Raw genomic sequence first — 70,553 nt, 5'->3', positions numbered from 1 at the left:
TACAGTTTTAAAATACAAGGAGTGAAATCAGGTTAAAAATTGGGATGTAGTTCAATCCTTGGTGTTATAGTCTGATGAGTTCCCATTGAGTAGCAGCTATCAGCAGGAATCTAGCCACGTTTCCTGTGATCTCAGGATCCCGATCTGCTAGTAGATCATGAAGCATTTTCTTTTTGTTTGGGGCAAAGTTTAGGGCAAAGTTTGAGACTGAGGGTTTTATGAGTTTTTCTCTTGCGGTGTCACATAGGTGACAGTCCAGGAGAATGTGGGACAAGGAATCAGGGCATCCTGCACCACATCGGCAGACTGTTTACTATGTTCTGGCAAAAGCTGTAAAAAAATAAATAAAAATAAAATAAACTTAAAGGCCTGTGACTTTTCCCTTTCACTCTTTTCTCTTTGCAGAGCTTCTTCCCAGGTCTCTTTTGTAATCTTTTTTTGGGGGGATACGTCAACCACGTCGTGGCCTCGCTCACCATGTACCAGTTGCTACCCATACTGATTTATGCAGCTCTCGAGTCCCTGGCAGGACATACGGCGCTGGCCGTCTTTCAGGCACCGCCTCACACGAACCAGAGCTGGGCACTGCCCACCTTCCTGGCCCACCTCAAGCGCTTGGCATCCTCGAACATTACCACCACTGTGATCAGCAGCAAGGTCCGGGCCTCCGATATGTGCCAAGGCTATTACGATGTCATGGGGCAGTACGATGCCGCGTTCAACTGCACCACGGGGGGCTACCGGTTCTGCTGCGGCACCTGCCACTACCGGTTCTGCTGTGAAGACCGGTCCAGGAGGCTGGAGCAAGGGAAGTGTCCCGAGAGCCCGCCGTGGATCACCACCCCATCCACCGGCACCTCCACAAAGGGACCCGAAACGCCGAGCGGGAGCAAGCAAACGGGCAATAGCACCGTGTACGTGATCTGCGGCGTCATCAGCTTCACCTTGGCGGTGGGAGTCGGGCTCAAATTCTTCTTCAGAAAAGCCTCCAGGAGGCCACACGGAAGAGAACTCAACGTGCCCAGGTAAATGCGTGCGGTGGAGCGGGGCCGAATGCGAATCTCTGGGGGGCCACTGCAGTGTCGTGGTTAAGAACGGTTGGTTTAGAGCAGTGGATTCTGATCTGGAGGTTTTTAAGCAGAGGCTAGATGGCCATATGTCAGCAAGGTTGATTCTATGACCTTGGGCAGTTCATGGGAGGGAGGGCATCTTGGCCATCTTCTAGGGGTCCCTGGGGGTGTGTGGGGGAGGTAGTTGTGAGTTTCCTGCATTGTGCAGGGGGTTGGACTAGATGACCCTGGTGGTCCCTTCCAATATGATTCCATGATTCTATCAGTGGCAGACACTAATCTGGTGAACCGGGTTGGTTTCCCCACTCCTCCACATGAGCGGCAGACACTAATCTGGTAAACTGCATTTGTTTCCCCACTCCTATACATGAAGTCAGCTGGGTGACCTTGGGCTAGTCACACTCTCTCAGCTCCACCTATCTCTCAGGGTGTCTGTTGTGGAGAGGGGAAGGAAAGCCGGTTTGTTTCTTCCTTAAGCGGTAGAGAAAGTTGGCATATAAAAACCAACTGTTCTTCTGCTTCTTCTTCCCTGGCTGAAGATGTAGCAGAGTGTTCACCCAGCATTACAAAGCAACACTGTTTCCCATAATCATAAAGCTAGTCAAATGCATACCCCGGGTGTCTTCACACAGCCCCAACAATCGCTGTGCACAAGTGCCTTGCTAGTCCTTTAACCAGCTCTTGGTTTCTTTCCCCGGACAGGGCTCTGGTCGACATTCTCAGGCATCAAGCGGGGAGCAGCTCCTGCTCCGAACGCAACAATAGCCTTGTCATTAACTCGAACTTCCAAGACAATGGTTCGGCTCGACCCCCCAAGAATCTGTACAGCACCGTGAAACCTTCCAAAAGCAGCCACGGTAAGGGAAGGCAGATGCGGCAGGGGAGAGGAGCTCAGGCGGCCAACGTTTGCACCAGATACTGTGGCTATGTATTTAAAAGCAGCCCCACGTCACATCCTCCCTAAATTCCACCCACTAGGGTTGCCACCTCTGGTTTGGGAAATACCAGGAGATGTTGGGGGCGGAGCCTGAGGAGGGCAGGGTTTGGGGAGGGGAGGGACTTCGATGCCATGGAGTCCAATCGCCAAAGCGGCCATATCCTCCAGGTGAACTGATCTCTATCGGCTGGAGATCAGTTATAATAGGAGATCTCCAGCTATTACCTGGAGGTTGGCAACCCTATATAAAAGCCCGTGTCTTCCCCTCTCCTCACTCCCCAAGCTCACTTGTTCCAGCAGAACTGGGATCAAAGATAGTGCCCCCTTGAGGCGGGGGCATACCCCACACCTTAATTCCGACAGGTGCCTGCCTCCTTCCGAGCTGGCCATTTCCCATCCGTGGCAGGCGGTAGCCCTGGGAGGATAATGTCTTCTATTCCTCATGCCCACCTTAGCGCCAGCCCTTTCCTCACCCCATTGATTTTCTCAGAGGGATATCTCTTGCTAACTCCTGCTCTTCGGAGGGGTGCAGCTTTATATATATATATATATTTATATCTATATCAGCAGCAGGAATTAAACTGCAAAGCATGTGGAGAAACAGCCTCTTTGCCATGGCAACCGGTTCTAGCTGTCTGGCTGTCTTTGTGTCGACTTGAACATTAATATTGGGGTTGTGTGTGTGTGTGGAGGGGGGTGTTTAGTTAGTCATGAACTCTTTCCCTTCCAAGTGGAACAAAAAGCCTCTGAGTGCCTAAGAGGAACAGCATATGCTGTTTCCCTTTCTCCAATCCCCGCCTGACAATGTCCCTTTCCTCCCCGACACCCCCAGGCGTGCTTGACCTAGGGTTACCAGGTCCCTCTTCACGATCGGTGGGAGATCAGTTGCCAAAGTGGCATTTTCTCCAGGTGAACCGATCCCTATTGGCTGGAGATCAGTTGTAATAGCAGGAGATCTTCTGCTATTACCTGGAGGTTTAGGAAAAAAGGCAGCACGGAGGCTCATACAATTACAAACATGAACATACACATATAATTATATTTAGCTGTTATTTTGTTGTGTAGCAGCTTTGCATCCTTGGTCTAGTTGACCAGAATCTATTGAGTATTGGCATGAAGTAAATGTCCAATTGTTGAACAACAAATACTGTGTATGTTAATGTTTGTAATTGTATGAGCCTCTGTACTGCCTTTTTTTCTAAAGTTCACTTATTGCTGGCACAGGTTGTGTTTCATGATTGCGTTTCAACCTGGAGGTTGGCAACCCTAGTTTGACCCCCTCCCAAACATCAATGGCACCTCCATAATCATTATGATTATAAATACCCACAATGATATGCAGCATGTGGCTCAGACCTCTTTCTCTCCCAAAGTAATGGCAGAAAATTTGGTGTCACCCCCACACCACCCCCATGCCGGTGTGGCATGGCCATAGCACATTAGTTCCCAGCATTTTCGATATTGGCATAAGAACATAAGAAGGGCGTGGATGCATTATTGTGAATATGAGTTAAAAATGGGAAGAATGGAAGAATATTTTCTAATCTGATCCAGAGGATTATTTCTGATCTTTTTTATAATGATTAAGTATAAGTATATTTACTAACAGACTATGATTTTTTTTTCTATATATGGTATCGATAGTTTATTAAGATTAGATTACCTACGACGGGATGAACTTTTTATTAAGAGGCAGATAGAGGTGAAGGGGAAGTCAAAAATTTTTTTTTTCCATTTTTCTTTTTTCTTTTTTTTATTATAAGATATGGAACTATAACAACTCTAAGTTAGAATTGAAATTTGATATTGTTATAGATGTTGTTCAATGTAATGGAAAACTTCTAGTATAAAACCTAATAAAATTTATATATAAAAAAAAAGAACATAAGAAGGGCCATGCTGGCTCAGACCAAGGCCATCAAGTCCAGCAGTCTGTTCACACAGTGGCCAACCAGGTGCTCTAGGAAGCCCCCAAACAAGACGAGTGCAGCAGCACCATCCTGCCTGTGATCCAAAGCACCTAATATAATAGGCCCTTTGATCCTGGAGAGAAGAGGTCTGCATCATGACTAGTATCCATTTTGACTAGTAGCCATGGATAGCCCTCTCCTCCACGAACATGTCCACTCCCCTCCCAAAGCCATCACCACATCCTGGGGCAGGGAGTTCCACAATTTAACTATGCAAGTTCAAATTTATTTGGTCTGGAGACCCCTTCAGTTATTGTCAATTGCATTTTGGGCTGTAGGTTTTTGACAGCCGTTGCTTTCATGCATTTTAACTGCAGGTTTGCCTCTTTTATAACTGTTACTTAAGCTTAAGTTATCCAAGCAAAAATGTACTGAACGAACCAATGTACTGAACGAATAGTGTGAACCATTGAATGAAGCTGAGATTCGCAGGGTTGCCAACCTCCAGGTAGTTATTGGAATTCTCAGGCACTTATGGCAAAGAATGCAAACACATAAATATGCTGCTAACAATATATTGTACCGAGGCACAACACAAACAAATATAGGAATACAAATGATGCACTAACATGCTAATTCCTATATTTGTTTGTGTTGTGCCTCGGTACAATATATTGTTAGCAGCATATTTATGTGTTTGCATTCTTTGCCATAAGTGCCTGAGAATTCCAATAGCCACTTTTTGGGCACTAGTCCTAGTTTCGGTTGCACAACCTCCAGGTAGTGGCTGGAGATCTCCCACTATTACATCTGATCTCTGGGTGGCACAGATTAGTTCACCTGGAGAAAATGTCCACTTTGGAAGGTGGACTCCATGGCAATATACCCCACTTAAGTCCTTCCCCTCCCCAAGCCCCACCCTCCTCAGGCCACCCCCCCAAAAAAAATCTCCAGGTATTTCCCAACTTGGCGCTAGCAACCCTAGAGATATGAGGCTTGGGGCCCATCCAAGAGATCTTCCTTGGATTGAAAAATAATATAGGCTCATGTGACAGGAAGGCACAGGAGGATCATTCTATTCCTCCATTCTGTTCCTCTCCTCACAAACCTCTCCCAGCAAAATGGAACTTTAAAAAGCTAATATTGCTAGCCAGTAGCTCATGAATCAGCAGAGCAGACTTTAGTTAACTATCTTAAAAAATGAAATGGAGTGTTAGTATGTGTGTTTTTTTAAGCTGTTTAAATAAATAAATAAATTCTCGCTCCCAGGGCACAACTTCTCACTTGGTGGAAACGGCAGGCAGTACTCAGAGCCAAGTGCAAAGAGCTTTTCCTGGGATGTAACATTTCAGCCTGCAGCTGAGCGGTTGTATGTTGAAAAGATGCATGAAAAAAATAATCTCCCTGCATATAGAATAAATAACATGCCAGCACTTACACATGCAATCCCATACTTGCTCTTTGAAGGGGTACGTTCAAGGAAAAGGCCTGCCACTTGGTTCTGCTGAAGGTATAAACTAGTTAAAGTCTGGTCTTTTTCCATGAAAGATCACACATTCCGGTTTGGATTTAGCTTTAAACTGAATACAGTGACCCCTAGTGGCAGAAAGAGGATTTGGCCCATCTAGCAGAGAAAAGTTAACGTTTCCCAACACTTCTCTGGAACGTAAGGACGAAACGAAACCATATAGCATAAGGACCAAACCAAACCATATAGCACGACCCTGCTGTTGTCAATTGAAACTCCTGCTCTGTTATTAACTCTAGAATCAGAAGCCACCACAGCCTGCTATTTCCATTTTTAAAAAACAACAACAGTGGGAAGATCCAGCCAAAGATCTCCCAGCATCTCATCTGGGTTGACCCTAAGGAACACACCAAGGGCCCATCTAAGTCTAGCATTCAGTTTCCCACAGTGCCAAACAGGTTCCTCTGGGAAGCCCACAAGCAAGGTATCAAGGCAATAGCCACCCCCCTGCTGTCGCTTCCCACCAACTGCTATTCAGGTACACTGCTCCTGAGCTTGGAGGTTCTTTTTAGCCATCATGGCTAATAGACATTTATCCTCTAAGATTTTGCCTGATCCCCTTTTGGGTTCATTTCCGACAGCAGCTACCACCACATTTGGTGGGAGTGAATTCCCTGATAATTATGCAATGATTTGAAGGAGTGCTTTCTTGATGTTCCAGAATTAGGGTTGCCAACTCCAGGGTGATAAATTCCTAGAGATTTGGGAGTGGAGCCTAGGGAAGGCAGGGTTTGGAGCGGAGAGTGACCTCAGTGGTGTCTAATGCCGTAGAGTCCACCCTTGGAAGCTGCCATTTCCTCCAGGGGAACTGATCTCTGGAGATCAGTTATAATTCCAGTTCCATCAGGTGACCACCCCCCAGTACTAGACTAAAATGTAGGCGGGAAATCACTCTTTTTGTACTTGCTCTACTTTGATTTCCTTTCTTTATTCGCTTTGATAAACCTCTACCTTTGTATTTTTGCTGAAAGCTTTTCTTCTTTTGCCTTGCAGATAACATGCATCACAATTACATGCATCTGAATACCAACAGCCCCAAACACCACACTGCCACTTTGGGTAAGTAGAAAAGGGCAAGACTCCAGTAGCATCTTAAAGACTAACAAAATTTCTGGCAGGGTATGAGCTTTCCTGAGCCACAGCTCACTTCTTCAGATATAGCTAGAATGTGAGTCCATCTATCCTTAAGTAGAGAAGAGTGAATTAGACACACAATGGCAATGTAAATATCAAAAGCAAGTAAATGACGTTAACATATGTGTTTGGATTAGGTGTGATATGCAGAGGGGTAGTAGGGGTGGAGAAATTAGCATTGGTAATGAGACAGGAATCTCAGATCTCTATCCAGTCCAGGGGAATGCATTGGCTTGAGCTTCATTATTAGTTGTAATTCAGCCGTCTCGCTAATCTCCCTTTGGGTAAGTGTTGGAAATTGGTTATTACCTCTTAGGGAGTATGTACAGATGGTTTTGGATTTCTCATCCCTGCTGTTTCAACCCGAAAACTCCAGTTTCAGTTTTGCTTCTCCTGGGGCCAAACTGACCCTGTGATTCTTTATTTTTGTGCCGTTTTCTGTTTCTGTGCACAAGGTAGAGATATGTTACTGTGAACTAACCAATGTTTTAAATTAGATGTCTTCTTAAAGGAAATAATCGGCATCTTATCACACATGGGAATGTGATATAAAATGTTCCAGTTTTTATAAATGTTCTTTTTTAGTCCAGAACTTATATGATTGATAGTCAAACCACATGTAAGTCTCCCAGCATCGGTCATTTTGTAATAAACGCTTCCTATGGCAAGCAACTGCTTTATGATAAACTGATTGGGAAACTTGGAGTGGGTACCCTCTGGTGACTAAGGCCTTTTATGCATGGCTGTTTCCGTTGCGGTCACCTCTCCGACGACTTCGGGTCTTTGATTTGATTATGCATGCCGTTTCCAACCGTCAAAGGTTGCCTCGCTCTTCCCCAGTGTTTCCCCACATTTTGACCGTGTTTTTAAATTCAAGATAAAACAGGTCCCTGAAAATGCGGGGAAAACGCGGGCAAATGCAGGGGAAGAGCGAGGCGACCTCTGATGGTCGGAAACTGCATGCATAATCAAATCAAAGACCCAAAGTCATAGAATCATAGAGTTGGAAGGGACCACTGGGGTCATCTAGTCCAACCCCCTGCACCATGCAGGAAATTCACAACTATCTCCCCCCACACCCCCAGTGACCCCTACTCCATGCCCAGAAGATGGCCAAGATGCCCTCCCTCTCGTGAACTGCCTAAGGTCATAGAATCAGCATTGCTGACAGATGGATATCCAGCCTCTGCTTAAAAACCTCCAGGGAAGGAGCACTTACCACCTCCTGAGGAAGCCTGTTAACATAAGAACATAACATAAGAACATAAGAAAGGCCCTGCTGGATCAGACCAAGGCCCATCAAGTCCAGCAGTCTGTTCACACAGTGGCCAACCAGGTGCCTCTAGGAAGCCACAAACAAGACGACTGCAGCAGCACCATCCTGCCTGTATTCCACCGCACCCAATATAATAGGCATGCTCCTCTGATACTAGAGAGAATAGGTATGCAGCACGACTAGTATCCATTCTAACTAATAGCCATGAACACCCCTTTCCTCCATGAATATGTCCACTCCCCTCTTAAAGCCCTCCAAGTTGGCAGCCATCACCACATCCTGGGGCAGGGAATTCCACAATTTAACTATGCATTGTGTGAAAAAATACTTCCTTTTATCTGTTTTGAATCTCTCACCCTCCAGCTTCAGCAGATGACCCCGTGTTCTAGTATTATGGGAGAGGGAGAAAAACTTCTCCCTATCCACTCTCTTCAAACCACGCATAATTTTATAGACCTCTATCATGTCTCCCTTTAGCCGCCTTCTTTCCAAGCTAAACAGCCCTAAGCGGTTCCACTGAGGAACCACTCTAACTGTTAGAAAATTCTTCCTAATGTCTAGACAGAAACTCTTTGGATTCAATTTCAACCCGTTGGTTCTGGTCCGACCTTCTGGGGCAACTTGGCACCCTCCTCTATATGATAGCCCTTCAGGTACTTGAAGATGGTTAGCATATCCCTTCTCAGTCTTCTCCTCTTCAGGCTAAACGTACCCAGCTCCTTCAACCTTTCCTCCTAGGACTTGGTCTCCAGACCCCTCACTATCTTTGTTGCCCTCCTCTGGACATGTTCCAGCTTGTCTACATCCTTCTTAAATTGTGGTGCCCAAAATTCGTTGCAGGGGTGACCACAATGGAAACAGCCATGCATAGAAGCCCAAAATGTTGGTCTCGGAAATTTTATTCTTGCTGCTTCTACAGGTAGCCTTCTCAGTCAAGCCCCAAATGTACAGGAGGTACAACCGGACTGATATAGTTCTCTCTCCCTTTTCTGTCCCCAAAGACTGGCATATGAACCACACCCCCAGTCACTCCACTGGGAAGTACAACACCCTCAGCTGCTCCCGCTCCTTCCACAACCTGTCCCATCTGCCACCGTCTTACGAGACAGCCGTCAAGTCAGAACTGAACCGCTATTCCTCACTCAAACGCTTGGGTAAGTCTGGGCATTTAAGAATGGTACACAGGGAAAGGGTATCTGATGTACTTTAAGGCCATTCACTGGGGCTGAGGAGATGAGAGCAGAAGAACTGGGTAAGGACCTCCCATCCGCTAGGGGATGGCAGTTCCAATCCTCTTCTTTATATCTCTCCATCACTGCATGATCTATGCATGGTGTAGTGGTTAAGAGCGGTGGTTTGGTGGACTCTGGAGAACCGGGTTCGATTCCCCACTCCTCCACATGAACAGCGGACGCTAATCTGGTGACCCGGGTTGGTTTCCCCTCTCCTCCACACAAAGCCAGCTGGGTGACCTTGGGCTAGTCACAGTTCTATTAAGAGCTCTCTCAGCCTCACCTATCTCACAGGGGGTCTGTTGTGAGAGGGGAAGGTGATTGTAAACCAGTTTGATTCTGCCGTAAGTGGTAGAGAAAGTCGGCATATAAAAACCAACTCTTCTTCCTCTTCTTCCTCTTCTTCTTCCTCCTCCTTTCTTCTTCTTCTTCTCCTCCTCCCCTCTCAGAGCGTTTTCACACATGAGGCTTAAATTACTTTGCTACTCTGTAGGGCTATTTATGTTAAGACCTGGTCACGAATGAAGAAGAGAAAGAAGAAGAAGAACGTATGCCGCAGGGCTGCCGATCCCCGGGTGGGGCCTGGAGATCTCCCAGAATTACAACTGCTCTCCAGACAAGAGATCGATTCTCTTGGAGAAAATAGTGCTCTGGAGGGTGGGTTACATAAGAACATAAGAAAGGCCCTGCTGGATCAGACCAAGGCCTATCAAGTCCAGCAGTCTGTTCTCACAGTGGCCAACCAGGTGCCTTTAGGAAGCCACAAACAAGACGACTGCAGCAGCACCATCCTGCCTGTGTTCCACCGCACCCAAAATAATAGGCATGCTCCTCTGATACGAGAGAGAATAGGTATGCAGCATGACCAGTATCCATTCCAACTAATAACCATGAATACCCCTCTCCTCCATGAATATGTCCATTCCCCTCTTAAAGCCCTTCAAGCTGGCAGCCATCACCACATCCTGGGGCAGGGAGTTCCACAATTTAACTATGCATTGTATTCCGGGGCATTATACCCTGCAGAGCTCCCTCCCCTCCCCAAACCACCCCCTTTCTAGCCTCCACCCCCTAAATCTCCAGTAATTTCCCACTGAGAAATGTAGGCATTATTTTACATTTATCTTATAATATTTATAATGGGCTTGGACTGTAATAATAGAAATGGTTGTGGGTGCCCAGCCCAGGCATACTTCGGGGGCCCTGGACACCGTGCAACACAACCATCTGGCCACTGCCATACTACCAGCTGAAGCAAGATCAGCTTGAAGCCCCATGTGTGAAAATGCTCTCTGTCTCTTTCAGCACCAGTTCCTCTAGTTATGCACATTCAACCATCCGTCTCCCTAAAATTCATTTCTGTTTCTCCATTTCTTACATGGGCTGCCCCTGTCCCATGGAATGACATTTCGCTTATTTCCCTATCTCCCAGCAGCTGAGAAGGACTTGGATGAGTTCTATGTCAAGCGGAGGCATCTTGCCGAACTGACCCGAGGGACCCTGCCCTTGCATGCTATGAAGATGAACTATGATAGGGATGCCTACTCCGAGAAATCACACAATCCGCGGCGCGTCATGTCCCAAGAGCACATCCTTTCCGATGGTGGCGGCGGAGGGGAAAGCTACCGCCCGTCCCACTATGACTACACTATCCCGCGAGAGCGCGTGGTATCCCACGAACGCCTCCTCTCCCGCGAAAACTTGCATTCGCAGGAGCGCTTGCTTTCTCCTGAGCGTCTCCATCAAGGCACAGGCCCCTTCCAGGATGTGCATCAGGGCCACCAGAAGGCCCACTCCCAAACCAACGTCTGTGCCAGCAGCACCCCCATGCTCGACCACCATCACATGATGCAGATGAACTCTCACCCCCCCGCCAACAACTCCCCCAAGACAACTGCTCCTTGGGAGACCAGTAGTAACCAGGGCGCCGCCAGCAGGCGCCAGGGCTTTGCAACCAAGCGGCAAAGCACCATTGAGCAACTCCAATACATCCCTGGGCACCATTCAGGCCAGCACATCCCTACTGGCAGCAAGAACGAGGTCACCGTGTGAGATGCCCTGTTCCCCAGCTCAGGGTGATTCAACTTTCCAAGGCCATATTTCTTAGCTCTTTTCTGCTCCACCCCACCTTTTTTTGGTGCTCACCATCTTTTTTTGGGGAATCCCTCTCTTTTTTTCCCTTAAAGCTCTATGGCCTCCATCTCGGTTGATGTCAAGTCCTAGCCTGGTCTTTGATAATGTTACCATCGCAGTCTTCTCTGACTTCTGATGATGTCCATCTGACCAACCAGGCCTTGATCATGTACGATGATGAAATTTACTCTAGGTATTGTGATGACATCTGTGCAATTGGTTCATGTCAGCATGTGATGGTGTCAAGGCCTGCACGGTATCTTTCAGGGCATCTACTGCACAATCTTGGCCAGCTTCTGAAGATGGTGAGAGGTTTCGTAAATACACGATGCTGCTGTTTTCCATGTCTGCCAACACCACTGCTGTTGAGATCTGATGACACTGAAGCTGACTGTCAAAGACCAGGGTGGATCAATAATGTAGCCTTGGTGATAGCTTGAGATGATATCACGATTGCCAGGCCTCATCATAGCTATGGGCCTTGTCTCAGACTTTTGAATACTGATGACAATACCTGTGGGTTTATTATGAAGCCGGCGCCCTCTGCTTCTGATCTTAAAAGCGCTGTGAGCATTGCCGACCCGTACGGAGGCTCCATTGACCAACAGACACCATTGGCACCATCAATGGTGTTAGCACTGTGGACTCTGCTGATGTAAGCGCTGTGGGTCTTGTTGACCTCCAATGTCCTCACCATCAAGATTTGATGGTACAACACTGTGGACATTCCGATGACGTCAACATTGTGTGACTTATCACTTATGAATGATGTCAATGGAGAGAAAGGTTGTTCAGTATATTGGTTGTGATACAACCCTGCAGGCCATCACGCGGGACTGGTGTGTTGTCAAAATGTTATGATGTTGGGGCAAATCATGTTGATACTTGAAGAGGCCTTGTCAACAGTCGATCATAGTATGACCAATCTTGATGATTAAGGATGACGTCATGATTCCTGTGCCTGTCAATTTTTGATGATGTCAGCACAATGGACTCAGCCAGTAGCTGTGGATGTCAAAGTAGCCAGGCTTGGCAATGATGTTGACTTTGGGTGACTTCATCACTGTGGGCCTCATCCAGCATTGCTTACGTCACTGACTGCTCTGAGCTCATCCACTTTGGATGAAGTTACCCCTTTGGGGCTTCATCTGCTTTTACGACTAGGCTTACTGCTTTGGACCTGGTTCACATCAACACCTTTGTAGGAGGTTGAGGCACCTGACCCTACTGGTGCATGAGGTCATGATGACCTTCTGATTACATGATCACAAACTTTGCCCATTCAGTGGCAAAGTGGAGAGCCGCCCTCCCTGCCCCTTCCTTACAAATGCTCCAGGATAAGAATGATGGGGAAAAGTGGCCAGCTTGTCTTGTTGTATCTAGAACTGAGTTTGGCCAGAGCAGCAAGGGCAGCAAATGGTGTTTCATCCCACTCTGCCTTCTGCCGTTCTCATACCATCCTTATTTTACAACCTTGCCATGTCTCTGCCCGTAAGAGAGATATATGGCAGGGCCAGGTCCACTCCCTGTACATATCTTTATATATCGATAGCATTCTCTTTCACTTTTTTTTCTAGTGCTTTTTATTTACCTCCCCAGTACTTGGGGTGACCATCAAGCCTGAATCCCTCCTCCTTGTTCACGTGAGTGTAGTTTAAGCAAGGGTCAATTCTTTCAAATTCTCTTATCACAAACAAACCCCCTCTGCCGTGATGACGCTCAGGACTCACTCTCAAAAATTTCATCCCATGTTTTCTCCCTTAGTAAAGTCCTGCTCTTTTGGAACTGCAAGAGAGAGAGAGAGAGAGAGATGAAGAGTTTCGTATGCCCAATATGCAATGAGCCAGGACATTTCTTTAAAAAACAAAATTTGAAGTGAGAATAAATTAAAAAAAATATTTTTCATAAAACTGAAGGGTTTTTAAAAAAATAGTATCCTACTACTTAAGATTTACCTTTGCATATTCCTAAATACTTTGAGATCTTGATTTTATGCAATGATTTATATCACAACTGCAGAGCAACAAGGAAAAATTCACAGCAATTTGTGGATTTGGCTAATTTTCATTGCAGTGAATGACAAATTTCTCCCGCCTCCCCGCAAATGTTTTTAATCTCTTTGTTTGTCCTGTTTTCTCCAATGGATGAACCTTTGCAAAGGAAACAGATTATGTTTTCTTTGAAAATCTACTGGAAAATATTTTTAAAATAACAAGTTTGGTGGGATATTTTTGTTTTGTTTTCTATTAGCTTTTTTCTCAATTGGGGAGAGACAGTTTGTACAAACTATATTTGAAATACTGAATTTGTATTTGAAAATTTGTATACCTCAAGTTTCACAAACCTGAAGTTTCTCAATGGAATTTTAGTAGAAAGATTCAAATGATAACAGGATGGTAAGCTCAATAATGTTGCTACCAAGTTTTGAAAATGAGCTATTGAAGATTCTAGAAATTTCTATGTGACAATTTCCAGTTTCATCAGGCAATTCTTGTTTGAGCACTTAGTTTTGCCCACTTCATTTGCCACATCAAAATGCTGTCATTCTGTGCAATGAATTTCGTTTTCTCTTTTGCTTCTGAGTCACTTTTAGGGATTAGAGCAGAGGTGTCAAACATACGGCCCGCGGGCTGGATCCGGCCCCTTGAGAGCTCTTATCCGGCCTGCGAGTCAACCAAGGGACCCACCCCACCACTGTCAATCTGGGCTGGCGAGGCCTGGCCTGGCCTGACCAAGTGACATTTATATAGGGTTGCCAACTTCCAGGTAGTAGCTGGAGATCTCCCTCTATTACTACCGATCTCCAGCCAATAGAGATCCGTTGCCCTGGAGATAATGGCCGCTTTGGCAACTGGACTCTATGGTATTGAAGTCCCTCACCAAACCCCACCCTCCACAGGCTCCGCTCCAAAAACCTCCTGCCAATGGTGAAGATTGACCTGGCAACCCTACATTTATGTCATATCCGGCCCTCGTAACAAATGAGTTTGACACTCCTGGATTAGAGGTTGTTATCCAGTTAGGGAAAAGCTACAGCTGTCCTCCCTTTCTTCCTCAAGTCACTCCAACGCAGCCTGCCTCATTCACCCATATAGCAGGGTTAGGCTGCACTTCAGGTCTCTGCCATATATCCCAATAGCCCCTATTGAGAGTGGGCAGATAATGACCTCCTTGCAGTCCAAAGTCAGCATGAACACATCTCTACTTTTTCTGTCCCTTTTCCTTTTATTTCCCCCTCAGCAAACTCATATCAAGGGCTAATAACCTTTCTTTTTCAGGGGCAGATGGGTTATGTTTTTCCTTCCTGAATTTCTCAATGCAAAACCGTGGGGAAGGCAATGGTGGAACCACTCTCCCCGAAAGACAGAGAGAAGTAGCTTAAGGGTGGATGTTGGAAAGAGGCACGTATGACAGGGAAATAACTGAGGACTTGTATCCAGAACTGGTTCTGAGGTCAGGATCTGGACCAGAACAGAACAACTCATTTTGTTGTCTGTTAATATGGGTCAGCAGCTTTCAGACTTTCCTGCCTTCTACCTTGGGTACAATTCAACATAATGCTAAACATTAGCTTGTGTTAACCTTAGTTTAGAGTACAAACTATTTTTGAACTTCCAAACTACAGGCAAAATAGGTTCAAAGCTGCTGGTGTGCTTTCCGTTTCAATCTACCTGGCATTTTATTTTCTGTGTACAATGCCCTTCAGAAGTAGACCAACGGCCGTGATAATGGTTTGTCAGTTCAAACATTTCACCAACATGTGTTTAGCATACCATAAATCAGGGGTCTCCTACATTTTTTTTTTCAGGTACTTTTGACATTCTGACACAGCATGATGGGTGAAGCCACAAAATGGCTGGCACAAGATGGCTTCCATAGGAGGCACAGCCAGGCAAAAAAAAAAAAAGGCTCCTCAGCTTATTGTCAGTTATAGTTGAACATCCTTGTGCTGGGGTGGCAGCTGCTGCCAAAGCAACATTTTTAAAACATCTGCACATCCAATCAAATTTCCAGTTGTAAAAGCAGAAGCCTTGCTAGGCTAAAGCCCCACTGGTCCCTACCCACTTTTTACAAACACTCGGTAAGTAGGGTCTCCAACCTCTAGCTGGAGATCTTCTGCTATTACAACTGATCTCCAGACAATAGAGATCAGTTCCCAGTGGTGCCTGCCAATACCTTTTCTGGTGCCCACTAAAAATTTTTAGGAAGTGGGTGGGGCCAGGTATGGATTGACGACTGGAGATTTGATTGGCTGTGCTGATTTTTTAAATGTTGCTTTGGCGGCAGCTGCCACCGAAGCACAAGGATCTTCACCGTGTGAGTGGAGTTAAGCTGTGACAATCATTTTGTGGCTGGTTCGGGAGCCATTTTGCAACATCCATTTATTGCTGCACCCACTATGCCATGTCAGAATTCCAAAGGTGCCTGCAGGTTCAAAGAGCGTGGGGATCCCAGGCCTAGAGAAAGGCCAGTGAGGACACCTTTGAAAGGCAGGAATGTCCTCAGTCTTTGTCGATCTCCTGGAATAGTTCTGAGAAAACTCCAGGGGCACCAATGTCTGAAATATGTGGCCAGCTTCCACCATTATGTTTGAAACATACAAGTGTTGTTGGAAATTGCGCCTTTATTTAAAGATCAATGAAAACACAATGTATCGAGTATTTACCTTGTAGCAAAATAGATCTGTTCTGAAGAACAGAGATTCTCAGAACCCATTTCCTGAGGTTCAAAGCCATTCCCTGATGTTTTGGAAGTCTGTGCCCTTGTGATATTAACTTTCCTACAAACTCCTGGGCACAGCTGAGATGTCCAAAAGTAGCACTCCTCCAAGAGAAACGTGAGTGTCAAGTAGGGTTGCCAACCTCCAGGTACCTGCAGGTACTAGCTGGAGATCTCCTGCTATTACAACTGACCTCCAGCCGATAGAGATCAGTTCACCTGGAGAAAATGGCCGCTTTGGCCATTGGACTCTATGGCATTGAAGTCCCTCCCCTCCCCAAACCCCGCCCTCCTCAGGCTCCGCCCCAAAAACCTCCCGCCGGTGGCAAAGAGGGACCTGGCAATTCTAGTGTCAACAGTGAGCCACCCCATTTGGTAGCTGAAGCCGAGGACTACAGCAAAGAATATGATGGGAAGATAATGAAAAGTAGTTTGGGGTGGGAATAACGTCCACTTACGTGGCAAGGCTTTTGCTTAGCCTCACCTGGGAGGCTTGCAACATGAAAACTTCCTTTTTTGTCACCTTGAGAGGGAGTTATAATGGCCATTCCACCTCTGGGTTTTATACAATCAAAGCCATATTCCATGCCTCCCGAAAAGATGCTGAAGAGCTTTTCCTAGGGGTTAGTCAATGTGGTAAACTAGGGATAATGAAGGAAAGGGTCAATTGTGGGAGGGATTTTGTGTGTGGGTGTGTTTGAGAGTATGTGTGTGTGTGAGGAAGTGGATGCTTAAATATACTAGATATTCTTATCTAACTCTCCCTCAAAAGTTTTTATATATAATAGTAGACATGTTGCCCTGGACCATACCTCTATAGCCCTAAACCATACTTAAAATGACTTAACTGTCATGGCCTCCTGCAACAAGAATCTTGCAAATTCAAGTTTTGCGAAGCTGCAGAAATGTCTCTGAGAGGATTCCTCACACAACGGAAAGTCGCAGAAATGCACGGGAAGGCGTCGGATCAGGGAGAACGTTGTGCCCGCTTTAGCAAGTGTCCGGGCCACCTTGGGAAGGCCTTTTCTCTGTGAGAGCCAAGGATTTAGAGACAAACGTGCCCTGTCATGGGAGGCCATTTTGTGTTTACATGTGGGTGGATGTACGAGATCAATGGCCTTGGTTTTGGCTATAGCATTGAAGTTGAGTTAAAGCTTGCTAGAAGAATGTATATGTGAGGGAGATGTGACAGTTCAAGGTGTGTGCCTTGGGTGCAACTCTTTGCTGTGGGGATGTATGGGAAGCAGTTAGTACTCGCATTTTAATCACAAGAGTTGCAAATATGTGTAAGCAAGAATAATGATTATGTATGTTTTTGTTCCTGAATATTAACAAAGATTGCTTCCTATTTTACTGCTTGTTCCAGCTAGCATTTATTACTACATTCCCCAAACAAGCTGGTCAAACAGGGCTTTCCCTCCACCGTTCTTATGCTCTACTGCAGTGTTCTATTTTTTCAATGCTCTTTTTGTGACGTGGTGAAAACCTGGAGAATGTCCGGCATTGTTATGGGAAGACTCCTCTTCTAGAATCTGTCTCCTTTCCGAGATTGCTCCTTTAAGGGGCAATCCTTTCTTCTAGAGTTCACTGGAACTTGTTTTTCCATTTAAAACTCTCTTTCTCTAAAGCCAGATTCATCGTTTTGGGGTTGCGTTGGAGGTTCCATACTTCTAGAGATGATCTGGTTCTTCTTTTGTACCACTGAACAGACCCTCATCAAACTGTTGTTAGGTAATTCTTTCTCCTATAAATTATTCTCTCATTGTAGAACTGAGAACAGCATCTGCATCCTTCTTAGGGTTGCCAATCTCCAGGTAGTGGCTGGAGATCTCCTGCTATTACAACTGATCTCCAGGTGATAAAGATTAGTTTCCCTGGAGAAAATGGTCGCTTTGGCCATTGGACTCTATGGCATTCCCTTCCCAAACCCCACCCTCCTTAAGCACCACCCTCAAAATCTCCCAGTAATTCCCAACCCAGAGCTGGCAACCCTAATCCTCCTAGAGATGGTAGTATCTCTCTCTGGAATGGAATCAGATAGCTTCTCCTAACAGCCCCCTTCCTTTTTTAACTTGGTTGGAATATTGCTTCTATACATTGGTTTGCTACATCCGTCCTTCTGAAATGTGGTTGATGCTCCTCCTATTTTGGGATGGGCTGAACCACATTCTTCCAGCGACTTCCACTGGCAGGCTGAGGGATCTTTCATTCTGCGATAAAGTTATGGAGAACTTCCGTTGCCTGTTGACATGCATATTCTTCAACGACTGTGATTTTGGTTAGGCATTCGGTTTTGTTTGATTTTTTTTAATAGAAGAGAAAGAAGAAACATGTATTATATATGTATATTTTGGACTGTTTGGGGGTGACGGATGTCTGTTTCACTCTTATACTATGTGACAAAAAGAATAAAATAAGCCATAAACATTGTCCTACCAGCTAACCCAGATGTGGGAGCATCAGGTACTCCTCCCTTCCCATCTGTGGGATGAGACAGATATAATCATGGGTGGGCTGAAAGGTATATTTCTGAACCCAAAAAAGTTGTGTGCAATTCCACGTGTGGACATTTGTGTGCCGGATCTTTCTGTAGCACACTTCTCAACTCACAAATCATAAAATGTGGGGGCAAAATCTTCTCAATCAATTATTTTCCCTTCATGCATATAGTGTCTACACAAGAAAGTAGAAGTTTACCGTAATGTGGGAACCACAGGCCAATTATGGATGGGAGGTTTTTCCTTGGATTTGCTGCTCTCTGTATGCACATTTCCCCCATCTGAATTCTCAGAACTCTGCATGGGGGCTTATTTTTGAGTTTTGAGAATTTGAATGGGGGAAATGTGCATCCAGAGAACAGCAAGCCCAAGGCAAAACCTCCATAAACGGCCACAGTGTTCTGGCACAGTCCTCCATTGGCATACGTGGTATGCAAAAACATTTGTGCTGTACTTCTCTCAGCGCAGTACTGAGATTATTTGGGGACATGAAAATAGTAATATGTGAAGCTCACAGTGACTCTTTTCAATAAAAGGCAATTAAGTGAAGGCAAATCCCAGAAATGCTTGGCAAACAGAAAAGAGCTGTGGAGGACTGGCAGGCGGTATTACAAAGTGGATGTTTTGATGCCCTTGAGAGTTAACATGAAAACTTCAGCCTCGAAAATCTGTCCAAGTCTATGTGACTTGGATCTGTGAGGTGTCTCCAGTTTATGACAAAACAAACAATTAACAACAACATAAACCAATTACAATGTCAGTGGAGCTAGGGTAGCACAGTGAAGAACATGAGCTGTGATCCTGGAAGGGCAGGGACCAGTTTAATCCAAGCTGCGAACTCAGTGGCATAGGCATGCAATTCTCTCACCCTCAACCTCTCCCCCAAAATACTGGCCTGCCTCTCCGGGATGTTGTGAAGGTGACAGCGAGATAATGGTTCTGAACACTGAATACCAAGTATTGTTATTACACAGCAGGCTTACATTTCAGTCTGTTCTCTTATTCACTTTGTTCTTCCAGTATTTATTTCAGCAGCCTTTTGAAAAATTCCATCTGAAATCTCTGCTTCGCTTTTGATTAACTTTCGCAGATATTTTCTCCAGCCCATCCGTTCTTCTCCTCTAATGCACCTTTTTTTTTAAATCGCTGGAAACTGTTTCCCCACTATGAACAGCAGATTTGCTGCCTTTCGGATTGGGGTCCTCCAATCCTGGCTGGGGAAACTCTGGATCGTGGCCAAGCATCCTGACTGTGATGACAAAAGTAGAATGATCATGAGAAGAACAAGCTGTTGTGGGTCAAATGGCACATAACTGGGAGTTTTTAATTCCACTCCTTAAAAAAAACAAAAAAACAAACAGACTGGGAGGTAGAAATCAGTAACAGAGGACCAGCAGCGGGAGGGACTTCTTTGCCTTTTTCCATCCTGCTATTTATTTCAATCTACCTGGCATTTAGGGTTGCCAACCTCCAGGTGGTGGCTGAAGATCTCCCGCTATTACAACTGATTTCCAGGTGACAGAGATCAGTTCCCCTGGAGAAAATGGCCACTTTGGCAATTGGACTCTATGGCATTGAGGTCCCTCCCCTCTCCTAACCCCGCCCTCCTCAGGCTCCACCCCCAAAATCTTCAGGTATATCCCATTCCGGAGCTGGCAACCCTGATTCTGCCTCCATCTGTTTTGCTTCCAACAAAGAACTTGTAATATTTTTTCTAGAGTAAGAAAGCAACTGTAGGAGACATCTTTGATGCAGCAAAGAGCAGGAAAGGTAGTGGTAATCTGTCTATAATGCCATTGCTTTCCATGAAAAAAAAACCAAGAGAATCATGGACCTTCCTGTCACATGATGTTTGATAGATTGCATTGACTTACGCTGTGTTATCAGCCTTGCAAGAAAGGCGAACTATAAATAAATAACATAAATACATAGATATCCTGTTCTCTCCCCTTTATGTTCAAATATATTGCACATGACTTTCTGGGTGCTGATTTAAATCAGGTTAAAATTACACACCTTTTAAGGCAACCCCCCCCCCCCAAAATCTTGACACATTCATACAAAATTAAACTGAATCAGGTTTCATCCGGAAGGAGTTGCAAGCCAAACTCCACAGTATATGGACTTATTTCCCCAGCACCGAGTGTTGATGTTGTTTAAGGGATATATCCATTTGTTATGAAGTTTCTCTAGAATTGCTGTAAGTTTTTTTCAATAAAATAATGTTTCCAGCTACTACTGGTGTTTCCCTGTTTGTTTGTTTGTTGTTTAATTGACAGGCATCGATGCTCAAATAACAACTATTTAATAACAAATATTCAAATATTTAATAACAAATATTCAAATATTTAATAACAAATGTTCAAATAATAACAAATATTCAAAAACCAGTGGGTGAACATTTCAACCTTCCAGGACATTCTGTTGCAGATTTAAGAGTAGCAGTTCTCTTACAAAGGAATTTTAAAGGGAGATTGGAAAGAGAAATTGCTGAATTACAGTTGATATTCAAACTAAAGTCAATGCATTTACCTGGGCTGAATAAAGACCTTGCATTCATGGCCCATTACTAATGCTGATTTCTCCACACCCATCTCTCCCCTGGACATCACAGACTCTTCTGCATATCACACCTAATCCCATCAAGCCTGCTATTCACATTTACATACTGTTCCTCTACTTAAAGACCGATGGATTCACATTCTAGCTGTATCTGAAGAAGTGAGCTGTGGCTCACGAAAGCTCATACCCTACCAGAAAATATTTTTGTTAGTCTTTAAGGTGCTACTGGACTCTTGCCCTTTTTGACTACTGCAAACCGACTAACACAGCTACCCACTGCAAATAACAATGTGACTCTATCAAAACCAAACAGGCTGATTAAACAGGGATTACCTGGCCAGGGGGAATGACGATTCTTCAGATAATTTCTTCACCACTTACACACAAAGCCAGTTCTAGAAGAAGAAAAAGAAGAGTTGGCTTTTAAAAGTGGGAAATCAAACCCGGTACTCCAGATTAGAGTTTACCGGTCCTAACCACTACACCATGCTGGCAACCATCAAGGCCAGCATTTTACATTACATTGCAGCCAGTCTGATCACTGTGTGTATGTGCAATAGGGAGCCACAGTAAATGTCATGCTTCCAGAATATTGATCCATGAGAGATACCCATTCCTTAAAATGTTTGTTGGGAACACAAATTAATTTTTTTAATTGCACACATAAAATGAAATACGCCTGAATATGTTAAGAAAATGTGTGCGAAGAGAGCTCAAATTTCTGTACTTGTATCTCACATGAACACATGAAGCTGCCTTATACTGAATCAGGATCTGAGTCCATCAAAGTCAGTATTGTCTACTCAGACTGGCAGCAGCTCTCTCAGGGTCTCAGACTTTCACATCACCTACTTGCCTAGTCCCTTGAACTGGGAATGCCAGGGATTGAACCTGGGACCTTCTGCATGCCAAGCGGATGCTCTACACACTGAGCCTCTGAGGCAGTCATTACAATGCAGTGCCCTTTGTACAGCACGGTGAGGCACTGATGGGGAAAGCTACACCAGCTCATTTTCAGCCTGCAGTACCACTCTTAAAAACACATCATCTCAGGGGCAAAAAATGCAATCGTAGTGTACCCCTTTGTTAGGACTCTTCTCCCCACTCCATGAACATGAAAAGCTGGAATTCTTATGGCCTGTTTGCTTCAGTCTTTGAGAACAAAAGGGCTTTGGGTAGCTAGTTGTGTCATTTTTAAAATTTTTATACAACATTTAAAATAAATGTAACACACATCAGCTTCTCATTGTATCTCTTGAGTTGATCCACACAAAGATGGCATTAAGCTTGGTTTCTGCAAAAGGGATTCTAGGCCAGTGGTCACTTGTCCTTTCCCTCTGCCTTCCAAATCCTTGATTTCCGCATCCATGTTTTTCATACATTGTGAAGACAAATCCAGTGAAATCTGATTCTCGTTGGAAGAGAAGCAAAGTTGTGTATTTTGTTTTTAATTTGGAAGCAAGATATTTCATAGAACCTGCATGGTCTAGGGTGTTGGATATGGAGTGGGGAACTCCTTGCTCAGCCACGAAGGGCAAATAGTTGTTCTCATGAGGTATGTATATAAAGTGCTGCCAAGTCGCAGCTGTCTTACAGCAACCCCTGTTGGGGTTTTCAAGGCAAGAGATGTACAGAGCTGGTTTGCCATTGCCTGCCTCTGCGTAGCAACTAGGGTTGCCAACTGCCAGGCAGTAGCAGGAGATCGCCTGCTAATTCAGCTGATCTCCAGCCGATAGAGATCAGATCACCTGGAGAAAAATGGCCGCTTTGGCAATTGAACTCTATGGCACTGAAGTCCCTCCCCTCCCCAAACCCCGCCCTCTTCAGGCTCCGCCCCCAAATTCTCCTGCCAGTTGAGAAGAGGGACCTGGCAACCCTAGTAGCAACCCCGTACTTGCTTGGAGGTCTCCCATTAGGGTTGCCAGCTCCGAACTGGGAAATACCTGGATATTTTAGAGGTGGAGCCTGAGGAGGGCAGGGTTTGGGGAAGGCAGGGACTTCAACGGGGTATAATGCCATAGAGTCCACCTTCCAAAGCGGCCATTTTCTCCAGGTGAACTGATCTCTGTCACCTGGAGATCAACTGTTATAGCTGGAAATCTTAGCGTACGGGATCTGAGGAGGTTGGGCTAGCTGGGTAGGGTTGCCAGCTCCAGGTTGGGAAACTCCTGAAGATTTGGGGTGGAGCCTGGGGAAGATAGCGACCTCAGTGGGGTACAATGCCATAGAATCTACCCTCCGAAGCATCCATTTTCTTCAGGGGAACCGATCTCTGTAGACTGGAGATGAGCTGTAATTCTGAGTTGAATAGAGAAAGCATGCCACAAACTAGAAGCCTCAAAGCGCCCAGAAGACCCCGATCCTTAATATTTGACAGCCCTGCTATAAGTAATCTTGAATAGTAATGAATCAATAGGAGAGGGCAGATTCGAAACCCAGTCTGAACGGGGATTAGCTTCTGAAGAATGCTAATGCTAATATATGCAAATGGCTTACTCAGGGAGATAATCTTGAATGCTAATGAGGTGTGAAGATGGTTATTAGCTCAGCCACTTGGATTTCAAGAAGAATATAATCTCAAATATTAAAGATACTTATTATAGGAAAGATAGCATGGTTTAGCTAGGTATAATCATTGGCTGTTTCATTATATGTGACATTTTTTCTTAAAAGGGTGGCTGATGGTGAGGGGAAAAGACATATTACACCATCAAGAAGAAGAAGAAGAGTTGGTTTTTATAGGCCGATTTTCCCTACCTTTCAAGGAGAATCAAAGTGGGCTACAATTTCCTTCTCTTCCTCTCCCCACAACAGACACCTTGTGAGGTAGGTGAGGCTGAGAGAGTTCGACTCAGCCAATCTAGACATGCAAAGACCTGGACAGGAATGATTTGTATGTAAAGGCCTTTGTGTGGTTGTAAGGCAAATATGCCCTGACCTGGATAGCCCAGGCTAGCCTGATCTCATCAGATCTCAGAAGCTAAGCAGGATCAGCCCTGGTCAGTATTTGGATGGGAGACCTCCAAGGAATACCAGGGTCGTGATGTGGAGGGGCAGGCCTAAAGAAGTGGCTGTAAGTAGCAAGTCTTCAGTAGGAAAAGGATGACAAAGATCTGATTTAAAAGGAATACAGAATTTATTGAGGGATTTGGTACAATAGTGTGTGTGTGGGAGTTATCCTAAGCAAATACTAGCAGCACTAAACCAAAGCGCAGACACATTCCTTATCCCAATTAATATAGTGACAATTTACAAATATTCAGCAGAGCTACCCCAGTCTGGAGTAGGAGTTAATCCTTGAGCTAAAAGTGTGGAAAATGGGGATCAGTGGTTTGGAAAATCGGGGTTGATAGATGAGGAGGAGAGCAAAGATTACCTGTCCTATTCTGCAAAGAAATCAGATGGAAGGGAGAGGGATCCAGTGTGTGTTGGGAATCTGTTGTTCATTTGGTATCCAGGATCAGTATGGTTGCCAACTGCCAGGTAGTGGCAGGAGATCTCCTGCAAATTCAACTGATCTCCAGCCGATAAGAGATCAGATCACCTGGAGAAAAATGGCCCCTTTGGCAATTGAACTCTATGGCATTGAAGTCCCTCCCCTCCCCAAACCCTGCCCTCCTCGGGCTCCGCCCCCAAACCTCCCGCCGGTTGAGAAGAGGGACCTGGCAACCCTAAAGATCAGAGACTCTCTTTCCTGGTTCTAAAGCCAGGTTAGTTATACTGTTTTGGGCCCATAATAAAATGGTTTTTTTTCAGGAAACAAAAGATTACGACAGATGATAAAGGAATACTTGAGAGTAATAAAGAGAAAACTATAGAACTGATAGATTCCTTTGAAATCTGGTGTTGGAGGAGAGTGTTACGGATACCATGGACTGCCAAAAAAAAAAAAAAAATCAGTGGGTTTTAGATTAAATCAAGCCTGAACTGACCCTAGAAGCTAAAATGACTAAACTGAGGCTGTCGTATTTTGGTCGCGTCATGAGACAACAAGAGTCACTGGAAAAGATAGTCATGCTAGGAAAAGTTGAGGGCAGCAGGAAAAGAGGAAGACCCAACAAGAGATGGATTGACTCAATAAAGAAAGCCACAGCCCTCAGTTTGCAAGATCTGAGCAAGGCTGTCAAAGATAGGACATTTTGGAGGACATAGATTCATAGGGTTGCCATGAGTCAGAAGCGACTTGACGGCACTTAACACACACACAAACAGCATCAGGAAGGGCAGTTTTTGATTGAATTATGATTCAAGATTACAAAAGCTGACGATGTTAAGGTGAGTCATGTATTGGGCAGGAGCTTTGGGGACAATGGGAAACTATGAGTTGAAGTTCCAGCCTGTCACTTAAGGTCGGAATTGCGTTAATGGTCAGTGATTGCGTCTCACGTAAAAGACAATACAGGGAAAGGCAGCTTTCTCTTCTTGTCTGGTGTGGCTTGATTGCTGTTGGCACACCCTGATTTCACCAACAAGGCTTCCTTGGAAGCAGTTGCTGTGGTTGTCATCCCAGGATATTCTGCTGTGTTCACCGCTGCGCAGCTCTCTGTGAGACACAAAACATGGCAGTGCTCCCCGTGTACGGTGTGTGCCTCGTGGGACTTGCTCACGGTGTTACTCTAGCAGTATATCCATTCTGGCTGGGAGGGAGGGTGTGCAGATGCAAGGGGGGCTGGCAGCAGAGAGTTCTGGAGAGCTTGAAAGTTTGCACTTTAATAAAGTTTAGCAGCTTTAATAAAAGACATGGCTTTTGTTTTTGGACAGAAATGGGATCAATATTTTGGGTGAAAATCCTGACTGAACGGAGATGGCTTACATATTTGGTGGTGGGGAAATATAAAGCTTTCAGGGCGACCAATTTTTTAGTTTGACGCCTCGCAGAGGCAGGCAATGGCAAACCACCTCTGTTAGTCTCTTGCCTTGAAAACGCTACTGGGTTGCCATAATTCGACTGCGACTTAAAGGCATATATATATATATATATATATATATATATATATATATGTGTGTGTGTGTGTGTGTGTGTGTGTGTGTGTGCACTTTTAAATATTTTATACTGTATAAAATAGATAGTATATTTAAAAGTGCATATACACACACACACACACACACACAATACATATATAGTATAAAATATTTAAAAAGTGTATATACATATACTCATGGTTTACATGGTTCATGTCTGCTGGCTAAGTCAGTGGTGTGCGTATATGTGTGTATATATATATATATATATATATATATATATATATATATATATATATATATATGTATATGCACTTTAAAAGTATGTATTGTGTGTATGTATGTGCACTTTTAAATATTTTATACTATATATATATATATTCTCTGTGTGTATATAAGTATATGCACTTTTAAATATTTTATTCTCTATATATGCATTGTGTGTGTGCATGTGCACTTTTAAATATTTTATACTATATATATTCTGTGTGTGCATATATGTGTATGCACTTTTAAATATTTTATTCTGTATATGCAGTGTGTATATGCATGTATATGCACTTTAAAAGTATTTTATACTATATATGTATTGTGTGTATGTGCACTTTTAAATATTTTATACTATATATATATTGTGTATATACGTATATGCACTTTTAAATATTTTATTCTGTATATGCATTGTGTGTATGCATGAGCACCTTTAAATATTTTATACTATATATGCATTGTGCGTATGCATGTGCACTTTTAAATATTTTATACTATATATATTGTGTGTGCATATACATATATGCATTTTTAAATATTTTATACTATATATGCAGTGTGTATATGCATGTATATGCACTTTAAAAGTATTTTATACTATATATGTATTGTGTGTATGTGCACTTTTAAATATTTTATACTATATGTGCATTGTGTGTATGCATGTGCACCTTTAAATATATATATTCTGTGTGTGCATATGTTTATTTTATGCAGTATAAAATATTTTAAAAGTGCATATACATACATATACACATACCACCGACTTAGCCAGCAGCCACAAACCCTGTAAACTGCTTGAGGATATTTCTTAGAAGGCCGCTTAACCGGGCAGCCGACCCCAGTCGTTCTTCGCGTCAATTTCCCCTCCCTTCCACGGCGTCCCAGCACATCAATATAAATGGATCGATTAATCTGAAGTCCCTCAACTCTAATTAGCCGCCTCATCCGTCAATTGGGCGGGATTACGTTCCCCGTCTGTCCAATTAGAGACCTGCCCGCTTTGTTTGAACAAGCGAAAACACAGAAAGTAGGCTCTCCTCCCCCCCCCCGCAGCTACTTTATCACGGCTAATTGGCTACTAGCCGACGTCCATTTTTCTTTTCCCCAATCAGCTTCCCTCCATCGTGCGCCGCTTCCCTCCGTCACAGTCACTCCGATTGGCGAACAACCGCGTCAATCGAACATTTTGAAACTCGCCCCGCCCGGTTCCTTCCCGCAGCCGTTAGCTGATCAACAAACCCTCCTTCCCTTTAAAACGCCGCTCTCCCAAACGTTCATATTCAAATCCTTCCAATCAGGCTCGATGGAACCGCCTCCCCACTACGGCTCTCCCCATTGGCTGCCGGCCGTCGCGGACATTGGTTGTCAACGGCTCTCCGTGAGGAGAGGACCCGAGAAGGGAGGGGGGGAGGAACGGACCCCCTCCGTTCTAACGGGCCTGATTGGGCGGCCTGGGTTCGAGAGGGGTGTGGCCGGCCGTGGCCGAGGGTTATAAAAGCGTTCGCTGGGCACCGGCCACCCTCATTAAATTGAGGGTGGCAGAGGGGGGTGGACGGCGCCCTGGAGGGGGGGGAGAAGGAAGCGGGACCCCCGGTTGCCCCCCATAAATACAAGGCAAGAGGGGGAACTTCTTAAGCGACGGGGTTTGGCGCCTGCCCAGTAGGGTTTGGGGTTGCCCGGCCGCAAGTCTAGGGGGCGAGGTTTGGAGGGGAGGGGGGTTAAGTAAGGTGTTTGATCCCAAGAGATCAACTGCAGAGTGAGGCGCATATGTGATCCCTCCGAAGATCACGCTTAGACGGTGTTAACTCTGCAGCCTCTGGTGCAGACCCAGCACAATGGTGAGTGGCTTTTGGCTCGGTGTTCTCCACCTGTTTGAATGTTCTCCTTTCCTCATGGGACCCCCTATAGAATTTGGGGGGGGGTTGTGGTATCGGGCTGGTGACCTTCCATGGAGATGAGTAGCCTGGGATGCTTTGTGCCTCGGTACACAGATTTAGGGATCTTTCGTCTTTGTGCATGCTTATTTAAAATGCAGTTGAGGAAAGGAAGAGAGCTCTTGCTTAGGGGACCTTTTCATGGAATGGGGGAGTGGGTGGGATCTGGGAACTGGCATCGTGGTCTGCTAAATTGCTATGTGGGTTCCCAGTGTTAAGGCTTCAGGGCTTGGATTGCCAAAGAGAATTGAGATCTCCGATGTTATCATGCGCTGGGATCTCGTAATCCAGGTAAGGTGCTAGTGTTGCTCTGTGCTTGAGTTCCAGGTATAGAGTTTAATGGTGAAGAGGCCTGGGTTCTCAGAAGGGCAGGTGGAGAAGACCTTGCCACCCTTCTCGGGAGAATCTCTGAAATCCCTTGAGGGTGAAAGGGATTTTTAACTTTGCTGCGCAAAATAACTACCTTAAAGAACCCCCTTTAAAATCGAAGAGTGGGTGTAACTAGGCCTGAATCTCCGGGAAGGGGGATGAAAAGTATTCTGTTTTGGAGGAAGGCCTGGATCTCTTTGCACATTAAAAAAACCCCACAGGCAATTCAAACCTCGTTTGGGGAATGTCAACAAAGTATTGCATACTTGGAAGAAGTTTAGCATCTCTCTCCCCTCTCATCATATGTTACCCCCATTTTATTCAATATTCCTTCGTTGCTCCTTCATCCCTAGATATGTGGCATGTCAACAGTATAAATGTTTTTGATAAGGCGTCATATACTTACTGGAGAATTTTAGATTTTATGGTGCAAACAGGGTAAGTCGTTGCTTCTAGTAGTGGTCAGATTGGCTTTTCTAAACGTTCTTAGTTAGATGCCTGATTAGGCTCACATTTGTTGAAGTATATTTTCTAACGTCTCTGAGTGTAAAAGTTGAACTTTTCCCCTTTTTGTCAGTTTGCTGCTTTTGTGCATGTCTTGCTCTCCTCACCATCTTCTCTTTGGCACAAGGCATTTTCTTTAGGCCTTTCTGTTCTTTTCCTCTCTTTAAACAACATGCCATTGCTTTGTCGAGTACTGTTGAACTATTCTGCTATATAGTTTCTCAAGTTCTGTTTATTTATTTATTTGAAACATTTATCAGCTGCCTTTTGTTGCAGAACTCAAGGAAGTTTACAATGTAAATAAAATGATTATGAAAACACTGTAAAAACAAGCTGGATTAAAAATTATGAAAACACATTAAAGGTCACAATTTAAAAACTTCTGTTAGGACTTCCCTTAAATTTAAAAAAAAACTAAATCTAATGCAGTCCTAAATAAAGCTGTCTTCAGTTTGGGCAGGTGGATAGATTTTTGTTAGTTAGGGATTTCTAGTTAAAGGGCATTTGAGGCAGTTATTTTAGTGCCTGGACAGTTTTACATTTTATGTTTTTCTTAGTGAAAAGTGTTTTCCCCTCCCCTTATTCAGTGCAAAACCTTTTCCACTGGTAAACTCTTTCGCCAATCAGTTTTGAACGATTTTTATAGAAAACCAAGGCCTTTTACCTTTAGGTTTTGGGGTGCAGTGAGGGCTTCCCATTTTAAAACAGCATTGTTTTAAGGTGGATGACTCCAGCAAGTCTTTTTGGGGGGAGGAGGGACTTTTGTCCTGACTTGAATCTAGTTTAGGCCTTGAGATTCCAAAAGTGCACACTTTTGCCAGTGCCTTTTAAAACCATCCCCTCTCTACGGAGACCAGCACCAGCTTAGACCTTTGCGTGTTTTGCAGTACATGTTTTCCAGTGCGTTTAATTGTAAACTCTCTCACGGGAGGAACCTTTTGCAAGCGGGGGGGGGGGGGGCTCATGCAGCGGAAGGCTTTTCATGCAGGCAGCATGAAAAATGTGCTTCCATGATAATTCAGAATCCATTGGAGGCTTCTTTGCTCTTTGTTTGGGAAGGAAGGGGAGGGTTAACATTTCCACAGAAGAAGCCATATGTGTGTCTGCTGAGTCCTGTATGCTATTTTCCTCCTTGCTAGTGAGTTTTTCTCGTCAGTAGGCTCTTGGCTGTTGATATACTCTGTTTCCACTTTCCTCCAAACAGGTGCTAGAATAGACCAGAATCCACTGGTCAGAGGCCAAGATGATATGTTTGTTGCCCAGTTTGTGTCTATGATAATGCTTTACTGTTGGAATGCCAATCAGAAGCAGTTCTATACCATTGATGGGATCGGAAGGGTTTTTTAGGCTTGTGGGAGGTACTCTGTAGTGGAATCTGATTTGCATCGCTGTTTGAAGATCCCAAGAAAATGAGCTGTATGGGCACAGTGAGCAGCGATCTATCAATCAATCTTTATTTTACGGTCATTTGACCAAAAATAGAACACATCTAATCGAGAGTGACATAAATTTGTAATAGAACAGTATCGGTCAATCAAAGTCCACAAAATAAAATATCAATAAATCCCATATCTAAAAAGGTAAGCAAGCTAGCTTCTAAAGTGGTCTGTCACTCTGAAAAATTCCTTTTTGGCCTGCACGGAAAGTTTCTCGAGTACAGCATCCTTTAGTGGTCACCGCAAAAGATTCTGGGATGGAATAATTTTAAGGCAACCTTTCTGCCTGGTCACCTGCAGTGAATAAGAGTTGCTTTTAGGTGGCCAGGCAGGGAAGTCTCTAAACAGGAAAAAAGTATTTGTGTTCCTTTTTGCCGTGGCTGGTGATCTGCCTCGCTGAATTTTACAGTGGCCTAAGTGGGCTAGTGGGGAAAAAATTGGGCTACATTGGTTTAAACCTCGCTGCTGTGGATCTTACCAAAGCAAAGCATTGAACCCAAATGGAGTAGAAGAGAGATGGTGATAAAGAAAAGCAGTTTGCTTCTTTTCAGTGGGGGGTAGACAGCATGCAAATAGCCATCGGTTCTTTCTAGTTAGATTTTTTTTTTTGTTAGTACTAAAATTGGAGCAGAGGCTGGAAATGGCTGTTCAGGGTTTTTTAAATTAAGGTCGCCCTTCAGTGAAATGAAAGCACAGTGGTGAAAATGCCCACCCGCAAATACGTGGAAAGTTGAAGAGCTGCCCAGGATTTTTCGACTCGGGCCTCACAGAAGTGCAAGGGGTTTCCTTCCGTGAGTGTTTGGCTTGTGTGCCAACATTGGTTAGCCGTGTGGGTCAATTGTTTCCTTCTGAAAGGATGCAAATAGGTACTGACAGGTGTCCAAGGACTGGTAAATAGTATGGGGGGGGGGATGAGTCCTCTGTTCCCCAAGGAGAATCCTTCAGGGAGAGTGGGAACAGACTTCAGGCAGGCCAACTCCCCTCCTCTGTTAATCTTATGGTGCGTTCCAGGCTATATTGGAATGTGGGATCTTCCCTCAAACTGAGGGGTTGAATTTCTGTTATTTAGGAAGCTTTTGCCTTGCAGGGTTTGGGGGAATTGCATGTGAAGAATCTTGAGCCGTTGACTTGGGTGGTGAGATGGTGGCAGAAGGCAGGGAGGTTATGCTGAGCCTGCTTCTGATTTCTCCTCTTTTAAATGGGGGGGGGGGACTGCAGCAGCATTATGCAATGGCAAAACACCTCTGCTCATACTGAACCAGACCCTTGGTCCATCAAAGTCAGTATAGTCTACTCAGTCCAGCAGCGGCTCTCCAGGGTCTCAGGCAGGGGTCTTTCACATCACTTATTTGTCTAGTCCCTTTAACTGGAGATGCCGGGGATTGAACCTGGGACCTTCTGCATGCCACGCAGATGCTCTACCTCTGAGCTACTGTCTGTTTCATGAAATGCCCATGGTTAACGCAAAGTAGAATCCAATTGATGCACCATTCTCTTCTTTCGACTCCTCCAAGGAAGTCTCAATGGAAAATAGTTTTGGGCTCTCTGTGTATTCAGGTGGACATCAGGTGTGCTCAGAAAGGGTCCTCCTTTTTTGTCTGTTTGCCCGTTCTGACTAGGGCTAGCAACAACCTGGAGGGGAGAAAAATGTCCTCACTGCTTAATGGGGTTTTATTAGGTGGGCTGATGTTAGTTTCCCTCCTGCCATGAAAAAACGTCACCTATCTATTTCTATACATTGAGCCTCTGTTAAAGGGGTAGGTCATTTCCTCCAATTATTGGCAACCTTAGTTCTGGCACCAGCGTTGGTCACAGTTATTTAATTTTTTTATTAAATTGCAAAGGGAAGATCAAAAGGAAAACCAAAAAAGTTCAATGCCTGTTGGGCTCTCTGCTGATGTCATTTGCACGGAGGTCAGCTGAGCTCCGTCATGCCTGCTTCCTGAGGAGCTGTTGTAGATATTTGGCGGTTCCGAGCAGAAGTCCATTCAGCTGACAGCCACTTTCCCCCTCCTTCATCTCTTTTCTCCAGAATTCCAATGTGGAAAATCTGCCTCCCCACGTAATCCGACTCGTGTACAAGGAAGTCTCTGCCCTGACGTCGGACCCGCCCGAGGGCATCAAGGTGTTCCCCAACGAGGAGGATATTACAGATGTGCAGGTCACCCTTGAGGGACCAGGTAAGATGGGATGGCTCAGGTTTTCTCTTTAAATGCTACAGGAACGAGAGCAGAGGTGTCGAACTCAATTGTTACAAGGGCCAGATATGACATAAAGGCCACTTGGTCAGGCTGGGCTGTGCCTCGATCTGGGCTGTGCCTCGGCCTGTGGGATTTTACCTTCAAGGGGCTATTCTAGCTTTTGGGTGAGGAGCTCCCCCTTGTGGCTCTGTGGAAAACCAGGCCTGGAGACTTGCAATGTACAGGAATGGGAAAGGGCTTTGTTAAGGGGCGTGGAGGTGGTGTTTGTGTGTGTGTCTTCCACAGAGAGCATAAAAGTGCAGGAAAAAGAAATGCAGAATTGGGCCCACCTTATTCAGTATAGCCCCTGCAGTAGTTAAATCTTTCCAAGGAGCCCAGCAAACGAGCAGGGTTTGAAGGCAGTAGCTTCTGCGTCTTCCCCTCAAGCAGATAATATTAAGATATACTGCCTCTGAACATGGGAATTCCATTTAGCTGTCATAGTTAATAACCTTTTCCTCTGTTACTTAGTTGGATCTCCTTTTACAGCTGTCTAAACCAGTGGTCCTCACAACAACTGGCAGCAGTTAATTCCATAAATTATGCAGTCTCGTAGTGTTTCTTCCGATTGGTTTCAAATCCATTGCCTTCCAATTTAATGGGACAGGAAAAAACCTGTCCCCTTTGTTGTACCACGTTTGATTTCTGTCTAGCACATTTGCATCCCACCCTTCCTCCAAGGAATTTGGCTGCTTCTGCTGCATTTTACCCCACAACAACCCTGTGAGGTGGGTCAGGCTGAGAGAATGACTTGCCAAAGGTCACCCAGTGAGTTCTATGGCAGACCAAGCTGGCTCTCCCAGATCCCAATCTGATGTTTTAACCGTTACATCACACCGCTAAATGAAAAAGCCCTAACGTTTTCCTCTAGGTGTTCTACTCCCTTAATCATCTTTGTCTGTTTCTGCAATGTTCATGCTCTATATTATCTTCCCTTTGATTTAATGGCCAGAATTGTGCACAGTATTCCAAACTTGGCGGCAGGGAAGATCCATGGTTCATGATCAGGGTTCCTGTGTTCTCTGGGAGAGTTTGATCCTTTAATCTCCTTCCGCAAGGCCAACCAGAGACTTGCATTTCATGAGCTGCAAAAGTGTCCTTGTAGCTGGGACAGACAGTATGGAACGGGCTTATAGAGGAACAAATATTCCAGAACCAGACTGCCGCCATAAGTCCTAGCTGTTAAGGGCTGTTGAATTACTGAAAAGATGGCCTGTTAACAAGACAGTTCCCCTCTGCTCCAGAGGATTTGTTCTGAAGATGTTCCGCTGAAACTATCAGAGTTCTCGCTCTGGGAGAGGAGGCCATCTTAAGAGTGGGTGTTTCCTCTTCCTCTTGTTCCGGGAGGCAGGACCTAAAAACTTAAACTGCCTATCCCTGGAGGGAACGCCCCCGCCCTTTTCAGTCTTGTTCCTGCCTCGTCCGGGAGAGCAGTGTAATCACGGCTCTCTTCCTTTGAGCTATTTCTAAAATTCTTATCTCTAATTTCTATATTTCTATCCTGTTCTATTCCATATTCTAACCTATATAAAAAAAAAAAAAAAAAAAAAAAAACTTTTTCTTCCTTCTGTCTCTGTCTGTCTTGAGGCTAGGTGCAGAACAGTTTTGTGGCTCCTTCCCGCCAAAACAAAATGGCGTCCGAACAATCGGACAATTACATTTCTGAGGGGGATTTGGTCCCGGAATTACTCCAGGCTATGCCGGTTGACCGGGACTTGCCTTCAAACAGTCACTCTAGTGACTCAAAAGGCAAATTAAAGAAATCTTCTACGAAGCGCAAGAGAGGCTCCTCTCATCAAGGCAGCGCAAAACGCCTCCTCTCCGCCGCTCGCGCCCGCGCATCAGCTGCGGCTGCGGCAACACCGAAAGGAAAAGACAAGGGCTCCGGAGCCGGGAACAGCCGGGGGAAAACAACGGCTTCGGCCGCTATCCCCTCCACAAGCGGACGATCCGCAGATGAGGCTGTTGGCGTCTCGCCACCCAAGAATCCCGTGCTGGCCGCGCCTGAGACTGGTGATGTACTCCCCCCCCCCTTACCCTCCCAATCGGTGGCAAGCGAAATTGCTCTTTTAAGAGCGGAGTTGGCGTCTTTAATTAGAGACGCGTTCTCAGATGGGCTAAGAGCAGTTCAACTCCCCTCCCCCCCTCCTTCAATCAGTGGAATGCAAGCCCCAAATCTTAAGGTACCCGACCCTCGGGCAACTACTCAGTCGGGAGGTGGGGATCCGCGCACGTCACAGGCTGGCGGCGGATGGCCCACCAAAGCAGCCTTAAAGGCTAACTCTGCCTCTCAGCCCCAACAGTTAGAACAGGCGACTTCGCCTTTCTCATCTGATAATGACCTTTCAGACAGGGAGGAGGGTGAGTTTTCTGAAGGGGAAGAGCCTACGCCCCAGCCTACCAAGCAGACTAGACTTTTTGAGGCTGAGGAATTTCAACCCTTCTTAGCAAAAGCATTAGCAGCTCTTGACCTGACTGATGACTCAAACCCTTCCCAAGAAAAGAAAAAAGGGGCAAAAGAATTTTTCCATATGCATAATGTTACTGATAGAGTGGTTCCTGTGCCAGATTATTTTCTATCTCTGTTGCAGGGGGAATGGGAGAAACCAATGGGGGGGAAACAATTCCCTCAAATTACTAAAAAGCTATATAATGTGGCCCCTACTGCTTCTGAGTTACTAAAACTCCCCCTAGTGGAAAGCCCCATTACTGCCTTACATTCTTCTGATGCAGTCACAGAAGAGGGCCTAGTTTCCATAAAGGATCCAGCTGATAGAAAGACTGAACTGGCCTGTAAAAAATCCCATGAGGCCTCAGCCCTGGCCATTAGCTCATCCATCACATCCGCCTTAGTATCCAGAGCAGCTATAGTCTGGACTAGAAAATTAGCTAAGCTCATTCCAGAGGAAGACAGAAGTGCTATGGAAGGAGTTTCTAGAATCTTGAAGGCTGTATCCTTCCTGGCTGACTCCACTCTTGACACTATGTGCTTCTCTGCACGGGCACTAGCTACTGCAGATGCAGCTAGGAGAGGCTTATGGTTGCGGCCATGGCAAGCCGAACATAGATCCAAATCAGTACTGATGGGATACCCCTACCAGGGCAAGAAACTGTTCGGGGAAAAGTTAGAAGAAATATTAGTCGAATCTAAGGACAAGAAAAAGTACCTACCCAGAAGCCTACGTAAGGATTCTAAGGGATTCTCTAACCCTACTTCCTTTCGTCCCTTTCACCCGTACTCAAGATACAGGCAAGAACAGAGAAGAGGCCAGTGGAGCTACAACAGGGGTTCCTTTCGTAGAGGGGGGCGCTTCTCTAGGAACTCCAGATCTAGCAATTTTCAAAATGACAAAGGAGACAAGTCCTTTCGTCAACCTAGACAGTGACGCCAAACGCGAACCTGTGGGGGGCAGGCTCAGCCTATTCCACAACCAATGGTCTACCTCCCATCCAGACCATTGGGTTTTACAGATAGTGACCCACGGCTACCGAATTCAGTTTTCCAAGTTACCAAGAGATCGACTGGTGGTGTCCCCTGTGTCCCGTCAATCGGACAAGAGACTCAGAACATTGGCAGCAATTCAACACCTTTTGGAAATAAAGGCAATAGAATATGTGGACCCATCGGAACAATCGTTGGGCATATATTCAGTGTTCTTTACCGTGCCAAAGAGAGACGGAGGATGGCGAGCCATCCTCGATTTGAAGTACCTGAACAAACACGTAACATACAGACGATTCAGGATGGAGACCTTAAACTCCATAGCAGAAGCCTTAAGACCCGGAGACTTCCTGTCCTCTGTGGACTTAACAGAGGCCTACCTGCACATCGCCATTCATCCGGATCACAGACGATTTCTCAGGTTCCTGCACCACGGTCGCCATTACCAGTTCAAGGCACTTCCCTTCGGGTTAGGGTCAGCTCCTCGGGTCTTCACCAAGGTCCTGGTGACCTTGGTCGCCTTAGCACGTCAAGAGGGCGTAAGAATCCATCCCTACCTCGACGACATCCTAATCTGCTCGTCCTCAGAAGAACAAAGCGTCCAACACACAAGAATGGTTCTACAACTATTACACAACCACGGCTTTCTAATCAACCAAAAGAAAAGCCATCTCCAGCCCTCTCGACATCTACGACATCTAGGAGTGTACATCAACACCAACAACAACTCCTTCGTCTTACCTCCAGACAAAATTCAAAAAATCTGCGCTCTGGCAAAAACAACTATACAAGCTACCACAGTTCGCCTCATGACCCTGGCCAAACTACAGGGTCTGATGATTTCCTGCATCCCTGCAGTGCAGTGGGCACGCCTCCACTCCAGGCCTCTGCAGTGGTTCCTAAAAATCTATCAGAAGGACATCCTGATAAAGAGGAACAAATCCCTGCTTCTCTCCTCAGCGACAAGGCGCAGTCTCAAGTGGTGGACCTTCCCAGAAAATCTACAGAAAGGGGTTTGCTACATACGACAGCCTCCAATTCAGCTGTTCACGGATGCATCTCTCAAAGGCTGGGGAGCCACTCTGAAGAGTATTCCAGCTCAAGGCACTTGGTCAACACAAGAACAGCGGATGAACATCAACGCTCTAGAGATCCGGGCAATTTACTATGCCCTCCGGCACTTCAAGCATCATCTATCAGGGAAGGACGTACTGGTGAGAACGGACAATGTGGCGGCGAAAGCTCACCTGAACAAACAGGGGGGCTCTCGATCATCTACGCTACACCAAGAAGCTCTAAGGATTCTGTTCTGGGCGGAGTCCAATCTATGCTCCATAACAGCAGAACACATTCAGGGAGTCCTCAATGTAGACGCAGACTGGCTCAGCAGACAAAATCTCAACGAAGCAGAGTGGTCCCTGAATCGCGAAGTCTTCCAACTACTGACAGTCCAGTGCGGCACGCCCATAGTAGATCTCTTTGCGTCGAACAAAAACCATCAGCTCCCAAGATATTACACCAGATATGTCCAGACAGGAGCGGAGCAGACAGATGCGCTCACAACACCATGGCCACCGGGGCTGCTATATGCCTTCCCTCCATTCCCACTCCTTCCCAGAGTCCTCAGGCGAATCAACTTGCTTCAAGCCACAGTCATCCTGGTGGCTCCTTATTGGCCGCGTCGCCCATGGTTCCCCACTCTGCTAGAAATGTCCATCACAAAACCATGGACGCTTCCACTTCGACCGGATCTCCTCCTTCAGGGACCAATCCATCATCCAGATCCAGGTTGGTACAAGCTGACCGCCTGGGTATTGAGAGGAGTCGCCTCCTAAAGCTGGGATACGACACAGAAATAACAGAAACTATCCTTGCTGCTCGAAGACCTTCTACAAAACGAATTTATAACACCACGTGGAAGGCATTCGTTAGATGGTGCCAGAGGAAGCACGTTGACCCCATCAAACCACACGTTTCTAAAATATTGGCCTTTTTACAAGACGGTCGAAGACAGAACTTGTCCCCTGCCACATTACGCCGTCAGCTGTCAGCAATTGCCACTATTGTTCCTAAAGTATCAGGCTACACCTTAACTAGACATCCACATATTAAGGCTTTTCTAAGGGGACTTACTCTGGTTTCTCCTCCGGTTAAACACAGATTCCCTACCTGGAGCCTACATACGGTCTTAACGGCCCTTACACGACCTCCCTTTGAGCCACTAAAGTCTATCACCTTAAGCTGTCTAAGAATGAAAACTCTATTTCTAACAGCAGTCACGTCAGCCAGGCGGGTCTCAGAATTAGGGGCCCTATCCATCAGACCGGGTCTTTGTACATTCCACAAAGACAAAGTAGTCCTTGCTCCTGACCCTTCCTTTATCCCTAAAGTCAACTCCAAATTTCACAGACATCAGGATGTAGTTCTTCCCTCTTTCTGTCCAAATCCAAAAGCGCCACAAGAGAGAATCTGGCATACCTTAGATCTCAGACGAGCCCTGCGCATCTACATTGCCCGTACAGAACACATCAGAGTATCTGATGCCCTCTTCATTAATCTGTCAGCTCCAAACAAGGGTAAACCCATGTCCCGCACTTCCATCAGTCGCATTATTACTCAATGCATCTCTCAGGCTTACAAAGCGGCAAAAATACCAGTACCTGCTGGCCTAACAGCCCACTCAGTCAGAAGCGCAGCCACATCAGCAGCCTTCGACCGCAGAGCTCCGTTAGAGGAGATTTGTAAGGCCGCTACATGGTCTTCTGTCTCTACATTTGTGAGACATTACAAAATAAATCTCTATGCCTCAGCTGATGCCGCCTTTGGCAGGCGGGTTCTTCAAAGTGTTCTCCACGACGTCTGATCCCACCCGGGCAGGGACAGCTCTTTTAAGTCCCACTCTTAAGATGGCCTCCTCTCCCAGAGCGAGAAAGAGCCTTGGTTACTCACCGTGAAGGCTTCTTCTGCTCTGGGATACGGAGGCCATCTTGCCCGCCCAGACGTCTAAGTAAATTAGGGAGAATGCTATACAAATTAGCACAAATAAAATTTGATTGGCTCAAATTAAAATGATTGGACACAGTTTTCAAGTTAGATTTACGTATAAATTTTATTTACATGATTATAGTTACAGTTACAACTATTGCATTACTATTATATCTGTTTACTGTTCTTTACTTACTGTTCTATGTTTTAACGGTTAAGCTCCTTGCTCGGAAAGTTTTTTGACTGAAAAGGGCGGGGGCGTTCCCTCCAGGGATAGGCAGTTTAAGTTTTTAGGTCCTGCCTCCCGGAACAAGAGGAAGAGGAAACACCCACTCTTAAGATGGCCTCCGTATCCCAGAGCAGAAGAAGCCTTCACGGTGAGTAACCAAGGCTCTCTTTTGCCTACTCCAGAGGTTCTGTGCAAAGGGGGAGGGAATACCCTTTTTCTCCTCCCCCTACACTTGCTTTCCATGGTCAGAAGCTTTTAAAATTTCTTTTCCTTTCTGCTTCTTTCCGAAGGTGTAGGCCTGCTTCTAAGACTTCCAGTTCACTTCCCTAATGTCAGAGCTGCACACACATGCAAACCCAATGCACTGAATTCTCTCCTAGTGTACTGAAAATCAAATTGACCAAGGCTTGCTTAGCAGCTGAGGAAGACCCGGTCAATTTCAGCATGCTGAGAGGGGTCTCTGTATCTGGTGGGAATAATATAATGCCGCGTTCATTTGACAGCTCATCAGAAGTCCCATGGATTGGGATCCTGGTATGAACCTAGGAAACCACCTTCTGTTGAATTAGACCTTTGGACTGGCAGCAGCTCTCCAGGATCTCCCTGAGATCCTTTAACTGAAGAAGAAGAGTTGGTTTTTATATGCCGACTTTCTCTACCACTTAAGGGAGACTCCAACTGGCTTACAATCACCTTCCTTTCCCCACAACAGACACCCTGTGAGGTAGGTGGGGCTGAGAGACCTGTAACTCGCCCTAGGTCACCCAGCTGGCTTCAGGTGTAGGAGTGGGGAAACAAATCCAGTTCCCCAGATTAGCCTCCGCCGCTCATGTGGAGGAGTGGGGGAATCAAACCCGGTTCTCCGGATTAGACTCCACCGGTCCAAACTACCTCTCTTAATCACTGCGCCATGCTGGAGGTGTTTCTGCATGCAAAAGCATGTGCTTTGCTGCTTTGAACCCACCCCCAACGAGTAGTCTGAAAGGGAAGAAGCCCAGTGGGGTGACTAAATCCGTCACATCAGATCGCAAGATCAACTGTGCCTGTGGGTGGCCCCAGTGCAGGCTTGGTGCAAATGTAACATTGATATTGAACGTAGGAGGACAAGTGCCGTTAACGTGCTCCTGAAGCCGTCAGAGCCATAGGGCTTATCTCATTTTGTTGTAGAAGATATAAGCAACTAACAGCACAGTTGATTAATCCATTCATTCCTGATATAGACATGCCTGCAGCTCAGTGGTTCCAAACCTTTTGGGCCACTGCCCTCTTGGTTCCTCAAACTCAACCCCAGCGCCCCCTAACCCTATCCAACAACACAGTTGAAGGGGCCCACCTTTAGCGCCCCCTTGCCTCTTAGTGCCCCTCCTAGGTAATCCCACCGCCCCCCAGGGGTGGTACTGCCCACTTTGGGAACCACTGCTGTAGCGAATAAGCTATCCTTTCTGCTGGGTGGTTGTGATCCAGCTATCTCAGTTCGTAACGAAATTAATTTGGGGCTTATTTGAATTTAAGCAACACGAGGAGAATTTAAAGACCGTGTATACTATTAAAGGAGCCCCGTGGCACGGAGTGGTAAGCTGCAGTACTGCAGTCCAAGCTCTGCTCACCACCCGAGTTCGATCCCAACGGGAGTCAGTTTCAGGTAGTCGGCTCAAGGTTGACTCAGCCTTCCAGCCTTCCGAGGTCGGTAAAATAAGTACCCAGCTTGCTGGGGGTAAAGGGAAGATGACTGGGGAAGGCAATCGCAAACCATCCCACAAAGTCTGCCAAGAAAACGTTGGGATGTGACATCACCCCATGGGTCAGGAATGACCCGGTGCTTGCACAGGAGACCTTTACCTATACCTTATATCCGTGTTGGCGAACCTATGGCACGGGTGCCACTTCCGGCACGCGTAGCCCTTTCTGCCCGCACGCACGGTTCCTCCAAGCCACTGGTCTTTCCGGCTCTGCCCCACCCCGGATGGGGGAGGCTGTAGCCCAGGGGTGGGGAACCTCCGACATGATTGGCGGTGGCCCCCGGACTCTCCCACAGAAGCTGCCGCCATTGCCGCCGCTGGAGCGTGCGCGGCCAGCCAGGCGGGTGGGAGAGCGGGGAACAGAAGCCGAGCACTCACACTCGGCATGGCCGGCGGCTTCTCCGGCGCCCTCTGGGCCTGTGCGGGCGGAGGGGCATGGCTGGTCGGTGGGTGCGAAGGAGGCGCCCTCTGCCCCACCCTGCTCGCCTCTCACAAGCCTGCTGCCGCGCCCCACCGAGTGGCAAATCCAAGGCAAAACCTCCCATGCATAAATGGCCTCTTTCTTTTTCTGTCTCCCTCTGTCCTTTTCTTTCTCTCCCTTGCTCCATTTCTTTCTCCCTTTCTCTTTTACTTTCTTTCTCTCCCTCCCTCCCTTTCTTCCCTTTCCCCCTCCCTTCCCTTCTTTCCTTCCTTCCTTCCTTCTTTCCCTCCAGCGGCTTCTCCGGCACCCTCTGGGTCTGTGCGGGCGGAGGGGCATGCAGTCCTATTCCACCTTTGAAGTGCCCACAAGCTATCCTCCAAACACCTTTCCATTTGTCTTGATATGTAGAGAGAAAACACTAAGGAACTAGTTGCCAATCTCCAGGTACTAGCTGGAGATCTGCTATTACAGGTGATCTCCAACCAATAGAGATCAGTTCCCCTGGAAAAAATTGCCACTTTGGCAATTGGACTCTATGGCACTGAAGTCCTTCCCCAAACCCCGCCCTCCTCAGGCGCCACCCCAAAAACCTCCCACTCATGGCGAAGAGGAACTTGGCAACCCTAGCCTCTCCCTCTGGGCCCCCTCTGGGGGTGGTATTCAGGTTAAATTGCCACATTGGCACTCGGCGATAAATAAGTGGGTTTTTGGTTGCAGTTTGGGCACTCGGTCTCTAAAAGGTTCGCCATCACTGCCTTATATACTAAAATTCTGCCTAGCAGTTCAGTGTGGTTAGCTCACAGCCTATTGGCTAGGAGCTGTACCATTAAAGGAAAGCGACTTGTTGAATTCAAATGCAAGCTGGTCATATTCTGGCATAACAGTATATCGATATAACACTATTAAAGTGCCAATTGAGGGGGACTATTGAAGAAATGGGCTGTGTGGAAGCCCTGTTGTTGCTGCGTTGTATTGTCTTAAATATTTTATTGTTATATTGATATGTATGTTTTGTTTTTGTTGCTGTTACCTGTCCTGAGCCTGGCCTCGGCCGGGGAGGGTGGGTTAGAAATTTAATCATTCTAACCCGTCCCCGTGTGGGATATACCATAGATAACTACAGCCACAACATACCGTAAAGAAAACAAGTGTAACATTTTGTATGCTAAGAATTTTAGCTGCCACGTCTACTGAAAATGTTTCTAGTCCTCTGTAAATAAGCTCAAGTTCAAGTTTTTTATTACAGTCCATGACCAGTATATAAATAAAGGAAACATTAATTACAAAAGGGATAACGGTAATATACAAAAATTCATTAATAAACACAGGATAGTCCTAATGGATACCAGCTAAAACTACACATGTCTGACTACAAATTGGCACTTGGACACTCTGCCTGTAAATAAGCAAAAAATTAAGAACGGAGCTGGTACAACCTCATCTAGGAACTGGTCAAGACAGGACTTCCAATAGTGAACTGAGCAACTGTAGCTTTCATCCATGGCTAGTGAGGGTTCAGTTGCCTGCAGTTCCTAAGCAGATGAAGCTGATACATTTGTACCTAATAATTTATACCAGGTGCAACGTTTTTTATTTGGGATTTTAGGGCACCTAGTTGGGTTCATAAGGGAGAAACTGGTCTCCTAAGTAGGTTTGAACCCTCTCCCAGCCGTGTGATCTTGGTTAAGCAAAAATTCTAGTGCGCGCACACGTGTCTGTTGGGCCTCTGGGCTCTCGGCCGGTGCTTCAGACCCTTCTGTCTGTATGGGTTACAGGGGGTGGGACACCCATGTTGAAAAGGCGCTGAGACCTGTTCTTTTTCTGACTGTTCGTGCTGCAGAAGGGACGCCATACTCCGGAGGCCTCTTCCGCATGAAGCTGATCCTCGGAAAGGACTTCCCAGCCAGCCCGCCGAAGGGCTACTTCCTGACCAAAATCTTCCACCCCAACGTGGGTGCCAACGGCGAGATCTGCGTGAACGTCCTCAAGAAAGACTGGAAAGCGGAACTGGGCATCCGGCACGTCCTGCTGGTGAGTGTCTGAACCAGTATATCCTGGACTAGTAGCAGTGTACGGCACAATCTACCGTAAGGTTTTCCTGGCTTGAAGAGATTTGCGCTTGGCCCATAGGCATCCAGTGAGTTTGTGGCTGAGACTTGAACCAGGATTTCCCAGCTGAAACACAGGGGTAGAGCATCTGCTTTGCATGCATGCAGAAGGTCACAGGTTCAGTCCCTGGCACTGGATCAGGTAGAAGGTAATATGGAAGACTCCTTCCTGAGGCCCTGAAGAGCTGCTGCCCGTCAGAGCAGGCAAGACCGACCTTGTCAAACCAAGGGCCTGACTCAGCGTAAGGGAGCTTCATGTGTTCGTTATATTAATCTGGGAGTGGAATCTCCTTAAAAATGGGGTGGTGTGTATACGTGTTCCCATTTCCTTCCTGACTTCATTTTGAACATGTGAAAGTGGTCTTCCCCCGAGGCAAACAGTTGGCCTGTCTTGCCCAGCAGCTAGATGAGGTGGGATCTTTCCAGCCTTGCTTCTTTATCTGGACATACATGGGACTTTTGGCATGCTCAAAGGACACATGTCCTGAAAGCACAACCGTTCTACTCACGGCACAGTGTTGTGTAATGGTTAAGAGTGGTGCACTCTAATCTGGAGAAACAGGTTTGATTACCCACTCCTCCACACGAACAGTTCAGGAGTCTGTTCACACAGTGGCCAACCAGGTGCCTCTAGGAAGCCCCCAAACAAGACAAATAGAGCACCATCCTACCTGTGTTCCAAAACACCTGATATAACAAGCATGCTCCTCTGATACTAGAGAGAATAGGTATGCATCATGACTAGTATCCATTTTAACTAATAGCCATGAATACCCCTTTCCTCCATGAATATGTCCACTCCCCTCAAAGCCTTCCAAGTTGGCAGCCATCACCACATCCTGGGGCAGGGAGTTCCACAATTTAACTACGCGTTGTGTGAAAAAACACTTCCTTTTATCTGTTTTGAATCTGTCACCCTCCAGCTTCAACAGACGACCTCGTGTTCTAGTATAATGGGAGAGGGAGAAAAACGTCTCCCTGTCCACTCTCTCTAAACCATGCATAATTTTATAGACCTCATCATGTCTCCCCTTAGCCTCCTTCTTTCCAAGCTAAACAGCCCAAATGCCCGGCCCAAGTTCTGCAACGAGATTAGCAAGTTCTTGTTGTTCAAAACACATATGCATCGTCTTTTGGGACAACTTTTTGAAAGGCTTTACAATAAGAACGATACAACGACAGAATAAACACCCATGCAGAACCAGCGTTGGAATAACCCGAAAAATGGGTGTGCTGGATCAGGCCAGTGGTCCATCTAGTCTACTGTTTCCACGCAAGTTCTCATAATTCCATTATTGTTTAAAGTTCCATTTAATTGAACAGTGAGAGCGGTTTCTCAGTGGAACAGGCTTCCTCGGGAGGTGGCAAGTGCTCCTTCCCTGGAGGTTTTTAAGAAGAGGTTAGTAATAGCGGGAGATCGCCAGCTAGTACCTGGAGGTTGGCAATCCTACTAATAAACGTTCTGACAGGCATAAGATGCCATTTTCTTACCGCCTCACCACGCATTTGTTATTTTGGAGCTCTTCTAGGTGGCGATCCTAGGTCTGGGCTTCTTAAAGAGGAGAATGTGGGGGTGGAAGTGGAGTCTAAGGAGGTGATAATAACTCCCATTGGCCTACTAATGTAGGGTCAGGAACTGGAGGCCCTAAGGTCCAATCGAGCCCCTTGTGGTATACTGGCTATCTCTCCCTGCCCTGTAATTGCCATCCCAAAGCCAGGTTAATTAAATCAAAAGAGTTTCCATCGAGACATTAGGAAGAATTTTCTAACAGAGCGGTTCATCGGTTCTTGTAGGTTATCCGGGCTGTGTGACTGTGGTCTTGGTATTTTCTTTCCTGACGTTTCGCCAGCAGTTGTGGCCGGCATCTTCAGAGGAGTAACACTGAAGGACAGTTAGAGCGGTTCCTCAGTGGGACAGGCTTCCTCAGGAGGTGGCGAGCTCTCCTTCCCTGGAGGTTTTTAAGGAGAGGCTAGATGGCCATCTGTCAGCAATGCTGATTCTATGACCTTAGGCAAATGATGAGAGGGAGGGCATCTTGGTCATCCTCTGGGCATGTACTGGGGGTCACTGGGTGTGTGTGTGGGTGGGAGGTAGTTGTAAATTTCCTGTGTTGTGCAGGGGGTTGGACTAGATTACTCTGGTGGTCCCTTCCAACTCTGTAATTCTATGACTCGGGTTGGCTGCGGCTCCGTGTTTGCGCCTGAATCTCCCATGGCTTTGGGAGCCAGGACTCCTCCGATTGCTTTCTGCTTCCGGCGGGCCCATCTGACTGTTTTTCCTTCTCATCCCTGCCGCAGACCATCAAGTGTTTGCTCATCCACCCGAACCCGGAGTCGGCCCTGAACGAGGAAGCTGGGCGCCTCCTGCTAGAGAACTATGAGGAGTATGCCTCCCGGGCCCGCCTCCTGACTGAGATCCATGCGCAGCCGTCGGCTGGCCTGCGCACCAAGGACCCCGCCGAGCCTTGCTCCTCTTCGGCGGGCGCTTCTGGGGAGGGCCCCATGGCCAAGAAACATGCCGGTGACAGGGACAAGAAGCTGGCCATCAAGAAGAAGACCGACAAGAAGCGAGCGCTGCGGCGGCTCTAGGGGACCGAGGGGGGTGGGGGCGGGTGGGAGGGGGTCTGGCACACGGGGTGGGTGGCGGGCGTGGGGCTTTCACAGGACATCCTCCCTTTCTCCTCTCTCTTCCTTTCCCGCCTGCCTTTTGAAGCTACGGTCCAACTCTGCCTCGCCCTCGTCAGGTTTTTCTTTTCCATCTTTAAGTTATTTAAATTATAAAAGCAGAGGAAATCTATTAAATGCCTTTTTTTCTAAAGGGCGGCTCTTCGTGTGCAGCGGCGCCTTCGCATGAGTCTAAGGCAGGCCCCATGTATCGGGGCCATGGTGCCCCATCTGAAAAGAGCCAGGATGGAGATTGAAAAGTCTTTAATCGTGTGTGGGGTTTGGGAGGGAGGAGGCTGTCTGAGTGGAGTTGCTAGAAGGTATCAAATCATGGGACTGTGCCAAGCAAGGGGAAAAGAGGATTCTTATCATTAGGCCACCGAGTGGCTCAGTCGTTGGTTAATACAGGACAAACAATTTTTGCTGATAACATACTGCCCTTTTACAAATCAATGGTGAGACCACACTTGGAATACTGTGTACAGTTCTGGTCACCACACCTAAAGGATATTGCAGAGCTTGAGAAGGTGCAGAAAAGAGCAACCAAAATGTTCAGGGGGCTAGAGCAACTGCCCTATGAGAAGCGGTTAAAACGCTTAGGGCTGTTTAGCTTGGCAAGAAGGCGATTAAGGGGAGACATGATAGAGGTCTATAAAATTTTGCATGGTTTGGAGAGAGTGGACAGGGAGAAGCTTTTCTCCCCCTCTCATAATACTGGAACGCGGGGTCATCTGCTGAAGCTGGAGGGTGAGAGATTCAAAACTGATAAAAGGAAGTATTTCTTCACCCAATGCATAGTTAAATTGTGGAACCCCCTTTCCCAGGATGTGGTGATGGCTGCCAACTTGGAAGGCTTTAAGAGGGGAGTGGACATGTTCATGGAGGAGAGGGGTATTCACGGCTACTAGTTAAAATGGATACTAGTCATGATGCATACCTGTTCTCCAGGATCAGAGGAGCATGCTGAATATATGGATGCTGTGGAACACAGGCAGGATGGTGCTGCTGCATTTGTCTTGTTTGGGGGCTTCCTGGAGGCATCTGGTTGGCCACTGTGTAAACAGACTGCTGAACTTGATGGACCTTGGTCTGATCCAGCAGGGCTTTTCTTATGTTCTTAATACTGTGTTTTAGAAGACATGATTAAGGAATCCATTGCCATGAGGTGTGGTGACCTCTAGGTTAGATGGCCTTTTTGAAAAGTTAAGCAAATGCATGAAGTGTTAGCCATGAATGTTAAATGCAGCCTCCACAGGGAGGAGACGTATACCTGTTTATCAGAAGCTGGGGCGGGGGGAGGAGACTGAATGGCCATCCGCTTCATGCCCTGCCTGTGAGATTCTTGAAGGTCATCTCGCCTGCTTCTTTTGGAGGTCAAAGGAGGCCAGACAGATTGTCTGCTTGCTCTGTGGCGAGCTGAGCTCGCAGATTTCAAATGGAGCCACTGAGGTTGAGTCCAGGGTGTGTCGGGTAGGGGGCATTGTCCTTTGTCCCTTCCCAGTTTCAATTGTCTTCCCAGAGGCCGGAAGAGGCAAGGATCCAAGGCGGAGCTTAAAGAGGTGAGTGACGGTGCTAGTGGTTTTGCAGGTGAGGAACTTGGCAATTTGCTGAAAGGTTTACATGATGCATGAGCTTGCTTTCATCCCATTTGCGCACACATGTACATAAGTCTAGGTAATAGAAAAATCCAGAGGCAGCTTAGAACTGTCCCACAGCTTGTACAAGCCTTGCAGAAGTGCTGGCTGTGGCTGGTAAAGGATGTATTAAATATCTGTTGTGAGACACAACAGCCATTTATGCATGGAAGGTTTTTCTTTGGATTTGCTGCTCTCTAGATGCAAATTTTCCCCATCCAAATTCTGCATGGGGGCTTATTTTTGAGTTTTGAGAACTTGGATGGTGAAAATTTGCATCTAGAGAGCAGCAAATCCAAGGCAAAACGTCCCATGTGTAAATGGCCATTATGTAGCCAGTGCGTCTAAACCAGCCCGGGGTCTGTGCATTTCCTGGGCTGCATCACGTTTGGTGTGTGCTTTCTTGTACACGTGGCCAAAAACGAGCCCGTATTTCTGAGACTGCATTCAGACATGGCGATAAACCACAGTTTGATCAAACCCTGGTTGGTTGTAATGCCAGAATGCAGAACTGGGGTTTGGATGGTTGTCGTTGGGCTTGGATTTCTGTCTAGAGTGTTAAGCTGGCACGTTAACATCCGTTTTGTGTAGATGGCGTTGTGTTGTGATGTGTGCATTCCCAAACTACCACTTGTGGAAAGGCACTGCCTCTCAACGTTTCCTGTCCAGCAACCAGGCTCCAATCCTGGGAAGGCTGCCCCCATGCCTGCCTCCTTTGCCAAGTGGGTAAGGCTGCCTGTCAGAACAATAACAGGATTCCCCTCTTTGGTTCTGGCACTTTTTTTGGGGGGGGGAAGCCTTCCTGTGGGCTGGAAATTAGAGTGACCACAGCCAGGAGGCTCCCTTCCTGGGCCACTTTGTGATGCATGTCGAACTCACTGAAGTGGCAGGGCTGGTTTTAGGCTGTCTATTGCCAGCAGGGGGCAGTGCTGCTCTTCCCATCCTGGCCAAGTTTTGGCAAGTCTCTTGTAATTGCCGTTTGCCACTTGATAAAGCATTGCTAGGACTTCCAGAAGTAAAGCAGGAAATCAGGCACTTGGGGTGGAGTGCCCCCTTCTGAAAGAGCACCTTCTGCTTGAGCTCCCCTCCCTGCTCGGGAAGGTGCTTTCTTTCCTTTTGTTATGGATTCTCACCTGCTCAGACAATTCTGTGTTGTGGATTGGGAAGTGTTGGGGCAAGGGCACTTAATGTGGAATTTGAAGTCTTTTGCCTCCTGAATCTATCTGTAGCACTAACAGTGGGGCTGTCTCTTCTCCCAGTAAATCTGACTCCTATACCAGGGAAACCAGCTTAGGTCACAGCCCTTCTTTCTCCCTCCCATGCTGGCTAAAAGAGGCATTCTTGACCTTGACCCCATTTAGCAATCTTGATCTTGTCCCCCCCCTTTAGCATTTCCTCCCTCCTTTCCTGGAGAATTTGGAACTCAAGACCCCCCATCATTCTTTTTCCACCCCCGGACTTAACTTGAGCCAGGGTTTTCAAGCCCTGAAACGTGGCTTCTGTGCTGCCGTGAGATGTGGCAAGCTGAAATTCCTCTGAACATGCGCAAAGGGTCTTTCACCGTGGATTAGTCACCGACACAAATAATACAATTGAGTAGGAGAAGAACTTCGAAGGTGGATCGGTGTGATTTGCAGGCAGGCTAAATTTCTAAACCCTCTTCCAGCGCCACCACGCTGTGGCAGTTTTTCACTCTGCCCACAAGGGGGCTCTCACGTACCATATTCAACCCCAGAGGTCACAGTGGGACTCTCTTGTCTGATCCATTCCTTTGGAAAGAGTGATGGATTCGTTGTAGTTGTCAGCGATTGTCTTTGCTGCCCTTTGATTCATTTTGCAGCTGTTGCCCCGTGTAGCGAGGATGAAGGCAGAGGTGGCTGGTGTGATTATAGAGGAAGATTTCAGAACTGGAGAGGGCGGGCCCTGTGGGCCCCCCTCCGCATCCCTGCTGATTATCACAAGCTCCTTACAACCATATTTACAGCATCCTTTCCGCATGGGGATTAGGGGCAGATCAACGCTAACTGGCTTTTGGTTAAAACTCTATGAAGCAAGGAGGCAGGAGAGCAGTTATATAACCCTCCTTCCTTTCCAATTCTCCTAGTCATTTCAGCCCTGGCCGGGCCCAAAATTGGGTTAGAAGATGGGGCTTGGGAGGGGAAGCAAACCACAACTCCTGGGCTGGTAAAGCCGAGATTGTCACCTTGTTTCTGCCGGAAGCCTGGTCCGCACATGCAGCAGAATGAGTTGGCGAAGCCCTGAGGCGGTAGAATGGGCTGTTCCTCTTTCATGTTGGAGGTGCCCTGCCACTTTTCAGTACTACACTCCCCCGAGAAGAAAATGAACAAAGGGCCAAGAGATTCTGCACTAGGGACTAAATAAAGGAGTCTGGTGGGAACTTTTGTTAGCCTCTAAAACTCCCTGATTTATTTTGCTGCTCCAGACTAATGTGGCCACCCATCTGGAATTATTTACCTCTGCAGCATTCACCAATGATATCTCCCCTCTCTGCATGCCGTCTATCACCACATTCTGTTGCTTGTTCAATTCAGCCAGAATCTTTACACCTTCAGCAACTGAATAAGGTGGAAATTCACCCGATAAAGCCGGCCACCCCTCCCAGGCATGCAGGTGCAACCTCATGAACCTGTTTAAGCAGGGGTGGTGGTGTTTGCATCATATTCCCTCTGCCAGGAAAAGCTTCCCCAATAAATTTCTGTGGGTTTAAAAGCACTGTGGTGAGGCCAGTAAAAAGGAGCCAACTGGCAACCTTCCAGGAAAAAAGAACAGGGTTTTCTTGGTGGCCAGTGAGGTCCCGGAAGGTTCCTGGCTTTGTGGGTGTCTTCGGAGGAGTGGACCCAGCTGGCTGGAGCTGGGCCTCGGAGTGGGGACAGAATACACACTGCAGAGGATTTTGTCTTTTGAGTTGCTTTCTAAAGATCTGAGTCAGGTTGCCAACTGGGCAGGAAGATAAATGCCCTGTCCCGTTAGAGGCTGGATCTGGGCCTCTGGGTGGGGACAGAATACACACCATAGAGAATCTGGTGTCTTCTTTTGAGTTGCTTTGTAGAGATCTGAGTCAGGTTGCCAACTGGGCAGAAAGATAAATGCCCTGTCCCCGTTAGAGGTTAAATGTCAGCAAATGGGCAGTTGAAGCTTTTCAGGGCCTGGAGCTGGAATAACATCAAACTGATATTAGAGACCAGTTGGGAAGTTGGCATGCTTGGTAAAAAGCTGTGTGCTGAGCGGAATCCAGAAGGGGACGCTTCCCAGTATAGTCAAAGCAAGAACAGGAAAATATTTTGCTTGGGATATCGCTCGACTTATTGTACTGCGGCATTAAAGTTGTGTGTGTGTGTATGAAAAGCCCCCATAATCAACATCGATGCTGAAGAGTGGTCTGAAATGGTCTCTTGCAGCAGAAGAGTTGTTTGAAAAGTCAGTGTGGCTGTAAGGGGGTGTGCATTGTGGCATGCTTACCTCACTCTGGCCAGAGGCGGCCACAAATCATGACTTAGGCTATCAGGTAGGGCATTTCAGAGAGGGCACCATAGGGCTATAAATCTTGCTGCACTATGGGGCACGTTGACGGGCACCACATTCTGTTGGTATTGTGTCGCGTTTTCTGCCACATTTCCCCCTTTTTGGTAGTCTGAACAAGGTGCATGTTTTAACTTCTCGTTGTAGTTTCTGGATCCTTCTCTGGGTCCCCAAATTGGCCCCAGTATCTACTCTTGGTTGCCACTTGAGAAATAACTTCTCTGTGCTGTTGGTTTACACACAATACCCTTTATTGAAAAACAGACACAGTACATAAATTTTAAACCGTGTCCCCCTTCAGTAAATTAACCCTGGCCATCCACTTCCTATGAAGTAACCCTCTTCTTAAAGTAACAAGAAACCTACAGAGAGGAAGAAAACAACGGAAGTGTGGCAAACTCCCACCTCTAGAGCTTACTGTGTCAACTTTCTATCTGTTATCCCCGCCCCCTTCAAAAAGCAAAAGTGGAGGGGAATTTGCTCAAAGAATTTTAAATGGAGTAAGCACTAGGGGTGTGCACCATTCCCCCCTACCCTGGTATTTTTCAGATTCGGGGTTAATAGGCCCAAAATCTTTTGGAAAAGCCAAAAAAAAACGCTGAATCTACATACTGATATATTGTTCCCCAGGCTTTTTTTGAATATCCTAACATTTCTGGGTCTATTACGCCCTATGGAAAATCTTTGTGGGGCTCTGGTTTTTTTTTTTTTTAAGGTAGAGCCGTTAAATTTGCAGTGTAGCTTCAGGTGACTCTCCAAAGAACCCCCAGGTTTGGTGACGATTGGGTCAGGGAGTCCAATTGTATGGGGGGGTCTTGTAAGATGAGTCAGCAGCAGCTATGCTGCAAATTTGGTGCCTCAACCTCAAGAAATGCCCCCCCCCCCCAAGAGCCCTGCAAAGATTCCCCAATAGTTTCGTCTTGCTTGGAATTTTTTCTCTATGATTCTCAGTTCTGACATAGCTTAATGGGGAAGAGGGTCTTCGGTTGAAGATTACTTCAAGGCATCCTTTCAACTCAATAAGGTTTAGAGCTGGAAAATGTTCGATGGTGACTTCCTTGAGGATTCGAACCTGTTCTCCCTGGTCCAAGTTCACCACTCTATTCCTTTTCTGCACTCTTGTGCTGTTCACCCTTTCCCTCATTTCCATCTCTTGTTTCTCCTCTGCCTTTTCCTCTTTGCAAATATGCCAGCTTTATAACTGCCATGCCTACAGCCTGTACACTTGCTGAAAAATCCTGGAAATTTGTTTTTTAAAAAAGGATTGGAGGGGGAGCTACTTCCAAACACAGTGGGCTGTGGGGTTGCAGAAAGGGGCAGACACTTGATTTTATCATACTTGTGGTTTGCTTTTTTAAATTTGCACACAGGCATGCACACACATACACAGATGGGGTGTCAGCACCCCCCCTTTTCCAGCATACACCCATGCATACATTCTCTCCATCTCCCTGCTTCCTCTTCAGTGTCCCCTATTTTTTCTTGGGCTCGTACTGGATGAGCTTCATTATTGCTTCGTTCTTCATCACCCCTGAAATAAATTCCTGTTCAGCAATTTTATCTGCAACGAAAATAAAAAGAAGGGTTGGTTTGGGAGCAGGTAGCGAAACAGACTGAAGCAGCAGCAAGAAGGAGCCAGCGTGGTGTTGTGGTAAAGAGCGGTGGTTTGGAGCAGTGGTATCTGATCTGGAGAAGCAGGTTTGATTCCCCACTCCTCCACATGAGCGGTGGAGGCTAATCTGGTGAACCGGGTTGATTTCCCCACTCCTCCACATGAAGCCAGCTGGGTGACCTTGGGCTAGCCACACTCTCTCAGCTTCGCCTACCTCACAGGGTGTCTGTTGTGGGGAGGGGAAAGGGAAGGTGATTGTACCGTAAGTCGGTTTGATTTTGCCTTAAGTGGTAGAGAAAGCCGGCAGATAAAAAACTAACTCCTCTTCTCAAGTTGAGAGGAGGAGGGGGGGTAATTCATGTCAACAGCTGAATTTTGCAGCCTTGAGGGTCTCAAAGCTAGGTTTTTGATTCCTGGGGAGGAATGAGGCTGCAAAGCATATGTTCAGGCAAGAAGGGGGGGCTGTGGCTCAGTGGTAGAGCATCTGCTTGGCATGCAGAAGGCCCCAGGTTCAACTCCCGGCATCTCCAGTTAAAGGGACTAGGCAAGTAGGTGATGTGAAAGACCCCTGCCTGAGACCCTGGAGAGCCTCTGCCAGTCTGAGTAGACAATGCTGTCTTTGATGGACCGAGGGTCTGATTCAGAAGAAGGCAGCTTCATGCGTTCAAGTTACAGTTCCCTAGCAGTGCTGACTCACCTGGCTGAGGGCCGGTGTGTGTGTTAAAAGTCACAGCTGACCTTCGGTGACCCCTCAGGGTTTTCAAGGCAAGAGAAGTGGAGGTGGTTTGCCATGACCTGCCTCTGCCTGGGCTGAGAGGGTTCTGAGAGAACTGTGACTGGCCCAAGGAGACCTATGGTAGCACTTTCCACCACCACATAGAAAACAGCAGGCAGCCCAGGCCTTGAGAGTTCCAGAAAAGCCCCCCTTACTCAAAAATAACATTTTGATGTAGGAGGGAAAGAAATATTTTTTTCTGTTTAGGAAAGGAGAACGCACATCTGCAAAACCCCTGACTGTGGTGCAGGCCACACTATTTACTTCATTTACACCCTGCCGTTCTCCATTGGAGACCCAAAATAGCTTCCATTATTCTCCTCTCTTCCATTTTAACCTCAGAACAGCCCTGTGAGGTAGGTTAGGCTGACTGTGCATAACTGGCCCAAGGTCACCCAGCAAGCTTCCATGGCAGACCAGGGATTTGAACCTGGGTCTCCCAGAGCCTTACACTCTAACCACCGCGCCACAGTGGTGCTCTCACACTGGGAAAGCATGTCCAAGGGGCCATTCACGAGGCTAGGGTAACACACGCCTATCCTTGCACTAAGTGAGAAAAATAAAGTGGAATGAAATCCCAACTACAGAATGTGATAATCCAAATCTTCATTCCAGCAAGAGACAGATTTTTTCCTCTTTTGGTTGCAAGGTGCTAATGACAGCAGAGCTTGAGAAATTCAGACACTATCTGTGAGGTGCTGGGGCCGGCGTCCCAAACTTCTGCCAAGTTTTGATCCCTAGTAGGGCCATGAACATTGCTTGGGTGACCTTAGACCAGTGATAGCGAACCTTTTAGAGACAGAGTGCCCAAACTGCAACCCAAAGCCCACTTATGTATCGCAAAGTGCCAACACAGCAATTTAACCTGAATACTGAGGTTTCCTCCCAGCTCGGCAAGGGGAGGGGCTGTGGGGAGTCCAGGGAAGGGGGGCAGCTTTGAAGGGCTCCGTGCTGCCTGCAGGCAGCGTGGAGCCCTTCAAAGCCGGGCAACGGGGAGTCCAGGGAAGGGGGGGCTTTGAACGGCTCCGCGCTCCCTTCAAAGCCCCGCTGCCCCCACGCATGCCCACAGAGAGGGCTCGGCGTGCTGGACTTGGCACGCGTGCCATTGGTTTGCCAACACGGCCTTAGTCTAGCCAACACTGTCAGTCTAACCTACCTCACAAAGTTGTTGCAAAGGGGCAAATAGGACAACCCCCCATCTGAGTGTGCCTTCTGGAGCTCATGTGTTCAAAGAAGGGTGGCACATCACTGAACACATGAAGCTGCCTTATACTGAATCAGACCCTTGGTCCATCAAAGTCAGTACTGTCTACTCAGACCGGCAGTGGCTCTCCAGGGTCTCAGGCAGGGGTCTTTCCCATCACCTACTTGCCTAGTCCCTTTAACTGTAGCTGCCAGGGATTGAACTTGGGACCTTCTGCATGCCAAGCAGATGCTCTACCACTGAGCCACAGCCCCTCCCCATTGAGAATGCATTACTAGTAGATACTTGTTGCTGCAGATTGGGAGCCAATAAGATGGGCAAAATATTCTCTTTTTCCATTGGGTCAAAAGATGGAAGAACAGACAAGCTCATAATAGAGCTTTTGAGCAAGTGAAGCCCCAGTTGTTCTGCCTGGTGGAAGAGTTCTGTGTGACTCAGAAGCTTACCCTTTTTAATGCCAATCAAGGTTGAACCAATTAATAGTGACACAGCCCACCTTCTGTCCAAAATGACATTGAAGGTGGCAGACATAGGAGTCTTTGAAGGTCTCCGTGACAGTCACTATCTAAACCCGCTTCGCTTCTAATGCCTTCCAATCATAGCCTGGCACGATAAGGCCAAGGGGACCTGTCCAGCTCTTTGCTAGTTACTGTGTTTATAGGGATCAAATGCCACTTTTCATTTATGCCCTCCGTAAGAAGAACATTAAAGGACATGTAGAGGGGCATGGTGTCAAGACAAGGGGGGTGCAATTACCAGTGTCTCCCTTCTTGAAATATGTCCACAGCTTGTCGGCCCGTTTCTGAGGGGTGTTTTCATCTTCGGGCAGGCTCTTCTGCTCTTCTGGGGGGATCATCTTAAATATGGCCTGGCAGAATCAAGAAACACAATGGTACAGAGTCAGAAAACAATACTTTGATGTTAGAAGATTTTGATATGAACTCTGTCTCCTTTCCCAGAGAATTCCTGGCTCATATTTTCCTCAAGTATATATTATCCCAGTGGATAATGTCTGAGACTCTCCATGACCTGACTGTTTTATTGGAAAGGGAAAATGGGTGCCATTTTCTGCCCACAATCTCAACCCCCCCTCCCCAGCTCACATTACTACAGCAGACCAGGCAGCTAATCTTTGGTGATTTTAGAAAGTTTTTAAAGCTCCCATTTTTCTGAGAGAGAGATAAGCACATGAGTGTAGCTCGTCTGCAGATATCAGTTTTGGAGAAATGGGGAGGATGGAAATTGGGGAGGATGGCTGAGGAGGAAGTGGGATGGGTGATGCAGGACAGGATGACGAGGAGTGGAAAAGGACAGGGGCTTGGATCCAAGCGATCATTTCTGTGGGTGCAGGGACTTTCGCCCGCAGTGTGTGATTTTTCTCATCTCCCCTCTCCTGCCGCGGCCTGAAATGCTCCCAAACACACATAGGTTGGGAGGGAGGGCATTCTGGTCTCCTGCAGGAAAGGGGAGGTCGGACAGTTGAACACATGAAGCTGCCTTCTACCGAATCATACTCTATGTTCGTCAAAGTCAGTATTGTCCACTCAGACAGAGGTCTCATCTCCCTTTCACTGGAGATGTCGGGGATTGAACCTGGGGCCTTCTGCATGCCAAACAGATGCTCTGCCACTGAGCCACGGCCCCTCCCCGTTGAGTCCCCACCAAAGCAGCGGTTCTCAGACTGTTCTGTTGTGCTCCGTGGGCATGAAATCTTTGTCCCCACAGAAACTTATGAATGTAGGAAAAGCCCTGCTGGATCAGACCAGTAGTTTGCCTAGTCTAGCATCCTGCTTCAATACAGAAGCCAACCAGTTTTACCTGGAATGTCAAAAAAATGGCACAGAGGCCAAGGCCTTCCCTGATGTTGCCTCCTAGCACTGGGATTCAGGGCTTTTCTGTGTCTTAGTATGAAGGTTCCTTTTACTAACCGTGGCTGGTAGCCACTTAGGATTGGCAGGTCCAGGTTGGAAAATCCCTGGAGATTTGGGGGTTGAGCCTGAGAAGGGCAGGGACTGAGGACTAGAGGGACTTCCGCGGGGTATAATGCCACAGAGTGCACCTTACAAAGCGGCCATTTTCCCCAGGGAACGGAGCTCTGTCACCTGGAGGTTATAATTCTGGGAAATCTACAGGCCCCACCTGGAGGATGGCAACCCTAGCCATTAATATGTCTGAACCCCCTTTAAAGCTATCTATTCATGGCCACCCACTGCCTGGTAGTGAATGCCACAGTTTTATTACTTGTTTACTAAAGAACTGTTTCTTTTTGTCCTGTATCTATTGACCCATCAGCTTCATTGGGTGCTTCTGAGTTCTAGTATTATCGGAAAGGGAGAAGCGGCTCCCTCTATCCACTTTCTCCATCCCGGTATGACTTTATAAGCTTCTAGCATCTCCTCTCTTGGGTTTCTTTTTCTCTGAACTAAACAGTCCCAAACACTTTAGCCTTCTTTTTGTCAAAGGAAAGGTTCTCTGACCCCTTGAAAATCTTGGTTGCCCTCTTCCGTACCTCTTGAAGCTCTGCAGTATACTTTTTGGGATACTGGTGGCTGGAACTGTAAGACAGTATTCCAGATGAGGCCACGCCATGGCTATACACAAGGGCATTACAACATCTGCCGTTTTATTCTCAAGCCCTTTCCTAATAATCCCCATCATGAGGTTTGCCGCCTTCACTGCAGCCACATCCTGGTTCCACATTTTCATTGAGCTGTCCGCTACGACCCCAGGATCTCTTCCGATCTTGTTCTCAGACCATTCAGAATCCATCAGCATATATTTAAAGTTGTGGTTTTTTTGTTCCAATATGTAACGCTTTGCACTTGTTAATGCTGAACTTCGTTTGCCACATTCTTGCCCACTCATCCAATTTGGATAGATCCTCGTGTGTGTGTGTGTGTGTGTTTTAAGTGCCGTCAAGTCGCTTCTGACTCATGGTGACCCTATGAATCAAAGTCCTCCAGAATGTCCTATTTTGACAGCCTTGCTCAGATATTGCAAACTGAGGGCTGTGGCTTCCTTGATGGAGTCAATCCATCTCTTGTTGTGTCTTCCTCTTTTCCTGCTGCCCTCAACTTTTCCTAGCATGTAGCTCTTCACAATCAACTTTTTTTTTACCATCCTGAATAATTTGGTATTATCTGCAAACTTGACTGCTAAACTGCTTAGTTCCGATTCCAAATAATTTACGAATAAGTTAAATAGCACTGGTTCCAAGCCAATGGATGCTTGCTGATGGGAGGGAATGGAAGGGCGGTGGAGTTTAGAAGTTGCCATTTTGTTCTTCCTAATGCTGGGGCAGATTTTCACTCCTGTCCTCCTTTTTTCCTGCAAACTGGGTACCCTGAAGCTGGAGGGGCAGATTCAACCAGGGCAATCCATTCTCCCCATCCAACATTTTAGAGAACCAGTTTTGTATTGTGTAAATAATACTTCTTCCTCTTCATTTGCTGATTCATCATGTAGTCCTGGGTCATGAATTAGTCTGCAGCCCCTCCCCACCCACCCCATCTGTAAAATGGGCATACTAAGAACCTGTATCACAGGTCTGTGCAAATGAAGATGGTTATACATTATTTTGTATCTTAAAGGATTTAACAGGAATTCTTGCTATTTTAGCTGAGCCGCCTTAAGGACTTTAAAAAAGGGATATAAAGTTAATCCATAGAGAAACTGGGGATGTTCGAGAATCTAACCCCCCCCCCATTCTTTAAAAAATAGTTTCTAGACCTCATGTTACCGAAAATATTTCAGCTTTGGAGCCAGAGAAAGTTAGGTACAGCTACTTCCAGGAATTAGAGGGCATGGTTTACTTGCCCTGCAAAACCCACTGGATGCTGTTCCCAAAAATTTCCCTTGCAGCCAACTCATTACCAGTCAGTCTCCCCTGTCTTTCTCTCCTTCCGTGCCATCTGCCATGGCAATCCTTTGATCAACCGAGGGAGGAATAGATTATGCAAAAATAAGACATCTGTCCCTTCTCTGGGCGTCTTGTTGCCCCCGTTTAATTTACCATTTTCAATTCTCTCGCTACGTTCCCCCTCCAACTGCTCTGTGACCTTGGTCAGGCAGCCACTGCTGTTCCCATGGGCCCATACTGCGGTGACCGGCTAATGGCGGTAACATGCAGCATCCAGAGAGAAGCTAACCTGTGGAATGTGAAAACCCAATGTTCATTCCAAGGGGACAAACATCATCCCGTTTTCCCAGAATGTCGCTATTCAGGGTCTGAGGGAAGATTAGTGGAATACATTAATGGGGTGGTCGTGGTTTAAACAGGCTACCCAGGAGAGGTGTGTCGGGCAACATTTTAAGACTTCAGGTCGAAAAAACCTACAGGATAACCCACAACATTGATTTTATATAGTATGGCCACTTGTTATTAATAAAGTGTGGCAAATGTGCCATTTTCCACTCATGGTCACTCACCGGCCCCGTAGCTCCACTCTTTAAGGAGGAAGTGAGTTGCCTTGATACAAGCAAGAAGCATCCCCTCTGGCTTCACCAGCTGTAGCCGTGTGCGCACGCCTGTCTTAAAGAGGCTTACTTGACCAGAGAGGGGAGAGATGTACAGGTAACCTTTTGCGGTGGGGAAGTATTCCCGAGTGGCAGAATTAAATCCCCAGTTGGAGAGATGGGGGTTATTTTTCTGTGCTGGTAATATAGCCGAATGGGGGTATGTGATGGTTTTTGTCTATTAAAATGGTTCTTGTGTATCGTTTGTCCATATTTTCTCATACAAGGTTAAATTCTGATGAAGATCGCTACATTTCACATGAACGACAAAAGCCGTAGATGATGTATCTACAAGCTTTGATCAACGGAATTAAAGCAATTAATCTCTATTGATATTGATAGCTACCGGTTCATCCAGTTTTGCATAATTTTAGCAGTGAACCCCCTGGAGAAGTGCGGTCGCTGCATTTTGGTCAAATGTGCATTCTTTTCCTGCCCTCCAGTCAGAACTCAGGGGGAACTAATTCTTCCCGTTTGCAGTAGGAGCTTCTGGGCGCACTGCTGATTGCCTAGAACCAGGAAGGTCACTCTGCCCTAGCACGATTTTTAAACATTTAAAAATAGATTCTTCTCTTTTTAAAAACGAGGAGGACGTATTTAGATTTTATTAAATAAATGTTCGTGCAACACTTTCAAAATAAAATGGCGGCACACCTGAAACATGGAGAAGGGTTAAGAACAACAGCCTAAGCGGAAGGTGCATGGGGAGGGGGGGAAATGCATTGGGCCATGATTGGTATGCACCTTAATTTGGCTCAGTAGTAGAGCATCTGCTTGGCATGCAGAAGGTCCCAGGTTCAATCCCTGGCATCTCCAGTTAAAGGGACTAGGCAGGTAGGTGATGTGAAAGACCTCTGCCTGAGACCCTGGAGAGCTGCTGCCGGTCTGAGCAGACAATACTGACTTTGATGGACCAAAGGTCTGATTCTGTATAAGGCAGCTTCATGTGTTCACTTCAACTACCAGGTATGGTGCAGGGAAATCTGAGTACCAGCTTCCACAAAGAGGAAAATTTCCTAGAAAATAAACATTTTGGGGGGAATTTGCACCTGTTTCTGAAAAGGCAGAATATAATATAATTCCCTTGATATTCTACATGCCCTGTGGTGCTGATGCAAAGGATGATGGGCCAGCCCACAGTTGCCAGGTTCAAAGATGGTTTGCCTATTTACTTAATCATGTATCAGTAAAGTCCCTGCAATGGTAAGGTACTGTATGCAAATTAAAACTTTTTTTTGCAATAAAAAAAAATGATGACCCCATAGGGTTTTCAACGCAAGAGATGTTCAGAGGTGGGTTGTCATTGCCTGCCTCTGCGTCACGACCCTGGTATTCCTTGGAGATCTCCCATCCAAATACTAGCTAGCTTCAGGGCTAAGAGCATGTGACTGGCCCCAGGTCACTCAACAAGCGACCATGGCATGAGTGGGGATTTGAATCTGGGTCCTTGTCCAACACCATGCTGACCTTATGGAAACCAGGAAAGATCTGAAGGCAAGAAATTGTACTGACTGTGGTCTCTGAGAAGCTGCTATTTCAGGCCCACTGCTGACTAGTTGGATCTACAGGTGCAGTGGAATGAAACGTAGAGACCTAAAGAGGCGGAATACACTAGATAACTTCAGACTACATGTGAGGATCACGCTGCTGAATACTCCGTCAAAATTCATACACATTCTGTAAGTAGAAAACTAGCGTTCAAATACCTGGTCTAGGACCTTTTCCCCCTTGGTTAGCTACTTTTCTACTAAAAGGTTTTTTTTTAAAGGCAGTGAACATTCAAAAGTGACACCCCACAACTGCAGTATGAAGTAGTGCAGTCCACTCTACACCCTTAAAGGCATCAGGCACACCTGGCGAAGCAAAAACGAACGGGAGTCTTCTGGCTCTTGAAAGACTAATATGATTTTTTTCCTACCTAGAATAAAATCTTAGTCTTTAAGGAAAATCAAGACTCTGGTTTATTTTTGCTGCAACAGACTAACAGGGCTACCCCTTGGTAATTATTAACGTGGTGGAGCTTTTCTCTTCTTAGGAATATTTAAAGTGATTTCCTTTGATCAGCATTATGAAGAAAAGAGAGCCTGAGGAGGCTTGGGTTCAAATCCCACTTCCCTGGGGATTCACAGAGTGGTAGGGCAACTTAAAAAATTATGCCACCTTTCCTCCCAGTCATGGCCCACAAAGTGGCAAACATTAAAAAAAAACATTTAAACAATTAAAATACAGTTAAAACTATAAAACAGTTCAATTGAAAACACATAAACAAGCAACACTAGAAGGAAGAAGAGTTGGTTTTTATATGCCGACTTTCTCTACCACTTAAGGAAGACTCCAACCAGCTTACAATCACCTTCCCTTCCCCTCCCCGCATCAGACACCCTGTGGGGTAGGTGGGGCTGAGAGAGTTCTAAAGAAGCTGTGATTTGCCCAAGGTCACCCAGCTGGCTTAATGTGTAGGAGTGGGGAAACCATCCCAGTTCACCAGATTAGCATCCGCTGCTCACGTGGAGGAGTGGGGACTCGAACCCGGTTCTCCAGATTAGAGTCCACCTCTAAACCACTGCTCTTAACCACTACACCATGCTGGCTCCCCTGGAGGGTTGGCACCCTGGTCCAGATTTATTTTGTGCGCTCCTTTCACAGCACACCTGCTTCCTTTTGTCATCTCGCAACAAGCTTCTGGGTTTCAGTATGAAGCGTTGTGCAACACTACCAGAGCATGTGGACCAGGTGGGCCATTTTGATCCCCCAAGAAACAGGGAGGTGATTTCCTGCCATCTTTAGGGGCAGGAAAAGAGATGGAGTGTGAAGGGCTGTCTATGTGTCACTTGGTGGCTCTGTACAAGTTGGTTTTGTGCCACCTGAAAATGAAAGGCTTTTGGTATCCCTTTTGCTCTGTCTCCTAACGTGTCTAGTTTCTACAAGTCACACAACTGTTAAAGACATAGGATAGGGGGAAAGATGGCAAACCTAAATATAATGGGTTGGGGGGAGGGAGATGGCTGGGGAATACACAAGGCTCTAGATATTCTGGCAGGCAGGAATCCCTACAAATGCTAGAAATTAGTATGCCTCAAATCTCAAGGGCATAAGTATTCCTGAGAACCAGGACTCCTGGCTCCTCCTGGACAGGACAGCGGCATTTCCTGTCCCTACATCACTTGGTTTCCCTCATCTCCTGTACCAAGAATGGGTGCATTCTTCATTTCTTGCCCAAATCTCTAAACCTATCCCCAGAATGCTTTTCTGCTTCTCATCATCCTTATCAAAGGTCAGAGGAAGCGATTCTTCCCAACGTCCACAGTTGAAACAAGGCAAATGCTGTTCTAAGAAGGTCAGGGATTTAACCTTGCCTAATCCTGCTTTAATCTCGGATTGCGGTGTCCTTCTTCCAAGTCTTGCGGTGAATCTTTTGGGAGGGGAGGCTAGAGTCAGAGAGGAAGGCCAGCAGCAAGGAATTTATGCGTGACATACCCACAGAGATGTGCGTAAGGCCCAACTCTGATGGTCACCCCAGATACCTTCCAACCCAATGCTATCACTTTTTCGGAGGAATGTTTCAAACCACATAATTCTTGAAGAGGCATTGCCTCCCATTTGGAATAGCAGCAAGGCAGTCAAGGTCTGTCTACGCTCCCACTTTAAACTAGCTTCATGCGAGTTGGGTTGTAGGGTTGCCAACTCTAGGTTGGGAAATTCCTTGAGATTTGGGCGGTGGAGCCTGGAGAGGGGGGTTGGGAGGAGGGGACCTCAGCTGGTTATAATGCCACTGAGTCTACCCTCCAAAGCAGCCATTTTCTTCTGGGGAACTGATCTCTGTTTTCTGGTGATCAGCTGTAATTCCAGGTTCTATCTAGGCCCCCTCTGGAGGTTGGCAACCCTAACTGTTGCATCAAGAATTATGGGACCTGTCGTTCCCATGCATCTCTTAGCAAGTATTGTCAACACCTTCACAAGATTAGATTCCCAGGATCCTTTGAGGAGGTCATGATGGTTCGACATGCTTCAAATCAGTTGCGATTGGCGCCAGGGCAGAGCTGACTGGATTTGTCAGTTCAGGAATTGTTTCCAGAGTTAATTTGTATATTTTGTGGTCTTTTTTTTTCTGCTCCCAGAAAGGAACGTGTTGGGGTCAGTTAAGGCCAAGGAGATAAAAATTAAGAGGGGATTTAGAATTGTTTACTACTGTGCCAATCCAGCTCATCCCACTAAATGAGCATAACAGGATTCCCCCCCATTGGGCAAGACTAATTCCATTTGGGTACAATACAAAGCCTCAGAGCGTTAATCCGTTGTCATCCTGTCACCTCGAGGTGAGTCAAGAGAGAACCAAATGCCCCAACCGTTATCCCTCTTCTTCCCTCACTTTAACTAGTTGACTTTGGACGTGTCGTGTTGCCTGCCGTTGAAGGAGGGAACGGTTTCCCTAATAAAATGGCTGGTTCCGACCCAGGGAAGAGGGGGCCGACAAAGAGACCCCTGGCCCATGAGCTTGGACAAGAGGAAGGGAAGGCCTGAAAGTGGGGGCAGACATTCAGTCCCCGCCTATGAAAACATAGGCTGGCAGAACGCTGGGTACAAGGTACCATTGGTCCTTGAGGCAAGGATAGATGGACCCCCCCAAATGATCCAAGTGGTTTCAGGGACTAAAAATATCCAACATGGATTATCCAGAAGCTTCTCCAGTGAGGCCTCTGTGTCCTTGTTTCAAGAGGGAAATGTTAAAAAGGTCTACCATAGAGTTTATGGTGTTGCTAGGGGGCAAGATCCCCCTTGAATCCCAGAACTGAAAGGAAGCCCAGATTCAACCCAGATGGTACTGCGGTGGTGAAGTGCACAGTCCAGATCTTCCCTAAGTTCCTGGTTCCTTCCAGGTCCCTGCCACAAAGCAGCACCTCCCCACTTCCTCATGTGTTCACTCACCGAGATGATCTCGAGAACCTCGTTCTTACTGATCTCTCCATTGCGGTCAACGTCGAAGAGCGAGAAGGCCCACTCCAGCTTGAGGTCGGTCTTTCCAGATGAAGTGAGATGGAGGGCAATTATGTACTCCCGGAAGTCAAGGGTCCCATCATCGTTGGTATCAAAACTCCGGAAGACATGCCGGGCGTAGACTTTGGGGTCGGAGTTGGGGAAGAAGTTGGCATAAATCTTCTCAAACTCAGCCCGGGTGATGCGCCCATCGGGGCACTGCTTTTGGAAGCTCTCGTACCATTTACACAACTCATCCTCCGTGTACTTTGTGTTCATCTTCAGGTCTTCAAGGATCTCCTTGGACAGGGCCCCGCTCTTACTATTCCCCATTTTGAGGCTATATCCGCTGCTTTGCCAATGTGCCTAATTATCCCGTTCCCGTCGTGTTCCCTCCAAGCTAGTGGAATGGCAGATGGCCGGGGCACCTTCTTATATAGACTTCCTGGGAAGGGGGAGTAGGGTTGGGGCCGTGGCGTCTTCTCTTTGCCACACCTGTTGGCTGTGACTTTTCACGGACACACATTCACGCACACAGAGAGGCTATTTCGGTTGCATTGATCACATTTGCCACAAGCTCTTTAAAGCAAGGGAAATCGGATTTGAGTGCTGCGGCCCGCCCTCCCTCTCTCTCCGTTGCCCTCCTGGCCTCCCTTCCCCAAACGCCAAAGCCCAGCTATTGCTCCCAACCATGTGCTCGGTGCCTGGGCGCATGATGTATTGAGAGGTAGAAAGAAGTCTGGAGGAAAACATGGTATATGAGGACAGATGGAGGGACATGCCGACAGTTATGGCGCTGTGGATCCCAGAAATGGTTTTTTCTCTTATGCAGGAAAGCATCACTGAGATTGATGACTCTATAAATAAGAAGAAATAGCCAAACACATAGACAGGTGTATAGCCCATGATCCAGTCAAAGGTGTGTTTGTGTGTGTGTGTGTGTGTGTGTGCACTAGACAGTCAAAAGAACTGACGCTTTATGATATAAGTTGACTCAAGCAGAAGTGGAGAGGTAGGTATTTATACCGGTCTGGGTTCAGAGCCTTGAAGAGACGCCTTTAATCCTCCCTCTCTGGGCTTTCCTGCCAGCCAATGAGGCTGTGCTCCAGTTACCATCAGCTTTGAAGGTCAGATTGTCCTCCACTAGGATCAGGGTAAGACAGCCAGTGTGGTGTAGTGGTTAGAGTGTTGGACTAGGATCTGGGAAACCCAGGTTCGAATCCTTACTCTGCCATGGACCCTTGCTGGGTGACCTCGGACCAGTAGGGTTGCCCAGGTCCCTCTTTGCCACCGGTGGGAGGTATTTGGGGCGGAGTCAGAGGAGGGCGGGGTTTGGGGAGGGGAGGGACTTCAATGCCATATAATCCAATTGCCAAAGCAGCCATTTTCTCCAGGGGAACTGATCTCTATCAGCAGGAGATCAGTTGTAATAGCAGGAGATTACCAGCTAGTACCTGGAGGTTGGCAACCCTATGGGCCAGTCATATACTTTTAGCCACAACCCCGGCTAGTATTTGGATGGGAGACCTCCAAGGAATACCAGGGTTGGCAACGGCAAACCACCTCTGCATGTCTCTTGCCTAGAAAACCCTACAGGGTCGCTGTAAATCAGCTGTGATGATGGCAAAAAACAAACAAAAACCAGATCAGCGCCTTGTCTTAGGTGGCCCCCACATTACAGAATTCAATCCCTTGGGGATTCGGATGGCATGCCCTTCTCTTCTTTTACAGACAAATAGAAACGTAACTACTTTACCAGGATTTCGGAAGTCAATGTATTGGACTTTTTTTTGGGGGGGGGGCATTGTCTGCTGCTGCTGTAATGTTGGGATTTTAGTGTTTTGGTGTGCACATTCATCTTTTCGAATTTTAAGTCTGAATGTTTGTTATCCAGTATTTTACAAAGGCCATTTCCACATGGATTATTTGCTTCCACACAGATCACGGTGCATTCGTGCAGTCCCGGGATGCAAATTCTCACTCTGCCATACAGCTCACTGGTTAACCTAGGGACAATCCTGGCTCTTAGCCTAACCTGTCACAGAAGTTTGTTGTGATGATAGAATGAAGGGGGTATAAAGGGCATGGAGGAAGGATGGGGTACGTTTTTTTAAAAAACAGCATATTTAAGGTGATAAGAATGTGATTTTTTCCCCCTGAAACTGTAGAATTTTATTCTTGTGCTGTCCAGGGTCTCAGGCAGAGGTCTTTCACATCACCTACTTGCCTAGTCCCTTTAACTGGAGATGCCAGGGATTGAACCTGGGACCTTCTGCATTCCAAGCAGATGCTCTTCCACTGAGCCATGGCCCCTCCCCAAAATGTAGATCTGGCCCTGATCAGACCACCACTCCATCAAGGTCAGTATTGTCTGCCCAGACTGAAAATGGCTCTCCAGGATCTCAGACAAAGGTCTTTCACATCACCTACTGCCTGGTCCTTTTAAACTGGAGATGCCGGGGATTGAACCTGGGACCTTCTGCATGCAAAGCAGAGGCTCTTCCACTGAGCCACAGCCCCTCCCTACCTGGTTAGCAAGGAGGGGCTTGAACCCAGGTCTCTGTAGTCCATCCTATCAAGCTGGCTTGCTGGGAGCTAATCTTTAGTTGGCTGTCACGAGGATAAAATGAGTGAAGGACGGATTGTATCTGGAAAAGTTGGGGAACAAAAGGAAAATATTTAGAGGAGTTAGAAGCTTGCCATGGCTTCTGGGTTGGGTTACTCCAGTCATCTCTTGCTCTGAATCACAAAGTGTCCCACCTAGGAAATGCGGGACTCAGAGCTACTCTCTACCCTGTCCTTCTGCCCCTTCTTCTAGAAGAATCCTGGCTCGCTCCCCTTATTCCAGTACTTTACTTTCCCAGAGGACCCAGGAATTCTGGTCCCCACTCCTTATCCGACCAGTAGAAGACAGCGCCTTTCTGATACTGGTATTGAGTGTCCCATGACGCCCACTTTGATAGCTAATTGCAACGGGCTACTGCTAATTTGGCTGTCCCTCGCTGCCCTCGGCCATATGCTCAATCCGCTTTGTCCATCCAGATCTGTCATTAAAAGCAGCATTAGTGTCAGAAGTAATCTATCAGGTTCAGTTGTTCTCTCTTTCTCTGTGTGTGTGCTTGTAGAAGAGATCATCCTCCAAATTTTCGCCACCATTGAACTGAGGGGGTAAAGGAATGTGGCGTGTAAGGATTCCATGGTGGAGAATTCTCCTGCCAAGCGTCGGTGACTGGAATCTCTGTAAGCCTATCGAAGATTTAAGGCTGTCTGGCCTCGTCGTGATGGGTAGAACTCCCGATCCTTGACACTACAACGGTGGCTTTTCAAACTTGTCTTCTGAGGATGGTGTCCCTGCCTGTAGTGAAAGATTCTGGGACCTGTTCTGATCAGGGTCCCTCTTCGCCACCAGCGGGAGGTTTTTGGGGTGGAGCCTGAGGAGGGCGAGGTTTGGGGAGGGACTTCAGTGCCATAGAGTCCATAAGAACATAAGTAAGGCCATGCTGGATCAGACCAAGGTCCATCATGTCCAGCAGTCTGTTCACACAGAGGCCAACCAGCTGCTCTAGGAAGCCCACAAACAAGACGACTGCAGCAGCACCATCCTGCCTGTGTTCCTCAGCACCTCATATAATAGGCATGCTCCTCTGATCCTGGAGAGAATAAGTATGTGTCATGACTAGTAGCCATTTTTACTAGTAGCCATGAATACCCCTTTCCTCCATGAACATGTCCACTCCCCTCTTCAAGCCTTCCAAGTTGGCAGCCATCACCACATCCTGGGGCAGGGAGTTCCACAATTTAACTATGCATTGTGTGAAGAAGAACTTCCTTTTACCTGTTTTGAATATCTCACCCTCCAGCTTCAGCAGCTGACCCCGAGTTCTAGTATTATGATGAAACCATTCACAACGGCAGACTCCATATCAGCAACCAGGTCAACAAGCTGAAGAAGGTTATCTGAAACGCGTTTTCGAATTGACCTGTTGTGCTTTCTGGTTTCTTTATGATTACTACACGTGACTGCACATCCTTCTCAATATGACTATATTAGTGCTTTGTGTCACGATTGTATATTTATTAGCCCTCAGTGGCTGAATATGTAACACGTCATTTTTTGTTATATTTATAACCCAGTGAGGTTTGTTTTAGTTTTTAGCCCTGTGAGGGATTTGTTTTTCCTTTGCCTTTGCATGACTGCACATTGTTTCTTTATTGTATGTCTTACTAGTGCCAGTCCTTAACCCTGTGTGGTTGTGCTTAGTTATTCTAGCCTTAAGCCCTAAGAGGCGTCATACATTTATTTTTTGCTTTCTTTTTTGCTCTGACATTCCTAGTAAATGCAGTAATTTATTTTACCTAAAAAAGCCTCCTTTTGATATTGCTATTTAAGTCCTTTGAGCCTTGTGCTGCCTTCTCTCTTAGTCATTACTATCTTCAGCATAGGTTACTATTTTTCCTGAGTTTAACCTCCAGGTAATAGCAGAAGACCTCCTGCTATTACAACCGATCTCCAGCTGACAGAGATCAGTTCACCTGGAGAAAATGGCCACTTTGGCCATTGGACTCTATGGCATTGAAGTCTCTCCCCTCCCCAAACCCCGCCCTCCTCAGGCTCCTCCCCAAAAACCTCCCACCGGTGGTGAAGAGGGACCTGGCAACCCTATCTCCACACCATGCATAATTCAATAGTCCAATTGCCAAAGCTACCATTTTTCTCCAGGTGAACTGATCCCTATAAGCTGGAGAGCAGTTGTAATAGCAGGAGATCTCTACCTAGTACCTGGAGGTTGGCAACCCTAGACCAGGGCCATCCAGAAGGAGGGACAAGATTTGGGGGGGGGCAGTTGCTTTGTGGGCCCAGGATTCTGGGCTAGCACCACTTCTTGCAGCCATAAATTCCATGTCCCCTTTATTGAGGGAGTGGGAGGGCATAAACATCAGCCTGGGCCAATCACTCTTTCTCTCAGCCTGACCTGTCTGACCTACCTGTGGAGACAAAATGTGGGGATGGGGAGAGAAACCATCTTCATTGTCCTGAACCCCTCAGAGAAAGGAGGCATATAAATGTGAGGAACTGCATTTTTAAAAAATGTATATACAGTGTATGTAGAGAGGACCGACCAATGATAGCCCATTCATTCTAAAAGCAAGGTGTATGCTCTAGTTTCTTATGACAGGTTGAATGAGGGGTGAGGCAGGGTTACGATATGCCAACTCCAGGTTGAGAAATTCCTGGAGATTTGGGGATGGAGCCTAGGGAGGGCAGAGTTTGGCAAGGGGATGGATCTCAACAGGGTATTTAACGCCATACAGTTCACCCTCCAAGGCAACCATTTTCTGGAGGGCAACTGATCTCTGTAATCTGGAGATCAGGTGTAATTCCAGGAGATCTCCAGCCACCACCTGGAGGTTTAATAGTAAAATACAATGATCACCTGTACTGTATAGTATGTAATGCTAAAGAAAAGACAGCACGTAGCTCTATATGCAAAAGTATCAAAACAGTGTATTACAATAAAGTGAAGACAATAGTGAAGTGCAAACAGAAACTAAAACACAACTAAACATAAATTTGATATACACACAATATTGGTAACTCTTCTTAGTGAGTCCAAACAAAGACTTTTAAAGGTTACACATGTAACCTTTAAAAGTCTTTGTTTGGACTCACTAAGAAGAGTTACCAATATTGTGTGTATATAGAATTTATGTTTAGTTGTGTTTTAGTTTCTGTTAGCACTTGACTATTGTCTTCACTTTATTGTAATACACTGTTTTGATACTTTTGCATATAGAGCTATGTGCTGTCTTTTCTTTAGCACCACCTGGAGGTTGGCAACCTGACCTTTACTGTACTGGGGAAAGGTGTTATTCAGAGATATACTGAAGAATTAAGAATAAGAAGTAGAGTTGGTTTTTATGTCCCTCTTTTCTCAACCTTTAAGGAATCTCAAAGTGGCTTACAATCACCTTCCCTTCCTCTCCCCACAGCAG

At 46.5% G+C, this 70,553-nt stretch overlaps 3 protein-coding genes across 4 annotated transcripts; 2 read left to right on the top strand and 1 right to left on the bottom strand.

The window, feature by feature from the left end:
* The first annotated feature begins 477 nt into the window (after nucleotides 1-477).
* On the top strand, nucleotides 478-11,162 carry SHISA7 (shisa family member 7). Its single transcript, XM_056863065.1, has 5 exons — nucleotides 478-1,025; nucleotides 1,773-1,927; nucleotides 6,439-6,504; nucleotides 8,857-9,009; nucleotides 10,520-11,162. The coding sequence occupies exons 1-5, from the start codon at nucleotides 478-480 to the stop codon at nucleotides 11,137-11,139; spliced, it is 1,542 nt and encodes a 513-aa protein (XP_056719043.1). The 3' UTR covers nucleotides 11,140-11,162.
* A 16,360-nt stretch (nucleotides 11,163-27,522) lies between these two features.
* Nucleotides 27,523-46,459, top strand: UBE2S (ubiquitin conjugating enzyme E2 S). 2 transcript variants are annotated; one of them, XM_056863067.1, is made up of 4 exons: nucleotides 27,523-27,612; nucleotides 32,510-32,657; nucleotides 43,374-43,564; nucleotides 45,940-46,459. In XM_056863067.1, the coding sequence occupies exons 1-4, from the start codon at nucleotides 27,538-27,540 to the stop codon at nucleotides 46,228-46,230; spliced, it is 705 nt and encodes a 234-aa protein (XP_056719045.1). In that variant the 5' UTR covers nucleotides 27,523-27,537; the 3' UTR covers nucleotides 46,231-46,459. The 2 variants fall into 2 exon arrangements, with proteins under 2 accessions (XP_056719045.1, XP_056719046.1); XM_056863068.1 differs by lacking the exon at nucleotides 27,523-27,612 and adding an exon at nucleotides 28,054-28,072.
* Nucleotides 46,460-52,934: 6,475 nt separating this feature from the next.
* RCVRN (recoverin) lies at nucleotides 52,935-64,937 on the bottom strand. The gene is made up of 3 exons (XM_056863070.1): nucleotides 64,512-64,937; nucleotides 55,827-55,938; nucleotides 52,935-53,040 (listed from the first exon to the last, which is right to left on the bottom strand). The coding sequence occupies exons 1-3, from the start codon at nucleotides 64,890-64,892 to the stop codon at nucleotides 52,952-52,954; spliced, it is 582 nt and encodes a 193-aa protein (XP_056719048.1). The 5' UTR covers nucleotides 64,893-64,937; the 3' UTR covers nucleotides 52,935-52,951.
* Nucleotides 64,938-70,553: the final 5,616 nt, after the last annotated feature.

Source organism: Euleptes europaea, chromosome 18 (genome assembly GCF_029931775.1).
Source record: "Euleptes europaea isolate rEulEur1 chromosome 18, rEulEur1.hap1, whole genome shotgun sequence".
Lineage (NCBI taxonomy): Eukaryota > Metazoa > Chordata > Lepidosauria > Squamata > Sphaerodactylidae > Euleptes > Euleptes europaea.
The sequence above is the reverse complement of the archived record's forward strand: the minus strand, read 5'-3'. Positions and strand labels throughout refer to the sequence as shown.

Excerpts from the sequence above, each read along its gene's own strand:
- SHISA7 (XM_056863065.1), top strand. The coding sequence starts at position 478 with ATGTACCAGTTGCTACCCATACTGATTTATGCAGCTCTCGAGTCCCTG. Across the intron at positions 1,928-6,438 it reads ACCTTCCAAAAGCAGCCACG|ATAACATGCATCACAATTAC; the intron begins GTAAGGGAAGGC and ends TTTGCCTTGCAG. Across the intron at positions 9,010-10,519 it reads TTCCTCACTCAAACGCTTGG|CAGCTGAGAAGGACTTGGAT; the intron begins GTAAGTCTGGGC and ends CCTATCTCCCAG.
- UBE2S (XM_056863067.1), top strand. The coding sequence starts at position 27,538 with ATGGAACCGCCTCCCCACTACGGCTCTCCCCATTGGCTGCCGGCCGTC. Across the intron at positions 27,613-32,509 it reads TTGGTTGTCAACGGCTCTCC|AATTCCAATGTGGAAAATCT; the intron begins GTGAGGAGAGGA and ends TCTTTTCTCCAG. Across the intron at positions 32,658-43,373 it reads GGTCACCCTTGAGGGACCAG|AAGGGACGCCATACTCCGGA; the intron begins GTAAGATGGGAT and ends TTCGTGCTGCAG.
- RCVRN (XM_056863070.1), bottom strand. The coding sequence starts at position 64,892 with ATGGGGAATAGTAAGAGCGGGGCCCTGTCCAAGGAGATCCTTGAAGAC. Across the intron at positions 55,939-64,511 it reads AGGTTCTCGAGATCATCTCG|GCCATATTTAAGATGATCCC; the intron begins GTGAGTGAACAC and ends TGATTCTGCCAG. Across the intron at positions 53,041-55,826 it reads TTTCAAGAAGGGAGACACTG|ATAAAATTGCTGAACAGGAA; the intron begins GTAATTGCACCC and ends TTTTCGTTGCAG.